The sequence below is a fragment of the Cupressus sempervirens genome, chromosome 1, assembly GCF_028749045.1.
Source record: "Cupressus sempervirens isolate cs-2001-9-10 chromosome 1, ASM2874904v1, whole genome shotgun sequence".
In the NCBI taxonomy this organism is placed as follows: domain Eukaryota; kingdom Viridiplantae; phylum Streptophyta; class Pinopsida; order Cupressales; family Cupressaceae; genus Cupressus; species Cupressus sempervirens.
This window is the reverse complement of record NC_143118.1, coordinates 289,303,083-289,375,171: the sequence shown is the minus strand read 5'-3', so window position 1 is coordinate 289,375,171 and position 72,089 is coordinate 289,303,083. Positions and strand designations below refer to the sequence as shown.

At 35.1% G+C, this 72,089-nt stretch overlaps 1 protein-coding gene across 1 annotated transcript; it reads right to left on the bottom strand.

Moving 5' to 3' along the window:
* Positions 1-40,824: 40,824 nt before the first annotated feature.
* Positions 40,825-64,404, bottom strand: GFAT (putative glucosamine-fructose-6-phosphate aminotransferase). The gene is made up of 11 exons (XM_089822806.1): positions 63,602-64,404; positions 62,771-62,943; positions 45,282-45,408; positions 45,012-45,157; positions 43,580-43,747; positions 42,833-43,190; positions 42,452-42,702; positions 42,251-42,365; positions 41,842-42,097; positions 41,587-41,755; positions 40,825-41,430 (listed from the first exon to the last, which is right to left on the bottom strand). Exons 1-11 carry the CDS (start codon positions 63,828-63,830, stop codon positions 41,347-41,349), a joined length of 2,076 nt encoding a protein of 691 aa, XP_089678932.1. The 5' UTR covers positions 63,831-64,404; the 3' UTR covers positions 40,825-41,346.
* Between the last annotated feature and the right edge of the window lie 7,685 nt (positions 64,405-72,089).

Here is a 72,089-nt window from a genome sequence, read left to right as displayed (position 1 = left end):
GACAAAATTTGTCCTTTGATGTTCAATCTTCCTAATCAATACCTCTTGTAATGATTATAATTGATGGGTGATTATGATTATCATTTGAGAAATACATAAGGTGATAATCTTGACATGCTTGCTAACTGATATTTCATGGTTAACATTACCATTTATTATAGATTGGTTTGGTAATTGATGCTTTGTTTGGTTACCTCCTTAATGAGAATAATTGTTAGATGATTATGTTGCTTGATAAACTTTGTTAGATAATGAAAGAACATTGTTTTAAATAATTATTTATAAATGTTGCATATTAATATTGATTTTTATGTCATTTTAATAAATAGTGTTATGTGTTAATGAAGTCTTGATTAGTATTATGTATTAATGAATTTTATATCATATTAATGAATCTTATGTGATTGCATTGATTGAATGTTATAATTCATAAGTGGATGAATGAATGAAGTATATAATTAGATGTTAATGGGGAATTTACATTGATAATAGGAGGAGGGGGAGTGAGGCCAGATGAGCTTCCACCTTCACATGGTTTCCCTTTTTAAGTAGAGAATATTAAAATATTCTTGAAACCAAGTGAAGCTCAAACTAATATACCTTTATTAATTAATCAATTTCATTTAGTGTAGGTCTAGAATAATGAGATGATACTCTATAGTATAGGTATGAATTGTTAGAAATTCTTTAGAATAGTTGATAGGGGGGTGAATTATTTATTCAAGGTCCAAATGTCATAATAAAAAAATTTCACCAAATATAGTGAGCCCATTTAACTAATCATACATCCAAGCTTAAACTTTCCTACTTAGCAAGTTACTATAAAATCAACATGCAAGCATAACACATGAAGAATCAACACATAACATAGTGATTTATGTGGAAATACAATTTGGAAAAAACCACCAGTAACATGCTACTCAATTCTCACTCTTCTGAAGTGATGCACTATGAAAGGCCTGCCCTGTTAAAGGCTACAACACACTATTAAATGTGACCTAGTTAAATGATTTAACCCCCCTGTTAGAAGTGGGTCTAGCTAGAGGAATTTAGAACATTCACTTGGAATGCCACCCTGTTAAAGGATTTACAAATGGTTGTTAAACCAACCTAAGTCCATAGGATTTTACCCTAACTGATAAAATTGTTAGAGGGTAACAAAAAAGGCTTTTGACCTGATACAACTCACAACTTAACTTGTAGATTTCAACTCTCAAATTTTCTTGGCTTTAAGTCTCTGTATCTTTGACAATTTGTCCTCCTTTCAAGCTTCGTCTCCTTGAGTCTTCATGCTTAATGTACCAATGCAATCTCCTATATGGCCACTTAGCAAAGCAGAGTCTATGTGCTCTATTCTTCCTTCTCAATGTCTTCTCCTTGACACCCTTCAACAACTTCACAACTTGGCACCCCAGCCACACTTGCTTCTTGGCCTGTGACTCCTTAAATAGAAGTATAAAAAACTTTTCTTGCTCAAATCTTCCCACTCTTTCTTTTAGATCGTATGGATTAGGTAGGATTCAATGAATCTACCCCATATCTTGTTTCTTCTAGAAACGTCATGAAGAATCCTCCTAAATTAGCTCAAAAATGGTTTACCTAAAATTTTGTGCCTTTAGCTCATCATCCTTATCCTCCATCTAGTTTACAAAATTTAAGGTAACAAACTTGTCAACTCAAATCTAGAAAATTTTTTACTTTTCAAATAATGTAGCAGCTTGGCACTATTAAAATTTTGGTGCTTGGCACATACTGTATTACTCGGCACCAATTATATTTTATTGATGCTTGGCACCTACTGTGAATTCGGTCAGCATCAACTAAAATTTACTGATGCTTGGTACCTATTACTTGCTCGGCACCTGAACACGCTCATCTCCTTCTATTTTGCTCGGCACACACTAGATTTTGCATTTGCTTGGCACTTACTAAAAATCTACTTGGCATGAACTAGCTTGCTCGGCACCCACTAATGAACTTAGTCAAGCTTTGTAGACAGCCTTGTTACAACTTATACTTCCACAAGTATATTATCAATACATCATTTTATCATTGTCTTAATGGATCCTTATACTTCATTATAAAACTATAACTCAACCTATTCCTTATGTGCTTTTGTTATATCTCATTGATTGAATCCTCTTCATCAATCAACTAAGTGATAGTACTTGAATCTTATAAACAATTTTCATTCTAGCAAATAGTAGGTTTGACATTAGTAACAAAACAATGATTAAAAACATTCTTTATCAATAATCTCCCTCTTTGCAAACAATCTTCTTTCTTCAATAATGATCTTTCCAATCAAATTTCTAACAATCTCCCTCTTTGGCATTGATGGAAAACTAAATTGATCAACCAAGTTATCAAAATCCTAACAAGGTTAAAATAGTAAATCAAATGCCAAAAAGAAATTGTATTACCATTGCTATTTTCATCAGTTTTCACATCTCCCTCTTTGCTGATACATTGTCTTCTCCTCTTTGTTCTGCTCTCTCTGCTTGATGCTTGTCTGTATTGTTTTCTCCCTCTGAGCTGCTATTTCCTTTTTCTTTTTATTTTCTGTTATTTCACCCTTTACGCATTTCTAATTAGTTTTTGTATGTATCCCTCTTTTTTGTAGCTTACTATTTTGGTTATTTTTGCTCTTCCTCTTAACTTCTATTTCTCCCTCTTACATTTTGTTCCTTTTAAATTTTCTATTTCTCCCTCTGCACATTGATGAGTTTCTACAATTTATCCCTCTTTGACAACAATGCCAAAGACATACTATTTTAGCATCTTATCATGCAAGTGTAGCATTTTTAGGAACTCCAATTTCTCCCTCTGTCAACTTGCTTGTGACTTGTTTGGAATTTCAGTACTTTGATTACTTTAGGAAAAAACCTAAAGTATCCTCTGCATCAATTTGTAACATTTTAATAATCAACTTATTTGATGCAGGGTAGTCTTGTTGTTGCTCAAATAGCCTTGAATAGGTGTATCACCCCTAACTTACCTCTAAGATACTCAAATGCATCTTTAGGTAATGCTTTTTTGAAGATGTCAGTAATTTGTTCCTCTGAACTGACATATTCCATCCTCACTTGTCTTCCACCAATTCTCTTTACTACCATTAGATGATTTTTTCTTGGGTTAGCAAAAAATCTTGCTACTATTCCAATAGCTAATGCAATTTATGGTCTACTATGTAAAACATACTACAACTTTCCAATCATTGATCTATACATTATTTGATTCACTTCAGCTACTAATCGTTCATTGATAACTTATGTCCTATTACTGCCATTAGTGTACTGATTGGTTTTGAATCTTATAATCCAAATGTCTTGAGTATCTCCTTGATATATTTTGATTGGATCACAAATATGCCATGCTTTAGTTGATGTACTTGCAATCCAACAAAGAATTTGATTTCTCCAAACATTGGCATCTCAAACTCATGTTTCATTTGATCAGAAAAATCTTTGCATAGGGCATCTTTTCCTACGAATATTATATTATCAACAAAAATTTTAGATATCAAAATATCTTTACCTTTTTTTTTCTTCGTATATAGATTGTTGTTGTCATCTATTCTCTCAAATCCTATCTTCACAAGATATTTGTGTAGTCTCTCATACCATGCTCAAGGTGCTTGCTTCAAACCATAGAGTGTTTTATGCAGTTTACAAACCATATCCTTATTGTTGTCACCAACAAATCCCTCTAGTTGTTCTATGTAGAATTCCTCTTCCAATATACCATTTAGAAAAGTAGACTTTATATCCATTTGGTAGATTTTAATACCTTTGTAAGCACAATATGCTAATAGTGTTCTTACTCCTTTCATCCTTGCAACAGGGGCAAATATTTCCCCATTGTCCAGTCCTTCTTTTGCATAACCTTTGCAAACTAGTCTAGCCTTATTTCTTGTGATCTCACCATTCTCATCTAGCTTGTTCCTAAACACCCACTTGGTACCAATCACATTCTTATCAATTGGTCTTGGAACTAAAGTCCAAGTTTTGTTCTTCTCTATCTGATCTATCTCTTCTTCTATAGCTTTATGCCAATTATCATCTTGCAGTGCATCTTTCACTATTTTGCACTCAAACTTGCTCAGTAGACATGATTCATTCCTTAGTTTGTTCCTTGTCATTTGTCTAACTTCCTTGTCACCAATGATTTTTTCTACAGGGTGATGTATCTTCACATACTTGGATAGTCTTGGTTTTGTCCTTCTTTCCATGTCTGTTATTTCTGTTTCAAAGTCACTATGCACATCTCTTTCAAACATTTTATCATCTCTTTCATGTGTATTAATTTTAAAATCAAAATGTGCATTATCTTGATTCTGCAACTCAGCTTCTAAATGCAGCTTGGCATTCACTAGTTGTGACTCGGCTAATATTGAAACTTATTGATTCCCAACTTGATTGGCAACTTCATATTTAGCAGGCATTCCTTCATAAAAGTATAAAAAGGATTTCTACTCTTCTAGTTTATTGGTTTCATCAATCTAAGCTTCTTCATGCTCATCAAAATTTACATTTGCACTGTCCACAATTTTGTTAGTGTTAATATTCATACACTTATATGCTTTACTTCTAGTGGAGTATCCAAGGAATATGTCTTCATCACTCTTTGCATCAAACTTGTCATTTCTAGTATCTTTAAGAATATAGCATTTACAACCAAATACGTTGAAGTGTTTTACATTGGGTGAGTGACTATACCATAATTCAAAAGATGTTGCATTTGTACTTTTCTTGACTTGTACTTGATTCAGCGTATAGAAAGTTGTACTTATAGCTTTTCTCCAGTTCTTTAGAGCAACATTTTTCTCCATCATTAATGTTCTAGCATAGTCTATCACTGATCTATTCCTTCTTTCCGCAATGTCATTTTGAGGTGGAGTTCTTGGTGCTGATGTTTGCCTTTTAATTCCTTTGTCATTGCAAAATGTGTCAAATTCTTTTGATGTGAATTCTCCTCCTTTGTCTGATCTTAGGCACTTTAGACTTCTTCCTATTTCCTTCTCAACCCTAGCTAAATACCAATTAAACATTTGAAATGCTTCAAATTTTTTCTTTAAGAACATGACAATCATCATCCTAGAGTAGTCATCTACAAACAACATTATGTATTTGTCTCCTTGGAGGTTTTGCACTTATATTGGGCCACATAAATCAGTGTGCACTAACTCTAGTACTTCTTTGGAAGTGAAGGTTTTGCTTTTGAAGCTTGATTTGGTCATTTTTCCTAGCTAACATTGTTTGCACATTGTACTTTCAGGTTTTTCCAGCTTAGAAAAAATTTTGACTTTCTTCATTTTGTTGATGCTAATCAGATTATTAAATTTGACATGACATAGCCTTTTATGCCATAACCACACATCATCAAATCTAACAAAAAAATAGGATGCATCTTCCATATCTAAGTAAAACAATTACTCCTAGTTTTTTCTCCTTTTCCTATCAGATTTCCATCAGTATCATAGATTTTGGTAGTTTTGTTTCCAAATTCTACTTTGCATCCTATATTGCCTAACTATGACACACTCAGCAAATTGTAGTTCAATCCTTCAACATAATATGCATTCTCATGTGAAATTTTCTTTGTAAGTTTAATAGAACCTTTCCTTTAATTAGACATGGAGCATCATTTCCAAATCTAACACTATTTCCATCATACTGAGTAAAGGTAATAAACTTATTTTTGTCTCCTATCATGTGATGTGAGCATCCATTTTCTATGATCCATTTGTCATTTTTGTTCACACAGGTTACCAGGGTTGTTGTCTCATCTTCATCTAATTCATCCTTCATGGCTACATAGACTACCTCATCATCATTTTTATCAGAATCCTCTTCTTCAACAATGTAGCACTTTTTGCCTTTGTCTTTGTAATCTATGCTATCATCTTCTCTTTTGTTATTGTTCTTCTTACCTTCTTTGAAGTTCTTTTTCTGTGTGCATCTTGCAGCAATATTTCATACTTCATTGCAATTAAAACAAATGATAGGAAGCTTACCTTTAAATTTACCTTTAACTCTGTGAAATCTTCTAGCTAGCAATGCTTCCAATTGTTCCACATCTTCTTCATCTATGATGTTGTCACTGGATGCATATTTTACCTTTTTCTTCTTCTTCTTTGGTTTCACCTCCTCAGTATCTTTCATTGATAACTTGGCCTTGAAAGCATATTCAAGGTTCTCAGGTCTGTAGTTATCAAAGTTAGACAACTCAAATGCAATGAGTCTTCCCATTATACGTTCAAGAGTTAGTTGGTTTCCTAGTACACATCTTAATTCTTATATGGCTAAAGCTCTAATAGGATAGATGGGGAGTAAGGTTCTTAAGAATTTTCTATTAACAGTGTCATCATCTAAATGACCAACCAAACTTCTTACTGCACTTACTACTTCTTTCATTCTAGAGGCATATTGATCAACATTCTCACCTTCCTCCATTTTCGTGTCATCAAACTTTCCTTTGAGGCTTTGTCTTTTTTCTCTTTGAACATATGGATCTCCTTCATAAATATCTATCAAAGCTTTCCACATCTTGAATGCAGAGTCACATCCCTTGATGTCATCAAAATTAGCATAATTGAGGGCAGAGGCAATCTCTAGCATTATCCGATTATGCTCCTTTTTCTTCATATCTTTTGTAGTGGGTACAGTTGGATCCACATATTCTACTTCAATTGAGGTTTATGCATGATCACTTATTGATCCAAGGTGCAGCTTCATTAACCTTTGTCATGCAGTGAAGTTGTATCTGTTAAGCTTGGGAACTTCTCTCTTGGACATCTTGATCTTCCTACTTGTAGTACCTTTAAACCAAATCAGAAAATGGCTCTGATACCAATTCTTAGAAATGTTTTAGAATAACTAAGAGGGGGGGTGAATCCGTTATTCAAGGTCCAAATGTCTTAATAAAACTTTTTCACCAAATATAGTGAGCCCATTTAACTAATCATACATCCAAGCTTAAACTTTCCTACTAAGCAAGTTACTGTAAAATCAACATGCAAGCATAACATAAGAAGAATCAACACATAACATAGTGAATTATGTGGAAACCCAATTTGGGAAAAACCACTAGTAATATGCTACTCAATTCTCACTCTTTTGAAGTGATGCTTTGTGAAAGGTCTGCCCTGTTAAAGGCTACAATACCCTGTTAAATGTGACCTGGTTAAAGGATTTAACCTGCCTGTTAGAAGTGGGCCTGGTTAGAGGACTTTAGAACATTCACTTGGAATGCCACCCTATTAAAAGATTTACAAATGGCTATTAAACCAACCTAAGTCCATAGGATTTTACCCTAACTGATACAATTGTTAAATAGTAACAACAAGGGCTTTTTACCTAATACAACTCACAAGTTAACTTGTAGATTTTAGATCTCACTTCAACTCTCAAATTTTCCTAGCTTTCAGTCTCTGTAGCTTTGACAGCTTGTCCTCCTTTCAAGCTTTGTCTCCTTGAGTCTTCATGCTCAATGTACTAGTGCAATCTCCTATATGGCCACTTATCGAACCAGAGTCTCTGTGCTCTATTCTTCCTTCTCAATGCCTTCTCCTCAACACCCTTCAAAAACTTTGCAACTTGGAACCCTAGACACACTTGGTTCTTGGCCTATGACTCCTTAAATAGAAGTCTAGAAAACTTTTCCCGCTCTTTCTTTTAGATCATATGGATTAGGTAGGATTCAATGAATCTGAACCATATCTTGTTTCTTCTAAAAACATCATGAAGAATCCTCCTGAATTTGCTCAAAAATAGTTTACCAAAAATTTGATGCCTCTAGCTCATCATCCTTATCCTCCATCTTGTTTACAAAATTCAAGGTAACAAACTTGTCGGCTTTGATCTATCAAATTTTTTACTTTTCAAATAATGCAGCAACTCAGCACTATTGAAATTTTGGTGCTCGGCACATACTATATTACTCGGCACCAACTACATTTTACTGATGCTTAGCACCTACTATGAATTCACTCAGCATTAAGTAAATTTTACTGATGCTCAGCACCTATTACTTGCTCAGCATTTGAACTTGCTCGGCTCCTTCTATTTCACTCGGCACACACTAGATTTTGCATATGCTTGGCACTTACTGAAAATCTGCTTGGCATGAACTAGCTTGCTTGACACCCGCTAATGAACTTAGTCAAGCTTTATAGATAGCCTTGTTACAACTTATACTTCCACGAGTATATTATCAATACATCATTTTATCATTGTCTTATTTGATCCTTATACTTCATTACAAAACCATAACTCAACATTTTCCTTAGGTGCTTTTGTTACATCCCATTGATTGAATCTTCTTCATCAATCAACTAAGTGATAGTCCTTGGATCTTATAAGCAATTGTCATTCCAGCAAATAGTAGGTTTGACATCAGTGAAAAAACAATGATTGAAAACATTCTTTATCAACAATCTCCCTCTTTGCAAACAATCTTCTTTCTTCAATAATGATTTTTTCAATCAGATTTCCAACATGAATATTCAGAAGAAGATTAGGTACTTGATCTTCTAGCTTCAACATCTTTACCACTTGCCTCATTTTGGATCTTGTAGCTGGATTTGGATGGGAGCACCACAACCCTATCCCTGCCAATTATTCCCTTCCAACCTTCTCAAACTCCACATTTAACATTATATTTGTAGCATCCAAAACTTTTCCTTGACCATAGGTCTACTACTCTCTTTCCAAATGCTAAGTGGATTAGAACTATATCTATAACTTTGTAGCTTTCCAGCATGCTCAAGTTTGAGTAGTACTGGGATGGGTGACCTCCTAGAAAGTCTCGGTGCTTCACCCCTGTGAGCATCACCTAGATCCAATGAGTGCTAAGTGTTCCATTTATTCTCATGAGAGATGGATTCATGTTGAATCACTACTCATGAAACATGGGTCTATGAGTTTGACTCAAAATCACATAGTTAAATCCTAATAGCAATATCACAATTTGACTTGCTGTGGAAATTATCTCCTACTTATCAATTGATGAGCTTAAGGGGATTTCTAATGAATGGTTCATAAGGCACAACACTTGGTGAAATTTTTACAAATGGGGTTGCAAGCTTTGGGTTTAACCATGGAGGAAACTTCATAGTTAAGCACGCTTAGGCTGGAGTAATACTGGGATGGGTAACCTCCCAAGAAGTCCTAGTGCTTCACCCCCATGAGCATCACCTAGATCCAATAACTGCCAAGTTTTCTATATATTCTCATGAGATATGGATTCATATTGAATCACTACTCATGAAACATGGGTCAATGAGTTTGATTGAAAATCACACAGTTAAATCCTTATAGTAATATCACAATTTGACTTGTGGAAATTATCTCCTACTTATCAATTGATGAGCTTAAGGGGATTTCTAATGAATGGTTCATAAGGCACAACACTTGGTGAAGGTTTTTCAAATGGGGTTGCAAGCTTTTGGTTTAACCATGGAGGAAACTTTTTAGTTAAGAGTGCTCAGGCTGGAGTAGTACTGGGATGGGTGAGCTCCTAGGAAATCCTGATGGTTCACCCCTATGAGCATCTCCTAGATCCAATGAGTACTAAGTGTTCCATTTATTCTCATGAGAGATGGATTCATGTTGAATCACTACTCATGAAACATGGGTCAATGAGTTTGACTCAAAATCATACAGTTAAATCCGGATAGCTATATCACTATTTGACTTGTTATGCAAATTATTTCCTACTTATCAATGTATGATATTGCCAAAGTAGGGATTCTAAAATTTGCATCATCTTGTTCGTCTGAGGCATTTAGGAAAGCATTTGGAGAACCCCATGGCCTAGTTCAAGTAGCTCGAGATATACTAAGTGGCATTCCATACAATAGCCATACCCTTCCTTCCCTGGTTACAAAGAAAGCTTTGAAGGTTGCTAGTTGTAGCTATGAAAAGAAAACTACTTGGGAAAAATGGTAGAAGATGCATAACCTTGTTTTCTTTCTTGAAAATAATTCCTACTGAAAGGTTGCTCATCATCTTATATTAATCTTATGAAATATCCACTATCCATTTGAAATGTAAATTTTTGTTTTTGGATTTGATTGTGTATCTTTTTTTAGCATCAATTTTTTGGATCACACTTTGCAATCCATCATTAGGATAAGAGAAGCAAGAATGAAAAAGTGAAATATGCAAACAAATCCTTTTCTTATGTTTATTTCCCTTTGGTTGGGCTTGGTTTGTATTGTCACTTTTCAATGCATTCTCTAATCCTAATGATGGATCATGATGCGTGATCCGAAACATTGATGCTAAAAAAACATACACAATCAAAACCAAACACAAAAATTTACATATCACCTTATATATTAGATACTTGATGCAACCCACAAAAATCTTCCATAGCATAGATGCTAACTCATTTTTGACTTGTTGTAGGTGGGATGGATGTATGGATCTACAATTGAGGATGTTATGACATGAATGAAGATTCATGTCTAGGTTGGCATTCCATTAGTGTCCAACCAAAGGAACCAGTTTTCATGGGATGTGCAACAACCATTAGTCCAAACACCCTTGTTTAGTAGAAGAGATGGGAAACAAAACTACTTGAAATATTTGTAAGGAAACTTTGTCCTTTCATTGGACTCAAAAGAGGCATTAGCCTGAGGAAGAGGATACTGTATGCTTATTTATTCCTATGGGTTGTTTGGTCAGTGCTAATTGTCTACTATGTCTTACTTCCTACCATGGGTCTACTATATCATAAATCATTCCTACCCAAGGTTAGCTAAATTTCATTTTATATTAATATCATCTTATCTATCTAAAATGAAACACACTATTAACCTATTAGCCACTAGTCTCATCATATGATTCTGGCATGAACAATATATTTTGTGTTTTAGTCCAAATCATCTTCAGGACAAGATAGTTTTCTTTAAAAGGAAGTCAATTTTGACTATTTAACAATTAGACCTTAGTGTGTGATGTTTAAGCTGCCCATTTGATTTGTTGAGTTGGTGCATCTTTAATGATATTAGTAAATGAGTCTATGTGATTTTAGATGAACCAAATAAACAAATCAAATCATAGAACATGTTGCATAAATTGTATTATAAAGATGGGTGATGAATCACTTGAACAAGTTAAATCTTAGAATGTGTTGTTTTAACTATATCAAAAAGATGAACTCTTTTTTATTTATAGATTTGTACCATAATTTTCATTTTTAAACACTAGGTCTACTGCTAATGCAGATTATAGAGGTTTCTTTTCTAATTGTACTAGCACTCTTCCTTTCATTCTATGCATATTAGCTTGTGCGGTACATTCTTCTTGGGTGTTCTATGAGAGAGTGGTGGAATAACCAATTCATGTGGCTCATTGTGTGCACATCTTCATGGTTTGTTGCATTGTTTGATGTTGCAGTTAAGTTATTGGGATTGTCTAACATAGTATTTGTTGTGACTCCAAAGGGGTCAGAGGAAGATGAGAATGGTGAGGAGGGAGAGTTTACATTTGATTCCTCTGCATTGTTCATCATACCAACTACAATATTATTATTAAACTTAGCAGGCTTTTCTTGGAACATTGTTTCAATTATGGGTAGTGTCGATTAGATCAAATGGAGGTTGTTTGTAGAGTATTTGTGCAGTGTTTGGGTAGTCATAAATCTATGGAAATTTGTGAAAGGATTGTTTAGAAAGGGAAAGATAGGCATTCCTTGGAGTGTTATCATGAAATTTTGTGCTTTGGTTGTTTTCATATACGTTGCATTGGCTTAATTTAGTGAAGGAGGTTTTTCCTATCTATCAATCTCACTTATGTAAATTGTATGAATCTTCCTAGAAATATTCTTCTATCATGGAATGATTTATCTTTCATCCTTTCTAGTGAGGAACTCTTCTTCTATTAATAATATGTCTATAAATTTGTACCATTTATAAATATATATTTGTGGTCTACTAAATTCTTTGAATAAGAACAATTAGAAAACAACAATCTTTATAATTCAAATTTAAGTTGGAGAGGTTCAAGGTACTTGATAAGTATGTTGCGTGTGAAAATTACAATTTATTGTCACTTTCCCCCTTGTGAATATTTTTGCAGTTCCTTTCTCAATAGTAGACATGCAATATTGTTTTATGTGTTACTTGTGTAGGTCTCTTGTAGGCATTTCTTGATATAATCATTACAACATTGAGGGACAGAGATGTTGTATCACTATAAGTCATGACAATGTGTGATAGAGATGTTTCTTTGTTCGATGTTTCATATACTGCTATAGTTACAACGATTAGGCTACATGAGTCAGGATACACTATAGCAATCACAGTATGGTCAAAAGAGATTTTGGGTACTATATTGCTATAGAATATAGAAAATTCTTTTATCACTATACAGAGTAAGGCCTAATCTTGACATAGTGACACAAGGAGGGAAAGAATAACTAGGGCCAAAGGCACACCTAGCAATCCAAACCAACCTTGTAGAGTAAACACAATGGAAGCAAACACACAAAGAAAACAACACCATAGAGAGAGAATAAAATTCTTTACTGATTCATCAAATGATCAGCATACATGCCCAGCTATAAGGCCTTCTAGGTTATGGCTAGATACAAAATACATTCTAGATCTAAGATCCAACTTCAAATTCACACTTCTAGACACATAAGCAACAAACTTTTCAGTCCTCCCAAAATCTCTAAGTTCTACCCCCAAAATTTTCTCTAAATATAAGCCTAAACACCTTATTTATACTCACCAAAATGGCTTATAGAACATTATAAAACATTACAAAATAGAAAGGCCAACCCAAAGATGGTTTGCACACATCCCAAGATAAGATCTAATCATAAACTTCACAATTAAAATTAATCCTATAAGTTGGCTCCCATTAAGAAATAAAATAAGAAAATGCATCCAAAATGTTGACACTTGGCATAAATAGGAACACTCGACACATAAAGGATAGCTCAGCACACACTGTGGAACTCGACACACACTATAGAGTGACATGGGATAACACGCTAACCCAAATGTTAACATGACATGGGATAACTTCAACTCAGCTTATACTAAAAAATTATTGGCACTTGACAATTACTGTAACTCATCAATGACTACAACTTGACAATAACTAGTAGAAAGAACACAAATGAATAGGATAACATGTCAAGCCAGGGTGCTCCTACATCAGACAACCCAAGTTAGAAATAAATGATTCTCTTGAATCATGTAAGTGTCATAACTTGAGCTGAATCCAACTTAGATTGAGAATTCCATCAAGCATCTTCAATTAATCTATTTTCCCACTTCACCAAATATTCATAGTAGTATTTTCCTCTTGTGCTTTTACCAACTCTCTGATCCAATATTTCTTCAACCTCTTCAATCTACTTCTTAGGATAATCATTAGGTACAACAACTTAATCATCTGACTCATGATACTTATACAGATTAGCAACATTGAATATAGGAGATATATCCATGTCATCAGGTAACACAACTTCATAAGCATTACCACTGTCAAACTTCTTCAAGATCTTACAAGGTCCAAACTTCTTCATCTTCAACTTGCTATATGTTCCAACAGAAAATCTGCCTTTCTTCAAATATACAATCACCTCATCACTAACTTCAAAAATATGATGTCTTCTAGACTTATCAACATTCTCCTTGTACTTCTGATTACTTTCTTCCAACTTCAGCTTCACTTCTTTATGCAAAGACTCCATAAAATTAGCAAATTCTTCTCTTGCAACACTTCTATTTTCTTCACCAGCAACATCCCTTAAATTTGATACTACTCTAGGCTTCATTCTAGTAACAATCTCAAAAGGTGTCTTCCCTATATATTTTTTTATAGAATTATTATATGCAAACTCAGCTTGTGCCAATACCATCTCCCAATTATGTGGTTCATCTCCAACTAATCATTTCAACAAATTACCCAAGCTTCTATTCACAACCCCTGTCTGTCCATCAATCTATGGATGGAATGTAGAAATAAGCTTCAACTCCGTACCCATCTTCTTCCACAAAGTTCTCCAAAAATAACCAACAAACTTACTATCTCTATCAAAAATAATACTTCTTGGTAATCCATGCAATCTAATAATCTCTTTGAAGAAAAGTTCATCAACATGCTTAGCATTAGATGTCTTCTTACATGGTATAAAATGAGCCATTTTATAAAATCTATCCACAATAAAAAATATAGAATCATACCCTTTTTACTTTCTTAGACAATCCAAGAACAAAATCCATACTGATGTCACTTTAAGGTTTCTCATGAATAAAAATAGGTGTATACAATTTAGTATTCTAACTTACTTCTTTTGCAACTTGACAAACTCCACAAATCTTCACAAATTTTTGAACATCTTTATACATTTGTGGCCAATAATACTTCTCTTTCAACAAACTCAATGTCTTATCAATTCTAAAATGTCCAGCCAATCCACCACTATGCTTTTCCTTAATTAGATTCAAACTCATAGAACTTCTAGGAATGGACATTTGAATACCTTTGAACAACATACCTTCTTAAATAATATAGTCATCCTACTTACTCATATGATCTATTAGATTTGGTGCTCTGCACTCTCTCTATGCCTCAAAACAATCAGGATCAATATCATACAACTCTTTCATTTGATCAAAATCAAGAACTTCAACCTTTATTTCACTCAACAAAGAATGTCTTCTACTCAATCCATCAACAACTTTGTTAGTGACTCAACTTTTATGCTTAATCACAAATGTGAAACTCTACAAATACTCAACCCACTTCATATGTCTTTGATTCAATTTATGTTGTCTTCCCAAGTATTGTAAAGCTTTATGATCAGTATACAACACAAACCCCTTAGGAATCAAATAATGTCTCCATTTCTTCAAAGCTTGAATAATAGCATAAAACTCTTGATTATACATAGAATACTTCCTTTTAGCATCATTCAACTTCTCACTAAAGAAAGCAATAGGTTTACCTTCTTGACTTAATACAGTTCCTATTACACTACCATTTGCATCACATTCAACTTGAAACACCTTATTGAAATTAGGCAAAGCCAATATGGGAAACTCAACAACTTTTTGTTTCAAAGTCTCAAAACTCGTATCAGCTCCATGTGTCACTTGAATTCCTTTTTGTCTCCTCTCATTGTCTCAGTCATAGCATTACAAATCGTACTGAAATTCTTTATAAACTTCTTATAGAAACTAGCCAAACCATGAAATGATCTTACCTCACCCACATTCTTAGGTATAGGCCATTCCAATATTGTTTTAACCTTCTCAGGATACATTCTCAAACCATCAGCTGAAACCACAAATCCCAAATACACAATCTCTTCTTGCATAAAAGAACGCTTTTGGAGATTAATCCTCAACTTTTCTTCTTTCGATATATGCAATACTTGTCTGACATGCTTAAGATGTTCTTCCTTAGTCTTACTAAATATCATAATATCATCCAAATAAACTATCACAAACTTACCCAAAAATCTTTTCAGAGCTTCATTCATCAACCTCATGAAAGTACTAGATGTATTAGTCAAACCAAAAGGTATAACCAACCATTCATACAAACCATCTTTTGTCTTAAAAGAAGTCTTTCATTCATCACCCTCTTTGATTATGATTTGATGATAGCCACTCTTCAAATCAATCTTGGTAAAATATTTTTCTCCTCTTAAACAATCCATTATGTCATCCATCCTTGGCATAGGAAACCTATATTTCACTTTGATCTTGTTAATAGCTCTAAAATCAATACACATCCTCCATTCTCCATTCTTCTTAGGTGCCAATATAGTAGGTACAGCACATGGACTCAAACATTCTCTGATCAAACATTTTTGTAGCAATTCATGCACTTGTCTATTAAGTTCTTCATTCTTTGCAGGTGTCAATCTATATGGTGCTCTTTTTGGCAAACTAGCTCCAAGAATCAGATCCATACAATGACTTATACTTATTACTAGTGGTACACCATAAGGAATGTCCTCAGAAAAAATCTCTTTATACTCATTCAGTAATTCTATAATTTCTTTTGGTACTTGACTACCACTATTTGTTGTCACTTGGTCATTACTACCCAAACTCAGTCCTCTAGGAATTATGGAAAAATAGAATTGATTCTTCTTTACTTCTTTTTCAAATTGCTTTCCATTAACAATGGAAATTCTCATAGTAGTACACTTAACCTCATCTAGACTTTCAATCAAAGGCAGCAATATTTTCTTCTTCTCATTCACCCAAAGAGTATATTGGTTCAATCTTCCATCATGTACAACATATCTATCATATTGTCAAGGTCTACCCAACAAAATATGACAATAATCCATAGGCATAAATATCGCACAACACTTCATCAAAGTAATGTCCAATCTTGAACTTCACAATGCATTGCTCACTTACCAATATCCTATGCTCATCTTTGATCCATGAAACATGATAGGGTTTAGGATGTTTCATCCTTTGTGATTGCAACTTTGTAACCAGCTCTTTTCATGCCAAATTTGTAGAACTTCCACTATCAATGATCACCTTGCAACATTTTCCAGCTATCTTACATTTGGTCTTGAAAAGACTTCTTCTAAGGATAATTTCCTCATCACTTCCCTTATTACATAAGGTTTTTCTCACCATCAAATCTTCTCTAGCCTTAGGTTCACTCAATGAACTCTCAATGTCTCCTTGAATCACAGCATTTTTATTATCTTGCCCACTTTTGGAGGATCTACATTAAAATATCTATGCCCTTCTTGACCACAATTGAAACAATTACCATGGAAACCACATCTAGAATAAGAACCAATACCTCAATATGAACTACCACCTTCCCACTTGGTCTTGTCTTTGTCATCATTTTTCTATTGAGATTTGTCTTTTTCTTGCATAGAACTATCAAATCTACCACCTTCACTATAAGATCTACTTGTACCTCTCTTGAATCTACCATCTCTACCTCTTTGTCTTTATTCATGCTTCTTTGTCAAGATTTCCTCAACTTTCAAGACATATTGATATACTTCTTCCACACTTTCCAATTTTGCAAAACTTATTTCATCTTGAATTCCAGATCTTAATGCATATAGATATCTTGCAATTTTCTCAACACCATCATCCACATGTCTAGATCTAATGTCCAATCTATACAATTCCTCAATATACTTCTTCATAGTCATGTCTTTTTGTCTCAAATTTTTCATCTTTCACAACAAGCTAGCTTGGTATTCAGCAGGAAGGAATTTGTTCTTTACCTTGTTCACCATTTTCACCCAAGTTCTAATCTTTTTCTTTCCTCTCCTTTTTCTATCAATTTGAAAATGCTCCCACCATGGTGAAGCATGACCTTTTAACCTAGTAACTACAAATTTCACTTTCCTATTATTAGGAGTGTTTTCATACTCAAAGAACTTCTTCGTCTCAGAGATCCAATCCAACATAGCATTGATGTCCAATTTCCCATCAAAAGGAACAACTTCTATAGTAGGCTTCGAATGCACCCTAGATAATACTCTCAGCAGTCTTTCCTCATCTTGATCTTCTTCTGGTTCTGGATTAAAGTTTGGTGCTACTGCTTCATCATCACTCACATCCTCAAGATTTCCTCCTCTCCTCTTGGTTGTGTCCATAGCATCTAATCTAGATGCAATTTGTCTCAATGTATCCAATATTGCATTATCGACATTTCCTCTACCTTGAACCATCTTTACAAATTAGGTTCATGCAAGATCGTAACCCTCTGCAAGTTATAGGTCAAATTCGCAGATCTACAATCCTACAACCAAATCCAAATTAGGGTTCTACATGGTCCAATCTTCACAAGGATGAACGTCAAGTTCTAATACCACCTGATGCAAGGAGGGAAAGAATAACTAGGGCTAAAGGAACACCTAGCAATCCAAAACAACCTTGCAGAGTAAACACAATGGAAGTTAACACACAAAGAGAACAACACCACAAAGAGAGAACAAGATTCTTTTATTGATTCATCAAATGATCAGCATACATGCCCAACTGCAAGCCCTTCTAGGTTATAGCTAGATACAAAATACATTCCAAATCCAAGATTTAGGTTCAAATTTGCACCTCCAAACACATATATACCAAACTTTTCAATCCTCCGAAAATCTCTAAGTTCTACCCCCAAAATTTGTTATAAATCTAAGCCTAAACACCTTATTTATACTTGCCAAAATGGCTTATAGAACATTTTAGAACATTAAAAAATAGAAAGGTTGACCCAAATATGATTTGCACACATCCCAAGACAAGATCTAATCATAAACTTCATGATCAAAATTAATCGTACAAGTTGGCTCCCACTAAGAAACAAAACATAGAAAATGCATCCAAAATGTTGACACTTGGCACATGAAGGATCACTTAGCACAAGAAGGATAGCTCAGTACACATTATGGACTCGACACACACTACAAAGTGAGATGGGATAACATGCTAACCCGAGTGTTAACATGACGTGTGATAACTTCAACTTGGCTTATACCGCAAAATTATTGGCACTTAGCAATTACTGCAACTTGGAAACAACTAGCAGAAAGAACACAAATGAGCAAGATAACATGTCAACCCAAGATGCTCCTACATCACATAGCAATGAGAAATGAGGAAATTATATCACTATGACATATAGTGATCCCTTTTATCGCTATGCGAAGAAATTGCAAAAATAATATAGCAATGAGCAATAAAGGAGGCTTATCACTATAACATATAGCGATCATCGGCAAATGGAAAACAAATATAGTCATTACAACAATGAGTGATAGTGATGGTGTATCATCATAAGCCATGGCAATGAGTGATAGAGATGTTGTTTCTTCATTCAATGTTTCATATACCGCTATATAGTTACATTGGTTAGGCTTCATGAGTTGAGATACACTATAGCGATCACAAAATGATCAAAAGAGAATTTAGGTAATATATTGCTAAAGGAATATAGTGAACTCTTCTATCACTATACGGAGAAGGCCTAATCTTGATATAGTGATGAGTGATGAGGAAAGTATATTTTTATGACATATAGCGATCCCTTTTATCACTATACGAAGAAACTAAAAACACAATATAGCGATGAGCAATAAATGAGGCTTATCACTATAACATATAGCGAACATCAGCAAATGGAAAACAAATATAATCATTACAATGATGAGTGATAGAGATGTTGTATTGTATAAGTCATGGCAATGAGTGATAGAGATGTATTTACTTCATTTGATGTTTCATATACCACTATAGTTACAGCGATTAGGCTTTGTGAGTCAGGATACACTATAGTGATCACAGTATGGTCAAAAGAGGTTTTGGGTACTATATCGCTATAAAATATAGAGAACTCTTCTATCGCTATATGGAGAAGGCCTAATCTTGACATAGTGATGAGAGATGAGGAAAGTATATCACAATGACATATAGTGATCCCTTTTATCACTATACAAAGAAACTGCAAAAACAATATAGTGATGAGCAATAAAGGAGGCTTATCACTATAACATATAGCGAGCATCGGTAAATGGGAAAAAACTATAATCATTACAGTGATGAGCAATAGAGACGTTGTATCACTATAAGTAATGGCAATAAGTGATAGAGATGTTTCTTCATTCAATGTTTCATATACCACTATAGTTACAATGATTAGGCTTCATGAGTCAACATACACTATAGTGATCGCAGTATGGTCAAAAGAGATTTTGGGTACTATATTGCTATAGAATATAGCGACCTCTTCTATTTCTATATGGAGAAGGCCTTATCTTGACATAGAAATGAGCGATGAGGAAAGTATATCACTATGACATATAGCAATCCCTTTTATCGCTATGTGAAGAAACTGTAAAAATAATATAGTGATGAGCAATAAAGGAGGCTTGTCACTATAACATATAGTGATCATTGGCAAATGGAATACAAATATAATCATTACAGTGATGAGCAATAGAGATGTTGTATTGCTATAAGTCATAGCGCACAGTATGGAGAAAATAGATTTTGGTTATAGAATATAGAAAACTCTTCTATCGCTATATAGAGAAGGCCTAATCTTGACATAATGATGAGCAATGAGGAAGGTATATCACTATAACATATAGTGATTTCTTCTATCACTATGCAAAGAAACTGCAAAGAAAATATAGTGATGATCAATAAGGGAGGCTCATAACTATAAAATATAGCAATCATTGGCAAGCAAAAAACAAATATAATCATTATAGCTATGAGCGATAGAGATTTTGTATCGCTATAAGTCATCAACTAGGATGTCACCATGGGTTTGGCATCTTCGTTGATTGAGGGCTAGCATTGGACAAAATTTCAACCAAGTTTGGTCAGGATGTTGTTGTGGGTTTGGCATCCTAGTCAATGCTATGGTCAAAATTTTGACAAAACTTGGTTGAAATTTTGACCAATGGTCTCATTAACAAGGGAGGTCATTTTCAACCAAATGCATCGTCAAAATTCTAACACTGAAAAGAATTGGTCAAAGTTTCAATGAAAAAAATAGCAAAAAAATAGTTTGTTAAAAATTTGACCAACATGAGTCAAAAATTCAACCAATTTTTGTCAAAAAAAGAGTCAAAATGTACTAGTGACAAGAACTAGATGTATGGGGACCAACTTGAGCATATTTCCTTGGTGGCTTTCTATATTATATGACATTCATTGTTGATGCACCTAGAAAAGTATTAATTTATTTCCTTCTACTGAAATCTGATGTATTTGAGGCTTTTAAAAATGGACAAGCCTAGTTGAGAATAAGACTAGTAAAAAAACTATCTTTGATCTAATAATGTTGGTGAGTATTGCAACAAAGAGACTAAGGATTATTGTTCCTCTAATGATATTCATAGGAAGAAAATTGTTCTAAGGACTCAACAAGAAAATAGAGTGACTAAGCACATGAATGAGACAATAATTGAGTGTACAATTAGTATGTGTTACATGATACATTTCCCTTACACATGTGGATATAGATTGTAAACATTATTTTTTTAATTATTAATAGAGATCCCTCTACTATTTTGGGTTGTGGTATTCTAGAGGAAGCATGAATTGGTAAGAAGGTAAGTTATTCTTTTCTCTAAACCTTCAATGGTGAAGCATTTGCACATGTACATTCTAAAAATGCAACCAGTCTAGAATCTAACTAAAAGAGATGTAGATTTTTTGCATATGGCATTGATGAACGTGGCTATAGACTATGAGATTTTGAAAACCATAAATTGTAAGAAGACGGGATGTTATATTAAATAAGAGAGTGTTGTACAAAGATTTTTTGCAACAACATGAGAAAAAAGAAAATGATTATGTAGTGGTGTATGATACTCTAAAAGATGATGTTCCAATGGCTTCGTTGGAAATTTGTTCAGTGCTCCCCACAAGATTCATGAAAAGGGCTTAACTACCTCATGTGTACTATAAGTTGATGGTTGTATAAGGAAATGGTAGATTGGTCTTTTGGTGCAACAACCCCAATCTAACAAGTGGTATTAGAGCTTTGTCATAGGTTTGAATCCTCAGACCCTTGGGTAAGGTGAAGGGGGATATTGTTGGAAACTTTTTTAGCATTCCCTCAAGATTCATGATAAGGGCTTAATTGCATCCTGTGTACCATGAATTGAGTGGTTCTGTCGGGCATTAATAGATCAGTCTTTTGGTGCAATGAAAACCCTACTCTAACAAGCCCCTCGTGTTCCACAACAACAACAATAATAAATACTACAAAATCTAGTAAATGTTAGACAGTTAACAAGGCTAAGTAGACCTCCTATAAGATTTTCTCCCTCTTTATATGTTATTATGTTGGTTAACATTTTGTCCCTCTTTCTAACTTGGCTTTACCTTGACTCTAGATTCCCAAAATGTAAGGAAATAAAAGGATGTTACCAACAATAAGGTCAATTTATGTGTTGGTTAACAGTTTGTCCCTCTTTCTAACTTTGCTTTACCTTGACTCTAGATGCCAAGAATGTAAGGAAACAAAAGGATGTTGCCAACAAATGGGTCAGTCTATGTGTTATATCATTGCCCTTTGAATTATAAGGTACAACTATCTTATATGCAATATATGCAATGAATTATGCTTTTAATATATCATTGGGATGGGGGTATACTCTTAACCTGAGAGTGGAAGAGGATAAACCAGAGTGCTCATAACTACAAACATCCCAAGAAAGAATAGATTTGGGCAACCTATAACACCCAGTGGAATGGATATCACAAGCTACCTTGAAGTTCTTCTAACACCTACTCCTACTTCTAAGTGTAGATTAGTCCTACTGAAATACAATCTAGAGATAGAGCAGAGATGCATATGAAAGATGAAATGGAATCCACCTTGACTAATAACTCTCCACTAAAATGGAATCTAGTAAGATATCACCAACTTCAAATACATTTGTCCTACAATCCCATAGAAACTATTTTGAAATGCAAGGTCAGCTCGATTGAAGGAGACAATAAATAGAACATTAGAAATACTGATCTTAAATGGACCACACAAAACCTAGTTGCAAATATGTATCAAATCCTCCATTTCATACAACCTCTCGATTCTCACTCAGTATCATAAAATTGTCAATCCTTTCTATTGACTTAGAAGATTGCATATATAGGCCCCCTCTTAGGGTTCTTGGCCAATTGCAAATTCATTAGTTACATTAACAGAGCATTTGAATCTCTCAGAAACCCAACAATCATATATTACAATCTAATACAATAGAGAAAGTAAATATAAATGATTAGAAACCTTCAAAATGTTTCAAATTCCTATCTGATTTGTATCAGTCACATTGGTGCCAAATCTTATATTTCATATCTCAACAATTACTATAGCTTTGAATTTCCATCATTGATCTCTTGAAATGAGACAGTTGAGATTGAAATCCCTTTTCATGTATATCTTTACTCATCTTATGTTTTCATTCGACACAATGATGCGATGATTGATTATCATTGTTTTACTGTCTTGACCCATGGTTATCCTTAACCCTATGTTCCTATGTGTTTCTTTTGTGTTTGCTTCTTTGCAACTTTAACCAGGGTTTACCCTTTACTCCCTATGATGATGTGACTATCATTGATCTTAAGGATTAGATGGCTTAGATTCAAGAAACCCTAACTATCTAATTTTCTCTGCAGCATGGACCCACCTATTCTAAATGTTGTGCTCATTTTATCGCTTTGGTTATTCTTTGTACAACACTTTATAGTGACATAGTGACAGCCATCAATCAAGTAATATCTAATGCTCACCATGAAAGCTAAAAATCCTTGTTATTATGCTTGTGATCTCACAATCCTATGATCTAATGATCTAGCAATCTTACGATACCCTGTTTGTGGCATAGTCAAGAGTCTACATTTTCAGCTTCATGATGTTAAGATAACATGCAGCACCTATGATCTGATGATGATACGACCCTGTGATACCCGCATAATATATAGACTTGTATTTTAAAAGCCCCTGATCTTTTGATAGTCATCACTTCTTTTCAAGTTTACAACCATATGACAATATGATCTTACGGCCTCTTCATAGGTTCTTATCTCTTTGATGTTAGCCTTTTGATGATATGATGCATTTGATTATTTATGATTTCATGATATCTTTGAAAACTCTTTATCACTTTATTGGATGAACAAGTACTGCTTCCTTTGATGTCTTAATTTGATTTAACTTTGATTAACTATGATGGTGCAACAAAGGGACTTCATGAACTGGGGACCACTGAGACACGTGTCCACTACTCGCTTTCCCACATTCGGTAAACTTCTTGCATCTATGATCTCACAATGTTGAGATCTGACGATCTTATAATGTTATGATACCCTTTATCTTTGTATGGTTGAGACTCTTTATTTTGGCCTTTAAGATCTTATGATAACTTGAAGCACTTATGATCTGACGATAATGAACACATGGTAGCATCTCAACATAATCCTAAAGGTCTTCGATCTTTCGATAAGCATCTCAACTTACAATCTGACGACGACATGCTCTTACAATTAGGCCTATCATCTTAACTTAAATTTTGAAAGCTCCTGATCGTACAATATCTCCTACAGCTTATAATCTCACGATAATGCAATTTCACAATATCATTGTAGCATCTCATCCTTTTAATTGAAGATTTTCGATCTCTCGACTATCGTAGCTTCTCATCCTTTCCTTTTACTGCTTGCAATCTAATAACCTTGTAGCACCGTATCACTATTTCTTTCCTATTTTGATCTTACAATTACGGCATCATTGGTGTACCCTCATAACCTTTCAAACTCATCTTCTTGATCATTTGACATGTCCTACAACTTGCGATCTTTCGACAATATGATCTTTCAACAATGTGATCTTACAATCAGTCGTGGCATCTCAACTCAAGTTTTCAAGGCTTCTAATCATGTAACTGTTGTGGCATTGTATGTCATCTCTTCACCTTTTCTGACCTCATAACTAGAGCATCAAGGTGTATCATCGTAACTCTTCAATAGCTCCTAATCTTATGACTAGGGCATCACTTGAAAAGAACTGAATGGGACCCAATTTGACAAGTAAGCATTTGACTTTCAACTAGCCAATAGTGTGCTTTTTTTGTCCATTTGACTTTTCTTCAACTCATGTAACTTATTATGATCGCATATGAACCGTCCATGCATTGAATCAACGATGCTCATTTGCTCATCTTCATATTTTGATCTCAGGAGGGTTTTGACTATTTTCTTCAGCATACTCAAGTTTTCAAGGCTTCTAATCATGTGACTGTCATGGCATCGTATGTCATCTCTTCACCTTTTCTGACCTCATAACTAGAGCATCAAGGTGTATCATCGTAACTCTTCAATACCTCCCAATCTTATGACTAGGGCATCACTTGAAAAGAACTGAATGGGACCCAATCTGACAAGTAAGCATTTGACTTTCAACTGGCCAATAGTGTGCTTTTTTTGTCCATTTGACTTTTCTTCAACCCATGTAACTTATTATGATCGCATCTAAACTGTCCATGCATTGAATCAACGATGCTCATTTTCTCATCTTCATATTTTGATCTCAGGAGGGTTTTGACTATTTTCTTCAACATGAATTGCTTTCTCTGTCTACAATGTCTTTCATTAAAACTATAACATAGCATGAATCCTTGTCTTCAACATGATTAGGAATAAAGAAAGATGAATCAATAGAATATATAGACCTTCTTGTCATCAGGAAATGCATAACAAACCCTCCAATACCTAATCACCTAGCCTTGGACTAGTGCATTGCTCATATGATTTCCTACACCAGGTTAGCTCAAAGGAATGATGAGAAGAGAGGCCATCCTATGGGAAATCTAGACTCAGACATGACATCACAATGACTAAACCCTAATCCTAGGAGCTTTGAAATAATATAGGAGACTGGAAACATGGCAACATATTAAAAGATGTTGACAAACCAAAAGGATATGATGAAGTTGTACCTATAGATATAAAGGCTCAATGGATGCTTGCAATGATAGAAGCTATGGACTCCTTGGTGAAATTTTAAACTTAGGCATTATGTAAGTTGTCTGCAGGTAAAAGAGCTTTGTAAAATAAATGAGTCCCTATGCTAAAAGAGGAGGATATAGGTAATAAAAAATTTAAATCCAAGATAGTTGTAAAATGACTTTCATAGAAAAAGGGCATCAATTTTGATGAGATATTTTCTCTACTTTTTAAATTGATTTTTATTCATGACATTTTAAGTATTATGATTGCTAAAGATTTGCATCTGGAACAAATTGATATTAAAATACTAATTTTCTCCATAGTGATTTGGAAGAAGAACTATATATGGATCAAACATAGAGATTTGAGTCCAAGACAAATAAAATTTAGTGTAGAGATTGAAGAAAATTTCATATGTCTTGAAGCAAGAACCTCGATAGTGGTATATTAAATTTGATAGCTTTATGACTGAACATGGCTATAGTCGATGTTGTTTGGGTTATTGTGTTTATTCTCATCTATATTGGATGATGATAATCACATTATCTTATGCTTATATATTTATGATTTGATTATAGTGGGATCTAACATGGATCATATTTAGGAGTTGAAACAACAATCAACACATTCTTTTTCTATGAAGGGTTATAGGGAAGTAAAATAAATCTTTGGTATAAAAAATTGTAGAGATAGGAAGAATAGAAAATTGACTCTATTTCAAGTTGATTATGTTGAGAAGGAGTTGCATAGATTCCATAAGGAGAATGTGAAAGTTGTCAACACACTTTTGCCTATATATTTAAAATTGAATAAGGATATGTGTCCAAAGAAATAAGAGGGAGATAAAATGTCCAATGTCCCTTACGCTTCAATCATAGGTAGTTTAATGCATCCTGTGGTATATACTAGATTAGATATTGCACATGTTGTAAGAGTGATTAGTAGGTATATGAGTCATCCTCGACTTGAACATTGGAATGTAGTCAAATAGATTCTTAGATATTTGAGAGGTACACCCAGCATATTTTTACCTTTTGGGGGCTTTAATACTGATTTACAAGGTTGTGTTGAGTCATATTTGTGAGGGGATTTACATACTAGGAAAAAAACTAAAGGATATGTAATTACTGTTGGTGGGACAATAGTAAATTGGATTTCTTGATTGCAGAAGGTGAATGCTCTATCCATTATAGAGGCAAAGTGTTTATGCTATAGAGGTAGCTAGGAAGATGATTTAGTTGCAATTTTTCAAGAAAGAGTTAGGATAGACTAAAAATTATTTGTTTATAGAAAGACAAAGTTTCATTCATCTTGTAAATAAGTGTGCCTTCATTTGGAAGCCAAACACATATAGTTGAGGTATCATTTCATTTAGTAAGTTTTGGATGATGGACTACTGAAGATGACAAAGATATACACAAATGAAAGATCCAGTGGATATATTTTCATAGGTAATCACAAGGGAGAGAATGAACTCATCTTGAGCTTCTCCAAGACTAATAAAAAATAAAATGAGTAGTAGAGTGTAGTGTGTGATAATCAAGTTGGAGGTTTAGGGGTTGGAACTATGGTTAGGAACTATACTATTGGAAATAGTTGTTTGAGAGTCAAGTTATAGCAATAGGATTAATCAGGAAACAACACATAGAATCGTAGCCCTCCTCACAAGCCATAATCTGTCCCACCATGTTGGTAGGCCCTTTATTCCCTCCCCCTTCGAGGACCCTATATTTCAATGGAAGCCTCTTAAAACAAAAGGGCACCCTACTGGTAAAGCAGTTCAATCAAAGGCTCATTCAACAAAAGGCTTCATTTTGAGTTAGAGGTTCTAACACTACCAAAATTTTGTAGAATGATTTGAACAATGAAACAACCAATCCTAGGATGATGGAGTTAGTTGGGTGTGCATTATTGGTTGGATTTTGGAGTGGCCCAGTCTACATGTAGAGTGGATTTGGAGCTTATTTCAAGTATTAAAAGTTGACTTTGTCGGGAGATTAATGGATCTATCCATTCAAAGGCCCACCCTCACCTTCCAAAGTCAACAAGTTGATCAAGTGCATTGGTTCCAAAACCTATTTTAGATTCAAGCTAATCTGTAGATAAGGAGTGGGGTTGATCGATTGAAGTGAGAACAAAGATAGATAGTGATGAACGCAACAAGTTAGAATTGTGTAGCTACAATTTTAGTCTCCACGTGGGAGGTGATTTGGTGTGGAGCCAAATCATTCCCCAAGTGGGAGATTTTTGGTATTGTGGTGACTAATCAAGAAAGTATTATATGCAAACCATTTATCTTGGGCTTTAAGGCAACACCCTAAAAAAAAATTGGAGTTACCTTGTCAAGTATTTTTGGGTTGACTTGTCAAGCATTTCCCCAAGTTGACTCGTCAATTCCTTTTAGGGTTTACTTATTTACTAACTTTGGTATATTACCTGAAAGGCTATAAATAAGTGACATTGTAATGTAAAATGGATCATACTGTAATTTGTTCTTCATTAGATAAAAGATTTAGGCTCTCTATTTGGTGGAACTAGCCCAAGATTGGATTATATTTGTGGGATTTCAATTCCAAATTTTCTTGTTTCTAGCTCTCCAACCAAACTTGTTAGTCTTAATATGCAATGAAGAAGTTGCATCTTTGAATGAAGTAGTAAGGGAGGAGCAAATCATATCATTATGATAGAGTCAATTTTTTAATGAAGTGACTTAAAATGCCCATAAAAGGTTGGAATTAGACCCTCTTTGGGAATAATTTCCCATACACATCAAAATAGTGCTCCCTCTAAATTAAAAATTTCTTTTTGACATTAGTCAAAATAAAAAATGTAGCAAATATGAAGAAGAAATTGCCGAAAGGGGGAGGCTAGAATTTTAAGGAAAATGACCTATTATGATATTGGTATTAGGATTTAATTGTGTGATTTTTGAATCGAACTCATTGACCCATATTTCATGAGTGGTGGATCATTGAACCCATCTCTCATGAGAATGAATGGAACACTTAGAACTCATTGGATAGGTGATGCTCACAGAGGTGAAGCACTAGGACTTCCCAGAAGGTCACCCATCCAAGTACTACTCCAGCTTGAGCACACTTAAATATGGAGTTTCCTCCATGGTTAAACTCGCTCTACTTGCAACTCCATTTGCAAAACCTTCACCAAGTGTTGTGCCTTATGAACCATTCATTAGAAAGCTTCTTGAGCTCATTCATTAGAAAATGACCTAGTTATAAAAGGAATGCCCAAAAATGGGAGATGACTATTCTTGGGATTTTTTCCCCAAAGTTCACTAAGGCCCCATTTGTTTGTTGGAATAGGAATTGGTTTGGTATTCTCTGTTTGGTGTGCCAAATCAGAATAGGTAATATGGATACATATTGCAATTTTACCCCAAAAACAAGCATATGTCCATTCCAAAAAATAGTTGTTATTGGAATGGCTCATTCCTATTCTCCATAATACTTTTTTAAATTATATAATTATTTGGAGTTCATTGTTCATTTTAGCACTCATTCTGGAAGGCATCATTTTCTCTGTTACGACTCCATTGAAACCACACCTCTGGTAATACTCACATTGCCCTCCACATAAAGAATTCAGCAATGAGATGCATATTCTCTTGAGAGCTGAAATTAACACCTAAAAAACCCTTAAATTTAATAGAGGAAATATGACGTTAGCTAATGGAAATGATTCATCTTCGGTTGTGCAAGCGGCTACATTGTTCAACACCTTTGCTCACAACATAACATTTCCTAGATGTCTCACTATCACAACTGCCTGTAAGATTGTACCTTATTACACAATTATCAGTCTAGGAAATACCTTTTTATATTGTCAAAATGTACTTAAGAATTGCCTATTACAGTCACTTACTTACAACATTGATACTTAAATTACCCTATAAATCAGTTTAACTTAGTGCAGATTGATTTCAATTACTCATGGCACTCACATTTCACAATCAATTCTTCCTACTACTACACATTCAGTGTCACTATAATGGAAGTGGAAGATGTGATGCTTCATTTAGAAGGGGCAAACACATAAGTGGGCAAGCAGTTTTTTTCATTCTTTTGAATTCAGATTAAGCATTTGAAATTAATGCTCTGTAATTATATATGCATGGCCTAGTACTAGTGATTTATTTTTAACAAAATCTATTAATTTAAATTTAAAGGCTCATATAAGGCATTTGGAAAAAAGTGCAGATGTATATTACGTTTTTTCCTTCATTTTATCAATTTTTTCTATTGATAAAGACCAATGTTTTTTCTATTGTTTTGACGAGTCAACTTTTAGGGAGATCTCTCAAAAATTTGATAGGTTGAGATTGACAAAATTTTGTTTGCCTTCAGTGATTATTGAAAACATTAGGGTCTGTTGATATTACTGTCCAATCCAATTTTGTACAACCAAACAAGGAAGTAACATATTCCCAATCAAATACCAACAAACCAAACAAGAATGGGATTGCTCTTTCCCATTCCCATTCCTATTCCAATTTTTCATTCTAATTTTTTATTCCTACGCCGACAAACAAGCAAGCCCTAAATTTCACCCTACAATCTAAAGAAATTCAATGCTACTGATCTAATTCGATACAAATTGGCAAAACAAAGAAATCAAATGGGAGAATTGATAAGGTGTTTTCAGTTAAAAGATCTTTTTTGAGAAAGTGCCCAAAAATCAGGGAACCTGCCCCCCTTTGGGAATTTTTTCCCAATCCATTGTCACTTTCGCCCCTAAAACATATCAGATTCCTATCAACAAAAAATTTCATGGCAAGCTTTGAAGAAATTGATCAAGTGGGGGTAGATTTTGTTAGCGTTTCCAAAGGGGAGGACAAGTTTGATCGTTTTCATTGAAGGCATTTCCAAAGGGGAGGTGGATTTTGCCCTTTCTTGGGAACTTTTTCCCCAACTTTTCTCTATTTCTACCCCAAGAAATAGACCATAGAAAGGGCTTTGGACTAAGGTTTTGTTGAGCTAAAGAAACAAATGCCATCTTTGTATACAAAGTTGGCCTTGATTAGTTGTAAGGGGAATTAAATATAACTGAATTTCGATTGGATAGAAGCTAGATTGGCCCACTAGAGAAGTGTGCTCATTCAACCCTAAATCGTATATAACAAAGGATTTGGGATCATTTCATTCATTTAGATATAAGTTAGGCTCCGCCTTTAATAGTGAATTAAATCCTTAATCAACAGTGAGCCATATCCAAATAAGGCCAGTTATATCATCTCATATTGTCAAGGATTTCATCCTTGTTTAGCAACAAGTTGCATCCTACTATAATATCAAATGCCATTGAAATTTAGCATCAAATTCCCTCGTTAGATTCACTACAACCTCCAGATTTAGCAGCAATTCTAGGCCGTGGGGAGTGAATTTTGAACTAAGAATAGAAGGTGAAGAATATATTCAAAGCTACACATAGGCAACGTCTATACAGCCATGAAAATGCACTTCCATACGAAGGAGAGGACTTAGTCAATTTTTTAAAAAGTTAGAAAAAACAATGTAAAAGAAGTGCATTTTCGTGGCTGTATAGCCACGGGCCTACACATGTGTGACATTAAAAAATTACTTATTTTCAAAGATTTTAAATAGGATTTTGTTTCAGAATCTAACAATAAGTGACATAATTTATATCTTGGTCTATTCGTGTTTAATATGATGGGGTTTCTATTAATGAAATTTTGCATTTTCTTGCATATGAACTTAATGTTGTTTCTTTGTTTTGCAAGATGGATCTAGATTTTGCAAGTTCTAAGCTTGAGATTTCAAGCAAGTGGATAGAAGAAACTTATGTTTGAGAGATTCCAAATAAGAGGGGGGTTCAAATCGATGAATCTAAGCTTGTGCTCCAAGCCTTCAAGTCAATGCAAGAAAGTTTTCTTCAAGCTCAAGGATTTGAGGTGAGAAGGCATGTCCAAACCAAACCATCAAATGTCAAATTCATATTTACCCCAAGATGAAATCCCAAAAGCAAGACAAGTTTGGGCTTCTTTATACTTCACCAATTCAAGGTTCAAGGTAGATCAAGTCTAGTGATTCAAGATGCAACCAAATTCAAATCAAGGCCATGGGAAAAACCTAAGAAGATCTTAAGGATGAGGGAATTCAAGAACAAAAGTCATCACAATCATCCTTAAGAAATTGAGGCAGTTAATCAACATTAGAAAGTCTTTTAAGTATCAATAGAATCTTCTTTTGATCAAAAGGATACTTTCTAACAATCAAGAAAGACATCTTTGCAGTTTTAAAAAACATATTCCACAAGTTGAGACTCAAAACACATATTCTTAATTAGATGTATAGGATAAGGATGAAGAGTTAGAAATTGGGATTCTTCCCCAATCAGAAATTTTTAACTTCAAGTATAGTCACTCATAGCATGTCAAGACTGTTTTCTCATTGGTTGGAAAAAAATCTTCATAATCTTCGTATTGGCCCTTGAATCGGTACCCTAGTGTAATTGGTTGTAAATTTGACAACTCTAATTTGGGTCTGTAGGGAGAAAGTTTGGCCCTTGATCTCGTATCAATCTTGGCCCTTCATTGTAATTGAACATCTGTAGAAGGTCGACCACAAAAAAATATTAAGCTTGGAAAAAGTAAGTCAACTTTGACTATTTACACTTTTGGTCTACAAATCAAGCTTTAATGTGTAATGTTTAAGTCGTTCGTTGAAAGCCAAGGCCTTCTCATTTGTAAGGGGTTAGAAAGTTAAATTCATTAGATTATATAAGCATTAGAGAACAAAAGTAAAATAAGCTAGCTAAAGGAGAGACTTGATCAAATTGTAGTTATAATGCTTTCAAAGTAATGGATAGTTCATTGTTGATTATTTATGGTTAATTACTTAACATTGCTTTAAAGTGTTGCATGGTTTCCTCAATCTTTTAAGTGGATTAGATTTCTTTTCATGTTGAAATGGTTTAGTTAAATGGAATCAATTGTGAATGCTTACTTGCTTAACTTGAACAAATCCAAGTCATTAGCCTCTTCCTAATGGTAAAAGTGTCTTGTGTGTGAGGCCAATGATCAAAAGCACTTAACTTTAATTCATATTAACCTTGAGCTTACATCAATTTGATGCAATTAAAGAGTTGTCAATGTGAAAACTATTTGAAGTAATTCTTCGAAGCTTGCACTAAGAGGGTGGAGTTGCTAATTAAGCTACATCTAGTAGAGTCCAATGTCATGTCCCCAATTTTCGGTGGCAGTCTGATTAATTAATTTGATTAACTTGGTTGTCCAAAATAATGAATATTTTATGAGGACGACTAATTAATCATTTTAATTAAATAAATAAATGATATTAAGTTAATTACTTATAAATTTATCAAATAAATAAATATTAAAAGATAACTTTATATTTAATTAATTTAATAAAGTGACTTGGATTATAAAATATTTAATAAAGTCACTTAAGAGATAAGATCAAAAAATGTTCTAGAAGTCTCTGGAGAAGATGGAGAGAAAAGAATAAATAGGCACCCCGGGGCTCCATTCGAATCAGGTAGTTGTTTTATTTCTCTCTTGTTACCAGATTGTGATTCAATCACAGGTGCATTGTGGAACCTAGGGTTTTTGCAATTGTCATGATTGGCCATTGAGAACGATAACTCTCAATTGGTACGCAATTTTTGAGGATGTGAAATATCATCTGAATTATTGCAGATTGGAAGTGGCATTACAATCATTTCATCAGGGCAGAATTTGTGGCCTGAGGCCAAATTTGGAGGATCATTTCGAGAATTGATATTCGAAGTTTTTGCAAGGTTTGAAGTTCATCATTTTTACCAGAATCTGTTGGCAGAAGAGTAAGGAGATTTCGTCAGCATTCTAGCCAATCCAAGCAAGATCTATAAACACTCACCAATTACTAAACACGTGGGTCAGAGGGTTTGAATTTTTAAAGGAGATTACAAGCAGCAGCAAGCAAGATTCAGACACCTAGGTCGGGCGTCTTTCCTCAAGATATTTTCATCATTAGAGGCCTAGCAGTTATCGCAGGATTATAGATTTGTGGGCGTTTGTTTTGACAACTAGGAATTGATGTCGAAAATACCTCCTTTTCTAGCGGCGGCTTGAAATGTATATAACCCTCGATCTTCATCAACAGTTGACGTGCATCCTGGGAGCAAAGTCGAGGGAGCTAGCGGAAACAATGATTAGATAAGGTTCAGAATACATGTTAAGTTTGTATCATCGCAAGCGGAGGTGTGTGCGATCTATCATATCAGCTTCCTCCTGACGTCCAGTGGATTCAAAGACCAACAGTCCGGGGAGCCCCTCCGTAGGTCGTGATCACATACAGCAGTCGGGAATCAATCCAAGAATCCTTCTTGACAGTGATAAGGTGACCAGGCGGAAAGAGATTCAGGATGGCTCATTGAATAGTTGGAAAGAACTCACGAATTTCGACCAAGTCAGCTCACAGGCCTTAAACGGCAGAGGTCAATATTACCTAACGGATGCTTTGTGGATAATTGCAATACCAGTAATGGGACTGCGTCGACCATAGAAGAACATGGAAATATCCATTTGAAGGGTGAACACATCGGAGCTTTACAATGATCATCATTAGCAAAATAGAACATACCAATTTGATTCTGCCATACTATTAGAACTCAAAGAATCATTTTTCAGGATGCATATGCAGAAGAACCATAAATAACGAGTATTACAACTCCGACTAAGCTTAGCTTCCTAAGGCAGATTGAGAGTCGGAATCACATCCAGTTTGTGAAAGTAGACGGTTTTGGATCAAGCTCTGCATTACCCAATTATCAGGTCCTTTTAGTACTCAGTTGTAATTCTTCAAATTCAGTAATTCTTCTATTTGATTGTTACTATAAACAAGGTTGCTATGATCATATCACTTGCTACTGAATCACTTCCTGAATTCTGTCATTAACTATTGCATAAGGATTGATCTTGTTCATGTCAAGTACTTTGATGAGTAATCACTCTCCAGCATAATTACTTAGTGTTTCAGTTCAGTAGGGACAGAGCTTGATTGCTAATTGTTTGACGAAATGTCAAACCCTTGAAGTTTTAATATTTTGGTGTTTTAGAAGCAATAATCCTGACGGGGTTATTTCAGTGGTATCAGAGCGGTTTTTCTTGCCATCCTGTGGGGTGAGAACCGAATTACACGAGTGATCAGCACTCTACTTCAACCAAGATGGGCAGGTACAGCACAAAGTCTCTAAGGACACAATCTTGGACAAGTAATAGATATAGTATTCAGAGTCGAAATTGTGGAAAGGAGGACTATTCAGGCATTCAGGATGAGCTCAGAAAAATCAGACATAACATGTCTGAACTGTTGGTTAAGCACCACCGTATGATTGACAGGCTGTCCGACCCAGCTAAGGTGAATAAATCAACTGGATTTCGTTTTGTCAAATCTTCTCACAAAGCGTTGACTGATACAATGAGAGATGTTACTAGGAACCTTAATGAGGAATTCGAGAAACAAGTGTGCAGCCGGTCAGAGGTTTCAGTTCGGTCACAGGAAGAAGTGGTGAAGGATATTACGCTGATAGATAGTAACTGTCAACTTGATACTTCAATTGAGACAGTTGTATACAGGTTTCCCAAGGGTGATACTCAAGGTGGTTTGGTTCCGACAGTCAATGATTACAGTGAAGTGAGTTCAGATGATGATAAGGATGTTGATGATGAGATACCAGGTAGAGATGAGCAAACACTGAGTATTCATGATTTTGCTGAGAGAGAGTACCAGGCTCAGTTAGATGCTTCGTCACATGAGGATGAGAATGGTAGTACTTCACATGATTTGTCTAGCCAGCTGAACGTAAGCAAAGATAGTATTGTGGCTTCTTTATCTCATCATGATAGGATGCGGGAGATGTTAGAAGAGCACATCCAGATGATTCAGTTACAAGGAAGACATAAGGGAGTTCAGGCAAATTCTTCTTGCTGTGACTTACATGCAATTGGTGAAGGAATGGGAACGACGAAGTTGAGCTATTTACATCTTCTATCAGATCGTGACCATCTTCTAAGCCTTGCCAAAGACTATTCAGATGCCTTGAGGAGGAAGGAGGAGGAAGTTGTCAAGCTTTCTTGCGAGCTTGAGGACACTCAAGCAACTTTGGCATTACTGGACTGGGAGAAACATGGGAGTGAGCATGGCATGGAGCTAAGCTTAGTTTCATCTGGCACGTCTGACACTCAGTTTTCTGCAGTAGGCTGTTCATATGTGGTTCCTGATAATGATACGAGTTCGTCTTGCATTCACATCCAGGATACAAGGACGATGTCAAACAAATATGAGGAGTTGGTGTTGGTCACATTACTCAGGTAAGGAGTTTTCTTAAGTTACCGGCTGTCCCTTGTTCACAGATATGGACTCGAGAATGTTTCAGCAGCATTTGGGATTCAGTTAACTGGAGATCTTTAACACTTAATAGTAGCAATGTTTGTTTGAGTGCTATCATGGATTTGATTAGCAGAATACATGGCGTTGTCTTTCCTTGTGCCAGCAGCTTGTCCGATGTTGGTTTTTATACACCGGTATTGAGTCTGGTTTATATATGCAGACGACCGTTCTTGCTAGAAGGTGTTGAAGATTTTTCGTATTTGGAAGCATGCACAGATGAGTCCCAGGATCGTTTTGGCCTTGATGACATCCGGGAGAAAGAAGTGAACAATTTTGAAGATTCAGCTTCCTTGACAAATTCTTTGGGTACAGGGGAGTCAGACAGCAGTACTCCAGATTTTGACACTCCGGATGAGGATATGAGTTTTAGAGATGATTCGTGAGATATGAATGATAATATTCTAGAACCCAGTGACCTTGAAGATACTCCTTTAGACAATGTGACAGAGAAGGTTTGTGGAAGACAGTTTAGCCAGAGCCATCATGTGATTAGCTAGTTGAAAGTTAGTGAGCGAGACATTGGTATCGCTTGTGAGCATTTTGATACTGCTCGTCAGTTGTTGGCTGTTACTGGTTGGGGTACTTCAATGATAGATGAGTCCAGCGGTGGTTATTTTTCTTTGGCAGAGATTCATGCCTTGAGTGAAGCTGTCCGGATTTTGAAGCAGGATTATTTACGATTGGTAGCCGACCATGATCACTTGGTTGAATGGGGAAGTACAGCTTATGAGGCAATCTTGGATCGTGAAGAAGAGGTGAGAAAGTTTTCCCAGGAGCTCATAGTAACTACTGAGGCGTTAGAGGACACACAGCGGGATCTACAGAAGTCGCAGTTTCAGTTGAAGGAGGTGACCGTGGAGTTGGAGCATTTGCGGTCAAAACCAGCTCCAGACCCAGTTCATTTGACTATTGAGGTGGATGATGGTAAGTACACTTCCGCAGTTGCTACTAAGGAGCATATTGTTGAGGCTGACACACATGTCCAGGATTTGGAAGTCGCTGGTCTTAATGAGTTTGTGACACCAATAGAGTCAAGTCTCCAGATTGATTCTTCTCAGATAGTTGATAGTGTGGCACAGTTGAGTATGCCACCCTTACAGGAGGACCAGTTGTGGTGTAAAGGGGAGTATGTTAATGTTTCCTCATATAATTTTTACTGCACTGAACCGTTCATGGAGTATTTGCTGGATAGTGCATGTGTTCATTTGGACTCGCATAAAGTGACAGAAGGTGTTCTCATCCAAGATACTAGTATTATTTGCAGATTGGTTGAGAAGATTATAGGAGTCCTTTCTACTATGCTACCTCACAGGGATCTCGAGGAGGGGTTTGTTGAGCAGAATGCACGGGATCCTATCCAGCCTACAGTCACTCGGAGTCAAAAATTGGAGCCATCTGTTGATTCCCAATTCAGTGATGATGAGCCGACAGCAGAGTTTGGAGGTTCTTATCGGCGTTATGCGGTAAGGTACGCTCATCTTTTTTCTTTTAACACAGAGATAGAAGATTTTATTTCACGCAGATGTAGATTGGCTCCAGTTTCTTACCATCCATTAGGGGATAGATTGGCACCATCTTTTGAAAATAAAATTGGTAGTAGCAAGTTACTCAGCCTGCAGCTTCGACCCACCCGGAGCATTTTTTCAGAGATTGGATTTGATGGCAGTAATTCAGGTACCTATGGCTATTGTTATATCTACAGTGCAATTGGGTGCAGGTGTCATTTTGACGGGGGCTTGAGTTTTGATAGAGTTGATGTTTCAGTTGGCTTGAGTTCCGCAGAATGGTTTCTTCTACCGACATCTACCGTTGGTTTTCAAATGATTTCATCAAAATTGTCAGTTGTTTGGGAATTGAGTACAGTTTTTCAACTGTTGGTAATAATGTTTTCTCCACGAGAGTATGGTGCGGATTGGGATGATACACAGATTTACATTTGGGATCCAGCCAGACTGATTGGTTCATGGTTCAGCCGTTGCTTGGGGACAAGCAATTTCAGGAAGGGCGGACTGTCATGTCCCCAATTTTCGGTGGCAGTCTGATTAATTAATTTGATTAACTTGGTTGTCCAAAATAATGAATATTTTATGAGGACGACTAATTAATCATTTTAATTAAATAAATAAATGATATTAAGTTAATTACTTATAAAGTTATCAAATAAATAAATATTAAAAGATAACTTTATATTTAATTAATTTAATAAAGTGACTTGGATTATAAAATATTTAATAAAGTCACTTAAGAGATAAGATCAAAAAATGTTCTAGAAGTCTCTGGAGAAGATGGAGAGAAAAGAATAAATAGGCACCCCGGGGCTCCATTCGAATCAGGCAGTTGTTTTATTTCTCTCTTGTTACCAGATTGTGATTCAATCACAGGTGCATTGTGGAACCTAAGGTTTCTGCAATTGTCACAATTGGCCATTGAGAACCATAACTCTCAATTGGTACGCAATTTTTGAGGATGTGAAATATCATCTGAATTATTGCAGATTGGAAGTGGCATTACAGTCATTTCATCAGGGCAGAATTTGTGGCTTGAGGCCAAATTTGGAGGATCATTTCGAGAATTGATATTCAAAGTTTTTGCAAGGTTTGAAGTTCATCATTTTTACCAGAATCTGTTGGCAGAAGAGTAAGGAGATTTCGTCAGCATTCTAGCCAATCCAAGCAAGATCTATAAACACTCACCAATTACTAAACACATGGGTCAGAGGGTTTGAATTTTTAAAGGAGATTACAAGCAGCAGCAAGCAAGATTCGGACACCTAGGTCGGGCATCTTTCCTCAAGATATTTTCATCATTAGAGGCCTAGCAGTTATCGCAGGATTGTAGATTTGTGGGCGTTTGTTTTGACAACTAGGAATTGATGTCGAAAATACCTCCTTTTCTAGCGGCGGCTTGAAATGTATATAACCCTCGATCTTCATCAACAGTTGACGCGCATCCTGGGAGCAAAGTCGAGGGAGCTAGCGAAAACAATGATTAGATAAGGTTCAGAATACATGTTAAGTCTGTATCATCGCAAGCGGAGGTGTGTGCGATCTATCATATCAGCTTCCTCTTGACGTCCAGTGGATTCAAAGACCAACAGTCCGGGGAGCCCCTCCGTAGGTCGTGATCACATACAGCAGTCGGGAATCAGTCCGAGAATCCTTCTTGACAGTGATAAGGTGACCAGGCGGAAAGAGATTCAGGATGGCTCATTGAATAGTTGGAAAGAACTCGCGAATTTCGACCAAGTCAGCTCACAGGCCTTAAACGGCAGAGGTCAATATTACCTAACGGATGCTTTGTGGATAATTGCAATACCAGTAATGGGACTGCGTCGACCATAGAAGAACATGGAAATATCCATTTGAAGGGTGAACACATCGGAGCTTTACAATGATCATCATTAGCAAAATAGAACATACCAATTTGATTCTGCCATACTATTAGAACTCAAAGAATCATTTTTCAGGATGCATATGCAGAAGAACCATAAATAACGAGTATTACAACTCCGACTAAGCTTAGCTTCCTAAGGCAGATTGAGAGTCGGAATCACATCCAGTTTGTGAAAGTAGACGGTTTTGGATCAAGCTCTGCATTACCCAATTATCAGGTCCTTTTAGTACTCAGTTGTAATTCTTCAAATTCAATAATTCTTCTATTTGATTGTTACTATAAACAAGGTTGCTATGATCATATCACTTGCTACTGAATCACTTCCTGAATTCTGTCATTAACTATTGCATAAGGATTGATCTTGTTCATGTCAAGTACTTTGATGAGTAATCACTCTCCAGCATAATTACTTAGTGTTTCAGTTCAGTAGGGACAGAGCTTGATTGCTAATTGTTTGACGAAATGTCAAACCCTTGAAGTTTTAATATTTTGGTGTTTTAGAAGCAATAATCCTGACAGGGTTATTTCATCCAAGTCCATTCATCATTTTAAGTTTGAGTTAAAAGGGAATTGCAAAATCAAAATTACATTTTCATTGCACATTGTGAAGCCAAATCTTTAGAGGTGCGAGATTGATATCTATTGAATGAATAGGTGAGTCCCTTTGTGATAACCAACATATCACATCATAAAATTGAATGAAGTCCACAATTAAGAAGGATCCTTGAAGGCATTTCATGATCTTACTTTGTAAGCTTAGCATAAGAGCTGACCTTATATCAAGGGAGGATTGAGTATTTAGTGTTTCCCCTCAAACACATGTTTGACTCTACATATTGTAGCGGAACAAAACTCACATCAACGAGATATAGGTGGCAAGTGGCAATTCCTAATTATTTAGCAAATACCAACTTATAGCACTGGGAGGAAACTCCATAGTTACATGCGCTCAAGCTGGAGTAAAACTGGGATGAGTGACCTTCCAGGAAGTCCTGGTGCTTCACCCCTATGAGCATCACTTAGATCCTAAGTGTTCCATTTATTCTCATGAGAGATTGATTCATGTTAAATCACTACTCATGAAACATGGGTCAATGAGTTTGACTCAAAAATCACACAGTTAAATCCTGATAGCAATATCACAAATACCAGCTTACAAAGTTATCATTAGCCTCAAGTCCTGCTCTATGATAAGAGATGGAGAACATAAATATATGCACCCACGTAACAAATTCCAACTGCTAGATTATTACTTGCCAAGCAAAACTGCACATTCAAGCCAAATCATTGAGGTGTAGCTCTCCAAAATTAAGTTGCCTAAAAAGTCTGAAAAAACGACCAGACAATGACCGTCAGGTGTCATAACTAATTTGGATTCAGCTTGTCACAGCCACATATCACTCATTCAATAATTTAGCACTCAAGTAAATATGCATTCATTTCAACCCATTATATCTACAATGATGCACAGAACACTGGTTTCTCTTCAAGAATTCGACCATGGAAATGCGGTTGAAATAAATCTTAAGTGCCTATCATAAAATATGGTAGAAATAATTATCTTATCTTCAATGTTAATATAAATTTACAAACACAAAATAATAGCACTGTAGTCTTTTTCAAACTTGAAATTCTATTTAGAGATTGCCTGCTTGGGTAATAAAGAATCAAAAAATAACTATATGGTGGCGATTCCCCTTCACTATCCGAGCCCAATTGGGATGTAGTGACCCAAGTAATCAATTGCTGACCTGCAACTGGAGAAACCTAAAATTTAACTTACCCTACAGTCCTGTATGTCTGATTAGGGTAAAACACCTCAAGACCTATTTATTGGAAAACAATGATGTGAGATACATGTCAACCAGAATAGAAATTTAGAACATCCTGGAGATGAACCCAACAGCTTTACAAACCAATATTTTCAATACAGAAGGCTCGCCATTGAAGCTGAAATGGAGAAATTCTCATCCATTACACTTTGCTATAATCAGTTACCTGTGAATTATAATTGCTTTTTACTTGTTAGATCTTTTACTCAGTTGTAACACTCTTAGCAAGGTTTCGTGGTTGATCAACATCATAACCACGAAGAACAGTGAGATGATATGCAAGAAGCTGTCAACATACAAAGAGCTTGCATCAGATAGCAGGATCATAAATATGCATGTAACATACAGAAAACAAATAAAAAGTGTTTTACCAAATAATATAAATAATTCTTCCCTATCTGGACACTAGCTTATATACTCTGGAGACAGTAGTTGGATGTACCTGCAATGGTACAATATTAATGATTGGCTGAAGGCAATCATCTACTTGAGGCACTTCAATAACCCAATAACCTCCATTTGTAGAAACCAAGGATGCCTCCCCCTTTGAGCACATTACAATCAATCGCCCCTTGCGTGCCTCAAGCTGTTGTATAACTGACTGTTGCTTCCTGTTCAAATATTAAATTTTGCCGTTGAGATTTCAATAAACCAATGCTAGCATTAAAAAAATGTAATTATGGTATTTAAGTCTTACCCAAAACAAGAATCATGAGTCGCAATAACAATAATTGGAAGCGTCTCATCAACTAAAGCCAAAGGGCCATGTTTCATTTCACCAGCAAGAATTCCTTCACTGTGCATAAGTGCTACTTCCTTAACTTTCAAAGCACCCTCCAAAGCTGTTGCATAGTTATAGCCCCGCCCAAAAACTAATAGTGACTGCTCATCCATCAAGAGCTTTGCTAGTTCCTTCATTTCACTATCCAGCTTCAATACCTCCCTCACTCTGTCTGCAATTTGAAATCACACCATACAAAATTTCATTAGACAAGTTTTCCAGCAAAAGATGTTCAATTTTAAAAGCTTGTGACGTTAGTGAACATGAATGCCTCCTCTCCTAATGTATATCACCTAGAATTTTAAAGGGATCATTGTATATTTACTTGGCAAGTCAAAAAGGCCATCTAAAATTCTCTCTCTTCGTCCTTGACTAGAAATTGAATCATCTCCAACAGCCAAAGCCAGCATTGCCATTACTGCTATCTGACTTGTATATGCCTGTGATTGATATTGTATATATAACCCACTTTGGAATAAAAAAAGAAAAGAATAAAATACAAATGAAAGAGAAACCACCATCTCACCTTGGTGCTAGCAACACCAATCTCACACCCTGCGTTGATATGTACACCACAGTGTGTTTTCCTTGCTATTGCACTTCCCACGGTATTTGTTATACCTACACATAGCGCTCCTTTCTTTAAAGCGTATTCTAGGGCCAGTAATGTATCTGCTGTTTCTCCAGACTGACTAACAAAGACTGCAGTGTCCTCTCTATATATTGGTCCTTGTCTATCAAGCAAATCACTTGCAATTTCCATTGTCACAGGAATACCTAGTCATTCATAATTTCATAGTACACATAACAGGCAAATATTAATCAATACAAACATGAGAAGTAATCTTCCTAAATCAGAATGCTCAGAGATATTTACAACGAATGTCAAACTTACAGTTAACCTTACCTGAAAGCTCTTCTACAATTGCTCTGGATGCCAAAGCAGCATTATAACTTGTACCACAGCCAATGAAAACAATTCGCCTACAATGTCTGATTGTCCACATATAATCTTTGAGGCCACCTAATAATACACCCTTCAGCTTTGAGTCTCCTCTAATAAGCCTTCCTCTCATTGTGGTTGTTAGAGACTCGGGCTGTTCATGAATCTCTTTTTGCATAAAATGCTCATAATTTCCTTTCTTTATTTGTTCAACTTCCATCTCTAAGATAGATAAAGCACGATGTACAGAGGCAGGACGTGCAAGTCCACCAGTTGTCTTTGCTTTGCCAAAATCAAACTTAAATACAGAAACATCTCCATCCTATCAAGGAAAGAATAAATGGTTTTCAGTCCTCCAGAGTTTACATTCCTTTACAAACACAATAAATTGCAAGAAAACGTAAAATGGGTTTATAGGTAATGTTCATTGCATGTGCCAATTCATAAACTCATTATGCAAAAAGAATTACAAATGAGTACCTTGAATCTTCTGATATGAATGTCTAAAAAGACTTGGAAAAATGTATTTCAGATGTTAAAATTTAATTTACATCAAATAACAGCTAGCACTTAGTTATCCTTAAAAAACACTTCAAACTCAAACATATGATGTGCAATAAGCATCTTCATTTTCAACAACTTCAAAGATGAAGCTGCACCTCTAAGCTGCCTAAAACAACTTTATTTCTGGAGAATTGGCCAATGGCATACCTTAATGTGCGCAACATCATTATCTTCAAGGATCATCACTTGTCTTGTGTGCTCAACTAATGCACTAGGATCACTTGCAAAGTAAAACTCTTTGGGCTTTCCATCCTCAATTTTCTTTATAAATTTCCCATGAAAAGGAGCTCCCCTACTGCCATCTTCTGCCACTTCCTGCAACCATATACAATAGACAGTATATTTATACTGATCATTTGGGTTTATATTGAAGAGAAAGTCAACAGAAGTAAGCAGATGCTATGAATCAGTGCTGCCATTGATGTCCAACCATATTCATGAATTATAATGAGTTGTAGTTGAATCATCTTCAGATGCAGTATTTTAGCATGCCTCAAATCCATTTTTGCCTGCAGTTTACTGAATCTACATATATAGGTTCATATTTAGGTTGCACTTTAAAAAGTTAACATTAATTGAGCAACGGTTTTTTATGACTTCTTTGGATGGTCGTAGTTTGAATTTAAAATGCACCATCATTATGCTCACATATATAGGTTCATAGTTAGGTTGCACTTTAAAAAGTTAACATTAATTGAGCAACAGTTTTTTATGACTTCTTTGGATGGTCGTAGTTTGAATTTAAAATGCACCATCATTATGCTCACTTCAGAAAATATAGATTATTTTCAGGAGTCATAGTAGTTGTACTTCTTGTTGAGTGGAAACTTACAAAATTATGTTAATTGATGAGGTGAGTTCATTCCTTGTATTGGAAAAAAATTCATTTTCAGTGGACGAACTGTGATTCATGAAGACTTTTGTCATCAAGCAGTACTGGTACATCAGGCAGGATCCTCGTATGGAATTATTAACAAAGTGGCCACTTTAAAGTGATAAGAACAAATCTAAATGCAGCAGAGTTAAAAGATGCATGAAAATGGAATAAGGGTGGATGCTGAATACTAGTTCTAGAGGAAACAACGGAAGCAGATAACAAAATACAACCTATACTCTAGACTCCATACTACCTGAAAGACATGTACAATTGAAGTTCAATGTTTCTGATGTCAACATCTAACAGGGGAAAAGTTCTATTGCCAAGAAGTACTGGCAAACTGTGTTGCTATTGTTTTCTACTTAAGAAAAACAGGAATGGGTGTATGGCATAATATCCTGAGGTTGACAAAAGCAGAATGGAAAATTTGTGTTAAATTGTTCTCTGAAGTTAAAATGTCTCTATTTAAGAGTAAAATTTGCATCACCAGGCGCCCACTCAGCAGGATGGCTTCACACAGTAATTCTAAATCAGATTAGCCATCCAGGCGAATTATTTTTATTTTAATATTTAAACTCCGTGTAATATTATCAGCTCGTCACTATTTATGATATTAGTAGCCATCTCCCCTCTGCTTTCATTAGAAGCAATGGTTCTTTACTATGTTCAGCCAAAGTATGTGTAATTATGGAAAAAAATTACCTTAACACCAAGTAACAGTGGACTACCACGTTTACATGCAACCACCTCATTTGGATAGTGTGGACTTTTAAAAATGAGGGCATATGCTCCTTCAAGATGACTCATGACCTCCATGACAATTTGTCTAAAGGGGACTTGCTCGCTGTCTACACACACCCAAATCATTGTACAAAATATCAAGCAATGGGAAGGCATTTGAGTCAGAAAAAGGAAAAACAACCATATATTTCTTTTCAACTAATGACTATCCTTTCTCAAGGATACACTCACTGTCTCCATCTTTCATCTTCTGTTCTGTCAATGTGTCAAAAACAAACTTTGCCAACTTTGGAATTACTTCTGTATCAGTATCTGACTCAAACACAAAACCATGTCGAAGTAGAGTCTCCTTCAAAACCTGATAACCACAAAAAAAAATGAACATCAGTGTCGCTAGCAATAATTATTACAAATCAATTCTAAAAAACTAAAAGTTGGGAAAATATACCCCATTAAAAATGCAAGAAAAATTATTGTACAAGGTTGGTAAATATCAATATCCATTACCAGATTATACTTGGTTTGAAAAAATCATATATGGAAAGCAAGACAGAGTGTTTAGATTCACGGGCACTGCCATCCCCAGAGAAATTAAAAAGTGTCACACAAAATAACTTTGCAGATATGTACAGATATAAGCAATCTATAAAATTTGAAACTCAACTACATATAAATCAGCTAAAAAGGTATAGAAAAGTATAAATACGATAGTATAAAATATTCTCTTTCCCTTACAATCTTTATCAAGGAATTACTAGAATCATCTAATGCTATTCAAGGGCTAAGAGCTAATCAGATTGGAAGGAAAAAGGAAGGACCAAAGATCCTTTTAATACAAAGGCAAGAAAGAAACGGTCTCCTCCTCTGGACCATTATGTTGAGTTAAATTTTGATTGTGCTTGAAGACAAACTCCAGGGAATGCAAGAGGTTTCGCTCTAAGAGATGCAGAAGGTTATTTGGTATATGGTGGATCTCTTTTCTTAAGGATTCAGATTCCAAACAAATAAGGAGGCAGAAAGGGAAACTTTACTTGCAGGATTGGCAACTATGACATTTAAGAATATGAAAAAATCAATTGCAGTGATTCCATGGTGGTAATCAATGCCCTGCAAAAAGGAATGAGCAAAAAAATAGAAACCCAAACGTTCCATAGAAGAGGTGCACAAAATCGATACAAATTTAAAAATATTAAAGTTAAGAATATTTTAGTTTGCTATTAGAATCACAAGCTTGGTCTGAATCCAGCAGTGGATTTCTTGACAAACAACGGATGGACCAAGCTCCAATTAGTAATAACAGAATTAAGTCATTTGTTGAATTCCTGGGAAGGATTGGATTCTCTTTCGAATTTTGTGTCACCTTAACCTGCATAATGTTTTTCAGTTTGGTAATTCAACCACAAAAATCAATTGTTGTGTCATTGGTTAGGCAAATGCAATGTGTGCATTTCAGAGTATGTAAGAAGAATAGATGTGTTGCCCAATGGGTATGCTGTTATACAGCCACTCATAAGTTTGTGTTAAGGCCAAAGATGTCAAGTACATTACTTCAAATGCTTGTTTGAAGATGGCAATTGTGTGGGGAAAGCAATGGCATTTAAAGTGTAAACATCTGTCATTTTTTCTTCTGAGGAGTATTAGATTAGTTGTGGAGATTGTAATAACTGGCTCCTCCAAACCAACACCAACCAGCCTTAACTATCCTACATCTTTGTCAACCTATATCCTCTACATCCATTCAAGCTGCTCGACTCTCCTCGCACATAAGCGTGTTGTGGCCAATGGTACACAAGGCATTTACGTGTGGCTTTAGGCTGCTCTAACCTCCCAGAGGTAAATCATTTCCTCTGAACAAAGTGGATGATAATATAAGCACACCAGTTCCTCTAAAGAAAAGAAGAACTAGAAAACTAAAATAGAAAATTAATGGCTAACGTGGTGTAGTTCACCATAAAATTGGATCCTCTTGTATCGTAGTCTCTTTATCCATTTTGACCTCTTCTAATTATCCCATAAAATGAACAGATTTTGCCCAATCAAATTATCAATAGAAATGATATTGGCCTGTATAAAACAATGGCCTTCATGAGCCATGCAGAGTCTCTTGTGCCTTAGTCTATTTATCCTCTTGTAAAAGAATCGGATCCTCTTGTGCCGTAGTCTCTTTATCCATTTTGGCCCTTTCTACTTATCCTATAAAATGCACAGATTTTGCCCAATCAAATTACCAATACAAATGATGATGACCTGTGTAAAAGAATGGCCTTCATGAACCATGCCTTCACCTCAGCATTGGTATAGGGGTAATTCTGCCAAGCTGTTTCACATACCACTTTGGGTTCAACATATAGGCAACCATGCATGAGGAAAGTTGAGCTTCTCCCATCAGCATAAATGACTAGATAAATGTGGTCTTTGTAGAACTCTAATGTGGGGCCTTTGTTTTGTAAACATGTCCTCCATTAGGCCAAGCATAGTGCCAATACACTCACAAGGTCTCCAAGGCTATTTGCATTTGCATCTCCTTACTGAACAACTCTAAAGACTGGAGTAATGATGGCAACAATGCATTTAGCGTCAGGCCAAAAAGTGTCACTCTTCACCACATCCTTCACACTCCTCCCCTCCCCTAACCTAGAATAGAAAACACCAAATCCATTATGTTCTCATGACAAAAGTTGCAATGCATATTCTAACTCCAGCATTCTCTCCAAAATAATGAAGTGTGATACATATCTAGTCTCCACAAGTTCTGAAAACTCCTTGAAGGTCTTAAGGAGTGCATATGAAGTATGATGACTGCATACAAACATCTATACGCCTCTAGCATCGTCAACCACCTCTTTGATCCATCTGATTTTCCCATGCCCTTGAGTGCATTTATTCATTACATGGACACAAGGAGTCCAATATATATTTCCCTAATTGCACCACATTCCAACCCAACCTCCTCAATAAACATTTGTGAGGATTTATAACTGAAAATCAACATCCTTACAATTATATAAACAACTGATAGCCCTAAGGAAGCAAGGACCCTGTATGCATGTGGCCGTAATGTTGATACGTGGATAATGAGTATCTGTCTACCCATCCATGATAATGTTGCTTGCACCCACTAATAACCCAAATGGCATTCATTTTCTTCATTAGAAAATTGATTTTAGGTTAGTTTTTATCCAACATTATTGTCCTTAATTTTGTTTCCTTAGGTGGCACAAATGATGGTCCTGCACTAATTATTTTTGCTACAATACCCTTATAAAGAAGAAAGCAAGGCACAAGAAATGAAATCCCATTGGCAAAAAAGAATATGCTGATGACATCATCTATCTGATCCCTATTCTACACATTGAATAGCTCTGCAAACATATTTGCAGCATCCCTAGTCATCATTCTATATTGCCCCCAAGGCTGTGTTGTGATTGTCCCTAGACTAGATTGAAAAAAAGAAAAAGCTGAAGCTCATGGATCTGAGGTAGTCCTGGTACTGGTAGGAGTAGAAGCCTTCAATGGCAAAATGGCAAGTGCAAGAGTAGGGTCGTCAACATTGTCATTTTTGGTGTGCTCATTTACCACAGACAATGATTTTCCCTCCCAACCACAGATGATACCCAATTGTCTCCCCCAAACACTCGTATATTTGATTTGCTAGAAGACGTGAATTGCAGTGAATCAAAAATCTCTACAGAATGAAATAACATCACTATGTATATAATATATATATACCAGCCTAGGTCAACCCTTTTGACTGATAGCAAATAAAAATTATGATTGTGTAATAAGGCCAATTTGCCTTAATATATAAATGTCTCATATAATTAATTATATAATTATATTATCAATAATAATATAATTACTATATTATGTTGATTAAAATTTAAACTAAATTACAATAAAAATGACAATGCAAACTTTTCCAAGCACAGAGCAGGCACATTCAATGAAGAATAGGTCAGAAAGTACAGTGAACACTCAAAACACACAAGTCGAAACACGAATCAAACCAGATTGCAAAACAAACCAGATAGTAAAGGTGAAATTAACCCTCGAATGCATAAATAGCTTTGAAGCCTTGGCCGATCTGCATGCAAGAAGGGACAAAGAACTCACAGAAGCCCTAAAAATAGTCAGTAAACCTCACGGAGCAGAGAATAGTCCCAGGAAAAAAGAGGAAACATGGAACCCACCAAATTTGCCATGGAATCAGAAGTCGAACACCGAAGGTTGACAGGAGGTTCATAGGAAGAAAAAAGGAAAATCAATCCAATCTCAGAGAAAAGACGATAATTGGCGAGCTCAAACAAATGGAAACGGCCAGAACTATCTCAGAAGGAAAGATGAAAAGCCATCCAACAATCTGGCTAGGGTTCCTCTGGTCTAGTCAAAACCAAAGAACCCCATCCCAAAAAAGTCAGATCCAGATACAAACCGAAACCATTATACCCTAAACCTGGAGATAGAAAATCAGGTGAAGATCCAGGAAAAATTCTTCTCCATGACAAAGTACACACAGGCAAAATGGGGAAAGCAATCAGGTCAAGGAACAACATAGAACTCACAATCAGAACAAAGAACACAGCGCAACAACTATGAGGTATTAAACCAAACTAAAACTAGAACTCCCTTTATTAAGACTTCGTTAGAAAGCCAAAGCCACACATACGGCTTCTCCACTAGAAGCCTGAGCTCTATTTGCCCCAATGAAATCTTTGAAGCCAATAGAGTCCCAATAGGAAGCAAAATCTCAAAATACAAAAGCATAGAGTTCAGCGACTCCCAACCCCATCAGAATTTTCCAAAAAAGAATATTTATATCCCCAACCCCAGCAGTTCAACTAGATCCCAAAAACAGCAAGAGTGGAAACCACCCCAGCACCAACAATCAAAACTCAAGACTCAAACCGAACTCTGATACCAACCGATTCAAAAAAGAGGAACAACATCCTAACAACATAGAACACACTTTGATCATCAGCAATATCCACAGCAAAAATAGATGGATGCAGTGCCAGGATCAGGGGATCTATGCCTACTGGACTGGGCCAGAAGACAAAAGCTCAAAGCTCATTAACTGGCTAAGGGACTTTTGCGGAAGACAAGTATTTTTACCATGTCTAATAAGTTATTCTACATTCATTGTTTGAACAAACACATTAGGGAGGACTTTCTTTGTGTTTCCCATTGTTATTACAAAGGCTTTTCAGTAAATTTCTTCAAATGGGAACCGAACTGTAATGAATTGATGGTCAAAAAAAATAAAGTTCCAATCTGGTTTGTTAGTAAAGCATTGCCTCTTGAGCTTAACAATATCCAAATTCTTAGACAGACTGGAGAAAACATACGAGAGCTAATAGGGCTAGAATCAGACCCTTTAAAATCAAATGATATCAAATTCCTCTTAAACATGGAGATAGGTCAAATCGAGCCTAAGAAAAATAATAACCAATAGGTCAATATACAACCTATCATTTACTAGATATTAAGGAGAGATTTAAAAAATTATCAAGAAAGAATCCATTGGAAATCCAAAATACAAAGACACAAAAAGGACGTCAAGCTTAAAAGAAACCTTCAGAATTATTTATTTGAGAAACAAGAATTCAGACCACCAAAAATCAGGTCAAAATCATAGCCACAAGGGCAGCAAGATACTTAGAAAGATAGAAACTAGGAAAGATAGCAAGGAAGAAATAGGAGAGATAAGGGAAGAAACTGAGAAGAAAACAACAGCAGATCAGATACCAAGAGTGACAGAACAGGTACAGAAAAGATGACCGCCATAAGAAACGTAAGCGTTATAGAAAACTACATGGCCAGATTACAACAATGCAAGCAATGTAAAGAAGAAAAACTTCATTCAGAAGAAATCAGAATCAGTATAAATAATTACAATAAGTTGGCTCATGACCTTATTGACTCAGAACAACATTATAGATCAATTGATTATCTGGGAGCAAACACATGAGGAACACTCCAAAGAGATCTCCCAAACTAAGCCAACAGAGAAAAGAGATAAGCAAAACAATAAGAGGAATAGAGTACACAATTTTGAAGGGGACAAGCCAAGAGGCACAGTAAGAGTTGAGCATACTTACGCTGAAACACCAACAAAAACTGGAACAGATGAAGAAACTAAATTTGAACACCAAACAACAGACAAAACGAGATCAGAAAATGTTAGATTACAGTCAATTTTTCAGCAAAAGGGAGACACGTTATTCAGTAACACTACAGGAAATCCGAAACTTCAATAGCTCAGAATCCCTCAGAGAGCAATTATGATCAGAGGTTAAAAGTAGGGAAAATACAAAAGAAGATGCCAACACTTTAGACCAGCATAGTGAAGAAAACAATAAACATAATCAGGTTAAAGATACTACAGAAAACTCATCAATTCCTGAATCAACAAGCATTGGAAAGGAGGAAGAACAGATTATCATCCCCCCAGCAACTTCAGAGCATTGGGAACACACAACTGTGAGAAAGAGGACAAAAGCAAGGAAAACGTACAAATTTTGGCAAACGCCTTCAGATGGGAAAGATCCCTTTGGAACACCAGAAACAGTTCAGATTTTTAAAGAAGATGGAAACAGGGAAAATCATAGCAACAACTACATATCAATGGAGGCTGAAACCTTTCTAAACAGGCCAAATAGAGACAGCAACAAAGATACAGAGCACAACCAGAAGATTGGCAAAGAAAGTGAGAAAGAAACAAATAACAATGTAAGTTGGGAAGAGTTTGGTGTACAAGAGTACCAAGAACACAGAGGAAAATATGAAGGAGGATGTGAACATACCACAAGAAGAGTACTGCTAGGAAGATGAAATGGACAGGATAGACCTAAGTGAACAACTGCCTAAGGACTTAAAGAAGATGAAGTAGACAAAGGAGATGAGACAATAGCAAACAGCATAAAAAATGCAAATGAACACACAGATAAATTAGGAATAGAAGAAACTTCAGAAAGCATAACAGCACCAAGATGTGGCAAACAAATTTAAAAATGAGGCAGGAAATGACCAGCTGAGTTCAGAGCAGAAAATGGTAAGAAAGGAAACAAAAAAAAAAAATCAGAAACATTTTATATGCAAGGAAGGGGAAGTTCCTTCTCACTGCACAATGAGGATAACCACATGGAATGTTAGAAGATTAAATGCCCCTAACAAGAAGCACTTACTCAAGCACAACTTAACACTCTTCAAATCAGATTTGATATTATTACAAGAAACAAAACTAAATAGAGAGGAAGGAGAAAGACTAAGAACAAAACTTGGAATATGGAAGTCAGATATAATGGAATCTACAGGAGCATCAGAAGGTATAGGGATCATATGGGATCCTACGAAGATAAACTATCAGAGAATTACAACAAGAATTAATTGGATGGGAAGTAGAATCCAAAGTTATAGAAATAACATTCTACTCATTATAATTAATGCTTATGGACCAATACCCACAACAGATAAGAAGGCGACATGGGAAAAAATCAAAACATTAATGGACCAACATAAGGAAATCAACACATGCATAGGAGGGGATTTCAACGCTATCCTAAACCTAAGAGAAAAATACGAAGCAGTACAAACAATTTCACAAACCATGAATAACTTCAGAGAATGGTTCTCAAAGGATACTTTAATAGACATCCCGCTAACTTATGGGTTATTTACATGGAACAACAAAAGGTTAGGCTTCAGCCACATAGCAGAAAGACTGAACTGATTCATATTCAAGGGAGACCTCAACTGCATTAAATACGCTATACATTCCTCAATCCTCCCCAACATTGGTTTAGATCACTTCCCCATAAAACTAGAAATTGAAGAGCAATCAAAACCATCAAGAAACCCATTCAAATGTGAGAAAATAAGGTTTATAGACAACACCTTCATGGAAAATATAAAGCAATGGTGGGAAGAAAGCACCTTTGAAGGTTCCAAAATGTTATGTTTCGTATCAAAACTCAAAAATTTAAAAGAGAAAATATTAAAATGGAATAAAGACCATTTCAACAACATATTTAAAGAAAAACTAGAGAATGAGGGAGATTTGAAAACACTCAATGGTAATAAACAATGGGAATGGTCAATGAGAAATTTAACAAAGAAATAGAATTGTTAGCAAAACAAGAGAACATACTAGCTAAAGAAGAAGTATACTGGAAACAAAAGTCACGTGAGAATTGGCTTTCGGAAGGAGACCGCAATACAAAATACTTTCATAAAAACACTTTAAATAACAAGAATATAAATAGAATCTCAAAAATTAAAAACAACACGGGCGACATAATGGATGATCCAAGACAGGTTGCTGACATATTTGTTAATTATTACACAAATATATTTAGCAATTTTGAAACCTCTAACCTCTCCGCCCAAAACCTATTAGGGTCAACCATACCAAAATTAATCACCAAAGAAGATAACAAACAGCTAAATAAACCTCTCACAATAGATGAAATAAAAGCAACACTATCCAGTATGAACCCAGACAAGTCGCCAGGCCCTGACGGCTTCCAAGCCTTCTTCTTGTAGAAATGTTGGAACATACTAGGAACTAATCTATGGCAAGCCATTGAAGCTACCAGAAATTCAGAATCAATTCTAACTGAAATTAACAACACCTTCATCACTCTTATCCCCAAAAAAAAAGTAAATGAGGAACCTAGGGGCTTTAGACCAATTACGCTCTGTAACACAATATACAAAATTCAGTCCAAAGCACTAGAAAACAAACTAAAACCGGTAATGACAAAAATAATATCAAAAGAACAAACAAGATTTGTCTCAAGAAGGTCAATCCTAAATGGAATCGTAATCATACAAGAAACAATTCACTCTGCAATAATAAACAAGGAACCATTTCAGAACAAAGCACTAGCCAACATACTAAAACCAGTAATGAAAAAAATAATATCAAAAGAATAGACAGGATTTGTCCCAAGAAGGTCAATCCTAGATGGAATCATAATCATACAAGAAACAATTCACTCCACAACAATAAACAAGGAACCATGCATGTTGATGAAATCAGACATACATAAAGCATATGAAAAAGTAGAATGGAGATTCCTATGCAAAACATTAGAATCCTTTGGATTCTCCCGCTAATGGATAAACCTAATTTTCAATTGCATTACCACTCTCAAAGTATCCTCCTCATTAATGGCAAACCTCAAGGATTCTTCAACATATCCCAAGGAATCAGACAAGGAGACCCAATTTCACCATTCCTCTTCATCATAATGGCAAAAGCCTTTGGGAGAGCGATCAAAAAGGCTCAAACCGAAGGAAACATAAAGAAGTCATGGTATCAGAAGGAATCACAAACATAACCAACCGGCAATTTGCAGACAGTACCATCCTACTAGGAGAGAGCTCATTGGAAGAAGCTAGGGATTTTAAACAAATAATAAATACATATACAAAAGCCTTAAGACAAAAGGTAAACATAGAAAAAAAAGAGATTTTCTTTCTATACAGCAAACCAAATATGGAAAGAAGGATCTGTGACCTCATGGGGTATAAAAATAGTTTGTTCCCATGCAAGTACTTAGGAATACAGTTGGAGAAAAACTCAAAAGAAAGTGAATCTTGGAACCCTATAATTGAAAAAATAGACACGTAGAATATAAAACTGGAAAGGCAAATGGTTAACAAAAGTAGGACAGGCTACCAAAATGCGAATATGTACTATCAACCATTCCTACCTATCAAATGTCATGCTTACCTTTACCCAAAGGAACTAAGAAAAAATTGGATAGCAAATTAAGAAATTTCATTTGGAATGGAATAGAGGAGAAAAAGAAACAGCCCTTAACCAAATGGGAAAACATACGCAAACCAAAAACTTTAGGCGGTCTAGGAATCAAAAACCTAAGCTGGTATAACAAAGCAACTAGGTGCAACACTAGTGTGGAGAATGTATCAGGAGCATGAAAGCAAATAGGCTAATCATTGTTCCGAATAAAGAACCCACCTAAAGGGTCTAAAACCTGAAATTTTATGATGCAATGTAAACCCATAATCAGCAATAATTTAACCTGGGACATAGGTAAAGGTAAGGAAGCACTATTCTGGGAGGACTCGTGGGACGGATTAGCACCACTAAACACTTGTAACCTACCACCAAATATTAAATACCCTCACAAACATATGGGGGAAAATGTAAGAGATTATATGCAAGATTCGAATGAGGATATAAGCGAACGAAGGAAATGGAGAGATGTAGAAAACACAACCTTAACTGAACAAGAAAAATTACTATTTAAACTACTCATTAAGTCAAGACAAGCAAACCATAAGGAAAGAAGTGACAGGTTAAATATGGGGGGCTTCCAAAGATGGTAAATACAGTGTCAAGAGGGGCTTTGAACAATAACTCTCAAAGATGGGATAGAATAGATATACCTCTAGCCCTCTGCTGGGACCAAGCTTGCCTCCTGAAATTAGGTATCTTCCTCTGGGCAGCAATCCAAAATAGAATTCCAACAGCAGACAAATTTACAAAGATGGGTTTTGAAGGTCCCACAAGATGCCCTCTTTGCTTCAAAGACTTTGAAACTGCGGAACATCTGCTATATCAATGTCCCTTCGCTAAAGCTTGCTAGCAATGGCTATGCCTAAAACTGAATTGGCAAACAGCCTTGCCTGAAAACCTTTGGGAGTTTCTCGCAAGCTGGCCAAAACCAACACAATCAAAAGTTTATAATAATTTATGGAAAATCTCCCCCCTCAATCCTCCTATGGGAAATATGGAAAAAAAGGAATGGGAGAATTTTTCTCAATGAAGAGATGTCTTTAGCATCCCTCCTGAACAAAACTAAAGCCAGTATTACTGAAGTACTGAACAATAATCTCAGAAACTCAATCAAAGAAGACAGGATATTTGGAGACTGGGATGCAGAAATGAAACGCTAATGGAATAAGCTCATTAACCCCTTTTAATTTACCCCAAAGAAAACAAACAAGCCAGAGCAGATTGTAAATGGGAACCCCCTCCCAGAGGATGGGAAAAACTAATCTTTGACGGAGCCTCTAGAGGCAACCCAGGTAAGGCAGGTTTAGGGTACATAATACACTTAGAAGAAGGAAAATGGTTAGCCGAACGAGCCAAACATTTAGGGGAACCCTCAAGTAATAAAACAAAACTAGAAGCTCTAATGGAAAGTCTAAAACTAGGATTGGAAATGGGCATTAAAAAATGATCATAGAAGGGTACTAGCAAATAATCCTAAATACAATTAGGAAAAGGAGCACCCCAAACTGGAAAATCAATACCATATGTTTATAGACCAACTTGAGGACACCAAAATCCAACACATTTGTAGAGAAGGAAACAAAGAGGCAGACCTATTAGCTAACATGGGAGCCGATGTTGAAGAACTATACGTTATAAATAATTAAGGTAGTTAATAACCCACTGATGAATGAATAATAGGAAAAGGTTAATAAACAAAATAGTTGGAAATCCACTACGGGATAGTACAACTCTGTGTCATCACCTAAAAAGAGTAATTTAACATTCAAACACCCTCTTCCAATCTAAGATTTTGATCTTTAACCCATAACCTGACCGGAACAAACTTTGATCAATCATACCTTCCCATTTAAACACCAATTACTCAAGGCAACTTTCTGAATATCTAACCAGCCACTAATCACTCTAAACTATTAAAACTTATAACTAACAAACCTTAAAAAGTTCGAACAAAAGATCATCAAAACCACGTAACATCTCTACTTAGAAAAACATGAAATCATTCAGAGGACAGACTCAAACTATGAAATCCCTCATTCAACTACTAAGAAAACCTCCACCATAAGAGAATATGACCGACAGCAGCATAGCGAACATATCCAATGGCTCAAGAAAGCTATATAATTTCACTCCCATTGAAGGGATAAATAAAGATTGAGCTGTTTCATCAAAATCACCCATTGAAAGAAATACCTCTTGGCATCACACCCCTGCTACTTGCTTCAATCCTGATAAGACCCGCTACTAGTATTAATCATTATAAGACCGGCTTCCAACACAATACTCCCATGCCAATCATGGAAAAAGAAGTAAGGTGACAACACTACCCACCCAGCTTCTGTCATTACTTAATCCAGAAAACTAAAGCAAGCAAACAGATCTCGAACCATTGATTCCTAAGTAAATTACACTTCGAACCTAATAAAGATCTTTAAGATGTCACAAACCTAGAAAGCAGATCAAACCATATTTACAACAAACACCTCGGCAAACTGATTAATAGAGTATGAATTGTGAAGCCAGTAAAGAGGACACACAAAGAAAGGATTTGGCGATCAGATAGAACATTGATAGCAAATTTTGGAACGAGAGATAGTTTAACCCTCGAATGAGCACACCTTAAGCAGATTTTATAGCAACTCCCCCTATTAACAAGATAAAAACACACAGCCAAAGAAAAATAAAAATTAATGCCCATAAAGGTTGATCCAGATCTTTCGTCCCAGACCTCAGAACCTCTAAAACAGTCCCCTGGTATTTTACACCATCATTGACTTACTGGAAAGATCAATCCATAAAGAGAAAACACTCACCCCATAAAACCTAACTAAACTCCCTAGCTAGAACCATCAAGGCAATACACAGATTTGTTAAACAAAAATCTCAAATACCCAACTTATCCCATGAAAATAAAAGAATAGTTTCAGAATAATAGTTGAAACTATCATATCCCTAAACCAGAAGCTCCATTAATATTGAAATGCAAGACCAATCAGTAATTACCTTTAAAAAACTTTTAAACTATAATAGGGGAAAGATAATACGAAAATAGGAAAACAACTTCTTAGCTTCAAATCAGTATACTTCAACCCAAACCCTGTATTACTCGCTCAAGGTCCAAACTGGCTTGTTAATCAACACACAACATTATAACTGTCAAGCAAATTTCAAAACAAGATAAAAAGTAAGGAATCAAAAATAAAATAATAAAACACCAAACAAGATTGCAATACAAATTTGTAACAAAATGGATGTTTTAAACAAAAAAAAAAGAGGCAGAACTCATAGCACACTGCAGTTAAAACCAACCCTTTTCATTCCTCCAAAAGATACCAAATTATATATTACATGTTGATTTTAATACTAACGAGCATAAACAAGTTTGAAGTGGCTGGCAGAAGCAGGGACTCAAGGCAGTTGCTCCGCATCTCTCGAACTAAAAAAGAGATTGAAAACCAACTAGGCTTGCATGAAGACTCTGCCTAAATCAAACATTAAAAGGAGAAAAGTCCTTTGAAGACATATAGCATGAAAGAGGAAAGTGTATAAAATCATGTCAAACTAAAAGAAACATATGATGGAAGGAGCCAACTTAAGCATGGCACCTCTTCAAACTAAAGGATACAAAATGATTTTGTAATATTAAGAATGTAAATAAAGGAAAAAAAAATTCGTTAAAACCCCAATTTTAACAGGGGCACCTGTATACTGATTCTCAGCAAAGCGTGTTGGCTATAGAAAGAAGGGTATGCCCTTCATCAAATCTATAAATAGGGGGATGCCCCTTAAATTTTGTAAAAATGTATAGGACTTTTGTCTCAGGCAAGACTGGAGGTTTTCTTCTCCGTTCTTTCCTACCAAATGCCTGTTTGAACAGAGATTTTTTGCAATTCTTTATATTAATATAATTTATAGGCCTTCGGCCTTTTACTGATCAAAAAAAAAAATTACCAAATTATCACAATAATATAATTATCAATACAATTATATTATTACAGTAATCAAGTTATATATATCGGCCTAAAGGAACCTGACCATAGCTACAATAACATTAACACTACTGCAAGTTTTAATCTAATGGGAATCGGCCACGCGCACGATTGTGGATGTTTCCAAGTCTAACAAGATTTCCAGGTCATGCCTCAATATGGTGTTGGAGGACAGATAGCTATGACAAAGATCATGAGAATATTAGAGAGGGTACAGATAATGGCATGAGCAATGGGTCTCACAAGAAGAGAACCAATTATTTATATCGGGAACAATTTCTTACTGAGATTCCAAAGGCAGAAGACATGAAGGGACTTATTCTGAGTGTCGGGGAGTGTTAGTACGGATGAAGATGATAGTCCATCTGAGAAAGAGAACTTGTGGAGAATGCATAAGAATCTTGATCAGCCAACACTACAGATGGGGCGATTGACATCAGTTTTAAATCTTTGATATTGAACTGGAGTATTGAAGCTACACCATGGATAGCAGCTTGAAGACAGACTTTAATTCTGTCCAACATGAATTTCGTTTTCTGGACTGTTGACAAATAAAACCTCAGGCGGTTTGGGATCAAATCCTGAGAGAGTTGTTTGGGGAAGAAATTAGCGAAGATAAATGGCATGGATGTCTTGAAGCAGATCCAGCAGATGGTCTGCTTGATCCACCGAGGAAGCGAAAAGAAAGCTAATGAGATCACCATCTATGCAAAAGAGGAATTCAATGTAGAGAAGCTGCAGCTTGTAAAAATTGAGAAGCATAAGGATTAGACAAGAAATCAAACAATATATACAAGATAGCTATCGTGTTTAGATAGAGAGCAAAGCTCATACAACATTCATATATGGTCGACTATATTGGTGACTGAAGAATGAGCATATTGTCCATCAATAGATAACAATTGAAGAATGCAATCTAACCATACATCCAACATCATGAAACCAGATATACATACTATCTGAAGGCCACCTTACTAGAGAGAGGACATGAGGTGTAAAACAAGGGTGGCTAGTAGTCTTGTAAGGAGGTCATCCTAGTAGGACTGTTGCGGCCTAGGGCGAAGAGGGCACTTACAAAGTCAAAGTAAGCCTTACAGCCTCTGCCCAACTCTACAAGAAAGAAGCTATACATACTGACTGAAACCCACCTTGAGAGAGAACATGAGGTGTAAGAGAACCATGGTGAGGGTCTTGGAAGGTCATCTTTGTAGGATCATTGCGACCTAGGATAAAGGAGGCAACTGTCTGTAGGGAGATGAGACATAGTTGGGGAAATCAAGTATAAGCTGCCAAGCAAGAGGATTGTGGTAGAGTCTACATATCCACTCTTAGGCTTAGTGTAGAAATGGCTTCGGGTAAATCCATCATGTCTCATCCCGCAATGTGTTTATGATGTAATGTAGTTTGACTAACATAATATATGTTGTGATTGCAGGATCCAAATCCAGGATTGTATTATTGAGGAAAGATTTGTTTGGTCAGATGGATACCTAACCCTAATTTGTTGCAATTGCTTTGCAATGGGCATCACAAATGGTATCAGAGCATGATCTTGTCATCATCTAGGATAAAAGATAAATCAATTGATCTAATGATACATGCATTGTGTGCGTACTTCGCGTCTTCTTACATTCATCGTATGCTTTGAGTATTCATATATTCATGTGTATACGTCATGTTTTCAAGCACATGCTCCCTGTTTGGTTGATCTACAATATGAGATAACTACCCTAATCAGTTTCAGCAAATAAATTGGCACAACTACAAGATGGCATTGGTCCTTTTATCTAGATGATGAGACCAAATTTGTCTCAAGTCAAACCTTGCCAAGTTCCAACTACTAGTTATAACTCACATTCAGAATACATAAGAAAACATGTCTTAAATTAAATCTAAAGTTTTCAGCAAACGCAGGGTAACTCCATGAATCATTCACTATCACAGTTTTCCTATGTTCTATGGATTTTCAAGGACGAGGACAGTTTAGGGGACGAGGAAGTGTTTCTGGTGCGGGTACAATTTAGTGCCAGTTTTAAGGGGACCGTAGGAGATGGCTAATAAAAAAGAGGGGATTTTTATATGGAGAGAGTAATTTCAAATATACATATCACAACATTGATGAAGCATTCATCATAGACATTTTTAAAGCTTAATGCTTAGCATTACACTTGAATTGAGATTTCACATGTGAATCGATAAGCATATTAACAAAATTCAAATGCTTCCATTGTCAATATATGGCATACAGATAACAAAAATGCTCAGAGTCTCCATATTTCAACCATGAAATGACATTAAATATTAAAATTTAAATAGTAAATACTATAACTAAACTACTAAACTACTAAACAGTAAACATAGAAGTCCATAATAATATATAACTGTCCACAATCAGTAGATGGTAGGTATAAGAGTCTACATCAAATAGATTGGATGCCCTAACCTACCCTTTCAACTGCTGTTCACTCCTTGACTAGTTGCTCCTCTTGCTGCTCTTCTCATTTGGGAATGTAGAAATGAATTTAGTTTTCTTCTTTTTAGTTATTTTATGCTTAGATTAGGTTTTGGTATTTTTAACCATGGTTTGGGCATCCCTATCAGCCAGCCAACCTCTCTGTCAAATTTCAAAGTCTTGTTTTTTTAACACTGGCAGTCCAAAAATGGCTTGGGTTATATGTAATGGCCAGAAGTCTCAGGGACAGGTAGGGTACTTCTAGCCATCTCCTATATCCCAAACCACTTTCAGAACTGTTTCAGGGGACCATTTCTGAATTTTGCAAAAAAGAGTAAAGAAGGGCTACAGGAAAATGATGTCCCGTAACATACCGGGTATGGGAGTGGGCAAAAAATCCCAAAAGATGCGTCCCTGTGGAACATAATATCTGGCCAACCTTCATGGGAACACAAAATGATTAATATGATGGCCAACCTAGCCTGGGGATAATATATTAATAGAGGCAACTTAGTTAAAACATTTTACCTATATTAAAAGACAAATATAAAAACTCACATACAGCAGCAAATTACTATAGGGCCAACCAGAAATATCAAATAGGTGACAGAAACGGTTATTTAAGGAGCTGAACTGACTGGGATGTCAATAACTAAGTAAAGCAATCATTGTGTCTCATCCCCCAATGTGTTTATGAATATAATGCAGTTTGACAGTAACTTTGACTAACCATAATGATTAGCTACATATGTATGTAGGTTGTCAATATCTTCCTTGTTTTGACTGTGGGGTCCAAATCCAGGATCATATTATTGAGATAAGATTTGTTTGGTATGATGGAACCCTAACCCTAATTTGTTGCATTTAAAATTTTAATCCTAGGGCAAACTAGGCAGGGGACATCCTAGGCTCTTCCTAATCCTCTTCATAACTCCTGTTGAGAGAGGTGGAACTCAAAGTTGACACAGCAATAAATTATTTAAATTTAAAGTTATCATATATGTTTACTCCAATAGTAACCCCAACTAAATTATCTTCAGAAAAAAAAATGATGATCATCCTACATCACATGTAAGGCAAATAGAATATATCTTACATTTTAATAGCCTCCTTGTAGAGCATACAAAGTATACTCATAGATCTCCTTACAAGAAACCAAAAGATGACTGATTTTTTGGAACATATGCAACTTGAGGTACTTGTTTAAATAAGATCAGTATATCTTAATATACAGAGTACCTATAGTATTTATGTTTCAAATCATAAAACAGAGCATTCAAAGTATGGCAAAAACAACCTGTCCACAGATAGGACACTTCACATGTTAGAGCAGTGGTGAGTGATTCAATTGCCAAAGATTGCCTATACGAAACTTTATGCAAAATATTAAGGTATTCAATAAACACGGAGGACTACCTTAAGCAAATGACAAAACCATGTGTATATATACCAGAAATGATTTTTTCCACGTTCTTCAACCAATCATATATTCAGCTCAAGAGAAAAAACATACCACATAATTGGTGATGATACCATTGTGAACAACCAAAAATTCATGGTCCTTTCCTGAAGATTGTGGATGACTGTTTCTGGGAGAAGGAGGCCCATGTGTTGCCCAACGTGTATGAGCAATGCCCAAATGATTTGTGAATGACTCCTCCAAATTCAAGTCACTTGCATCCACCTCTGCAACACAGATCTAACAGAATATTAGTGCAAGTTCGTAGAAGCCTAAATCTGACCCACATGAAACACACTGAAATATACGCACTGTCCGAAAAACGCTGAAACGTGTCATTCATTTTGAACATAAGACAAAATATATCAAGCAGTCAAGCTAAAATTATTGACTTTTTACAAAACACAATACAGTCACAGAAAAGAAATACTTTATAATAGACCCTACATTAGATCAGGACTCCTGAGTCCTTACAACACAAAATTGGACGGTGATCCCAAACAAACCTTATGTAGCTTAACGAATTTGATGAAAAAATCGTCTGCTATATAATGATATTATTAAATTATTTTTCGTAAGAGAACTCATCTGCGTCATATTTGATATAAAACATCCCATGGCTGTTAACTCGGATTCAAATCCCCAAATTGCACTAAGGTAAACCGTGCACCACAATTCTATGGGTATGCTAATCTCTCTTAAATCAAGAAAGTCAAAAGATAAAGGAGAATTATATTAAACCAAGAAAGAATATCTTCTCAATACGACGGACCTGCAAAAACATCTTGCCCGACATAAACAAGAGCCTCAACTGACCAATTTGGTCAAAATAACGCATATCAATTCTCTGAAAAATTTAAAATGAAGGGCTAAAGTAATTCTGACCTTGATACACGGACTTCACGAGATGATCAATCTTTCCCGCTTGCCGAAACACCAGAGGTGGGTGAGATTCAGAACAATGGGAGTCCATTGTTGGATGCAAATCAATAGAAATGCCTGCAGAATCGTAGCCTCTGTATTCTAGGCGTCTCAGACCATTGAACAGAAGCTCCATTATGTATCTCCTTTCTCGAGACACATTGTAATTCAGGTATGCGAAAATCCCGCACATTTTTGGGCCCCAAAAAAATATCAGTATGAGCAACAACACAGAAATTCTTGGAGGGATCGGAAGATGCAGGAGGCTAATTTATCACGGATCTGAACACCCACGGAGGATTTGGCTTTTGGGTGTCCAGAAAACAGTCGTTTAAAAATAATTATTAAAAGAAAATAAAGAATGTGTGCCAGTCAAATGCGTGCCATCAAGGTTATGGATTTCTAGAAAAAAATTTAATCGAAAGCAGTGGGGTTGTTTTCTATTTTATAAAGGGAAGCGTATGATAATATGAAATGTGGGTCTGTAGGTAGAGACAAAGTCAAAAACGAAGCATGTTCAAACTCAACGGGACACCGCATACATTTGATGTTCCCACCCGATTTGATTTTAAAAATTTGAGAATTATCTGGTAATCCAATATCTGTGTTGTCTTTGTCTTGCACAAAGCCACACTAGTACAATTGTTTTGACTTATTTTGTTTGACAGTGGATGGGACACCTAGCACAATAGATATACTAAGCATTATTCCTTTGGGTTTTAAAGAGATAAAACCTGGAGCTAAAAACAGTTCGGAGAAAGCCGGCTAAACACAATGCCGAAGAATAGCATGAATAGTCATCCAACACGTTTTCTAATTGGAAGTGGCGTTTTCTGCATTTTCCAAAATTTATTCATAGTTTTGGGCAGGATCCACATAAAACGTGTTTTCCGTGTCGTCCCACTAGGAGAGGGCCCTTAATCCAATGAATTAACTAATTTGTCATTCTATGGCCAACTTAATGAAGCACATCATCCACGCCTGGATTTCACTATATTGTAAATCTATCAAGCTTGTTTTGAACTAAATCTATTAAGATTGTTTTGAACAACTCTCTAAAAAGTCAATTCCAAAATAACATATTAATAGGAACATCATTAATTTAAAATCTCTTTGACAATTAAAAACTAAATAAATTTTAATCAGAAAATGAGTATTTAATAGCACAGCAAAGAGATGGGAACTAGAAAATGGATCATCAAATGTCATTTGGGGCCCGTTTGGCGAGCAGAATACAAGCAGAATAGGCATATGTAAATTCCAAAAAATTTGAATTCCTTGTTTGGATGCACCAAAACGGAATTGGAATACAAAGTAAAAATGGAATACGTATTCTATTTTTGACCCAAAAATGGAGTTTTGTAATTCAACCAAAATAGGTGTTATTGGAATACGTATTCCTATTCCTTTTTTTTTTTTAGAAAACATAAATTTTGGTGTCCGCGAATTCCCATCAAATATTGGCTGAACCAAACGAAGAACAAGAATACGTAGCCCCATTTTCTATTCCGGAATACGTATTCCTATTCCCGCAGCCAAAAGACCCTTGAAGAATTAATCCTTTTAACTTTATTACAATGTTCATGCTTGTAACGTTGCTATTATTACTCAAATCAATAACTATATTAATCAGTAAAGCAGGTCACTCACATGAACCTTGAACATCTACATTTGGTTAGTCATTGTCAATTTTATAATGAATTTTGGAAGCTTTTTCGTCAAATGATCTTTAGGAATTCGAAGAGATGGATTCGTTAAACTTCCTCAAGGTTTTTTGATCATGTCTCTTTGCATGGCTTTTCTTATACGATTTTTGTCTCTCTTTCCATCATTTATTAACTTATGACAATCTACCGAACTAGTGGCATATCAACAGTTGGGGTTATCGTCATCACACTATGAATTAAAAATTGGTTATTATTTCATAAACAAATAGGAAGACTATTTTATTGCAATTTATTATCATTAATCTCAATTTGTTAAAATTTAGACATAATAATTCATTATGAAAGGTACAAACCGCTTAAGATTTTGTAATCTTTGGCTGAGGTACCTAATAAAGTAGTATTGTCATTGATCCTAAATATTTGGAGGACATTTGTGGTAGTTGGTAATTAACCTTATTTACCATTTTTGTATGTTAAGATTTTTATATGGTATGTTAAGATTTAGTTTTTAAATACTTCTCAAAAGATCATCACATAATGTTCTCATGGATTCTTATGCTTATTGATTCTTTATCTCTTTCTAACAACTAACCCTAATCTTGGTCAAGATGGGTCTACTTTTGCAATTCACTCAACAACCCCATAAAGAAAGTTAGCAATTTGGAGGATCTACAAGATGGATACAAAGAATTAGCTCTCAATATCCCAAAAGCTATGGAGTATTTCTACATAAAACATAAAAAGGTGTAAACATTGAAAAGATATAAATACTGATAGCATCTAGAAGGTTATATCCTTCGGTAGACTAGGAAAATGGGGGTATATGCCCCTTTTAATTTTGTACTTTATATAGGACCTTGGTCCCTAACAAGATTGGAGGTTTTCTTTCTCCATTTTTCCCTATCAGTGCTCGTTTGAATGGAGCCTTTGTAATATCTTATATTATAGGGTTTCGACCTTTTACCGATCCAAAAGAAAAATTAAACAAAATTTAAAAACAAATTAAATGTAAAATTATGTAAGATGATTTGATATATATATATATATATATATATATATATATAGAGCTCATTGATTAAAATTAATATAATTTTTTATTTATTTGTTAAAAAATTTGTCAAGTTAAATAATACGACAATAAATAATATTTATTAACTTAATTATATTTAGTTCTAATATTGTAAAAATGCATAAGTCAAAATAATATTTTTAAATCTAATTAATCCAATTGTACATAGATAAAGTTGTTATTAATAAAAGACATAAAGTTCTCATTAATGAAATGAAAAGAAATGATATCTTTGTATATTTTGTATGTCTTGTAATAGTTGTAAAAAGATAAAGTTGTTTTTAATGCATGGCATGACATATATCTTGTAATTTTGTTGAGGGAAATTAAATTTTCTTTCTACCAAAATTAGTATAGGCCAATAGATTTGATGAAAATTACGATTTATAAAATCATGAAAAACATAGAAAAGATATAAACATTTGAAATTGCATTTAACTATTTAAATTTTATCATTTGATTGGTCAATTTAATTGGAAAAATGAGTTGAATGGATGAAGTAATAATGTTATTGTGGTAATAATTGTAAGTTATTTTTCATGGAAGACTTTTTATTCACAAAATTGTTTTAAATTGTTTCAAGCGTGATGTGAGAATTAGGAGGATTTGAACCTTTCAACTTAGTTGGTTTTTATATCATTGTAAAATGTTAGTATTCATTTAATTGGAGGTTCTATGATCTATAAGATCTTATTTTAGTAATTTCAAGATTCTAGTTTATTTATGTTTGATTTCATATACCTTTAATTTTCTCTTTTTGAGAATTTTCACACTTCTAAGCTTCAAATTTGCTTTGGAATTAACCGGTCAACCTTGTCCTAGAAAAGGATAATAAAGTTTGACCTTGTCCTCAAGCATTGATTTTAAGTGGGCTCTAGGTCCACCGTAGAGGTATTTCATTTCCAATCTTGTTTGTGGTTGGCCCGACAATATTGAATCTAAAAATGTGTATAAAAGGGCATCAAAGCCTATCAATTTGACATACCACAATCATATGTAATTGATCATATGCAAGTAATTATTGGTGATTTCAAGAGCAATTACAATCAAGCTAATTAAGTATTTGGATTCAAGATTTGAAAACAAGCATCTAATTCAAGATGTCCAAGTCTTATAAGGCAATCTTCTCTCATTGATACAATTTTCTCTCTCTCATGGTGGCCAAGTAGAGGGATTCACAAGCAAGAAAGAAGATCCACTTACATTCTTCTTATCTCTCCTTCTCCATTGAAGTGATCAAGCATATATAAATTCAAGATCTAGGATTGGCAAGTGTAGATCCATTCATTTATAAATGCATCCTTGATTCTACAACATATTTCAAGCAAGCATACAAGCATCTTCATGAATTTCTTAGATCCTAACATGCATCCATGAGGGTTTCTCGAGCAAGGTGAATAAGTAGAAGTAGAAAGCACAAACCTATGTCACCTTTAATAAAGAAAAAGGATCTCGGAATGCAATTGTTCAACTTTAATGATATAAAAAAAATGGTATTTGTGTTTAGAATTTGAAGATGATGTAAATTGATGAAATGTGTAAAATTGGATGAATTTTATGCCTATAATTTTTATGATTTTATTTGAGTAGGAATTTATTCATTTTTTAAATTTTGAAGTCCCTTTTTTTATTGTAAAAAATATAGGGTGTAGTTCTCATCAAACAAGTATATGCAAATTATCTTTTTTTTGTTCTCATTTTTAAATATATTATAGATGACATGTATAGTTGGGGGTGGGGGGCGGTGGGGAAATTGATGTATATTTTCTTTGTTATAAGTACTCAAGGTCGACCTTATCAGAATCCAACATTTTTTTCCCTCTCATCAAAACTTCCCTATCGAATCTACACCTTTATAAAATAAAAATACATATTCCTAAAGAGGACTCTCTCCTCTAGAGATTATTTTTTTTTATATGATTTACTATTTTTTTCCTCTTTTGAGGGAGCATCTTTTGAAATGTTAAATATCGACTTATAATATTTTGAAATTATAAGATATTATAAATAATCAAAACACTCTAAAATTTATATAATGATGATATTGAATCTAAGACCTATAAAAAGGGTATTTTAAGTTTTTTTTAAAATTGAGCTTTGATAGAGAAATGAGATTTGACCAAAACATGTTTTGGTATCCTAAAAGGTGACACGGATATGTGCTTTTACCAAATTACATTTATCTTGTTTGTATGCAAAAGAAAAATTGCACTTCAAGGTTAGTCCTATAGGATAAACCAAGTCAAACACCTTCCCACAAAAATTTCCCCTTTTTCTTGTTGGTAGAAATAGGTGTCATGGTTCAAATCCAGATTTTTAGAGTTACATAACCAATGATAGGTTTACTATTGATTTCATCAAATTTTGTGCCTCTAGAAAAAGGTCAACTTTAGTCGAGATTGTCCTAAAATTTTATTATTTTCACAGTTAGGAATTACAAGTGTCAGAGTTTTGAATCCAAAATAGTTTTTATCTCCTATGACTTTACAACAGTCAAATCCATATACAAAGTTTTTCCCTCCTCTTCTATCTTAAAGATGGGTTCATATTTTTATGTTCGTGTAGCACTTAATTTTATGCATTATATCTAATATCACATCTTGTTAGTAATCATTTATTTTATCATAGCATACGTGTTTTCTATACATTTACTCATCATAAGCACATTTTATTCAATAAGAAATACCCAAATCCCCCTTTACCTTGATCTTGTATTAGCACCCGTTCATTTTTTAGGTTGTATTAATTAGATTTTGTCTACAGGAAGGTTGTTTTTCTAATACATAATAAGAAAATAACCCCTGCTTGGTGAGTGATTTATCGCCTTTAGCATTTCTCACCATTTCTCACTATACATTTTGGTGAATCCACCACTTTCATGCATTATACTTTCCAGTTTGGTACTTAAATTATATTTTCCATAGATCTACTTTGTATGTTTATTACATCTAGATTCATAGGTTCCTCTATCTATTGTTATTAAATCATTGTATTGTATGCATTTAGTTCATATCTTCGTAATTACATGCATAAAATTTGATTTTTAAATTGTTTGGATTTGTATATTTCTTTTAAATTGCATTGTATCTTCATTTCCTTGTGAATTAGCGTCATTACTTTGAGTTCCACCTATGCAATTTTGGTTAGAAGATGAAGCATTACGAGTTACTATTAATCTCATTATGAAAAACAAATCTTCTCATTCTTCCAATGATGAAGATGAAGCATTAATAGTTATGTGTGTCTAAGTCCATTACCCATGATTTTGAAAATTTTGAACAATGTCTAGCTCAAGAATTCCATAATCGTGAGGCCCTTTCTATTGTACGGGGATTAAGGAAACTTATTCATTATGATGAACATGTTCTTAATCTCTTGTGTAGAATTTATTATCTCACTCAAATTGATGGCAAACCTCTTATACATTGTGCTTAATGTTTAGGCTTTGTTCCACCTATATGTGTTGAAACCTCTTATACTCCACCTATCATCACAACTTCTATCCAAAATTCCAATCCTATATAAGGTCTATTAGATATAGGTTTTGAAAAAAAAATATCTCCTTTGAAGATGGAGGGGATGAAGAAGATGTAGAAGATGGAGATAGAGGTTCAAGAGGGTCACCATCATGTCTTTCTTCTTTACCTTTATCATATTTAGAAGAGGACTCATCTTTCTCCTTTCTTATTCTTGTACAAATCTTCTAACATAACCTTCATGTCTAGGAACACTTTGTAAAATAGTTCCTCACACTAAATTATTTCAAAACTAGGAGGATTTTATTTTTTTGGTTGCTCCACGGATTTTCTTTGAGTAACTCAACTTGATATGATCTCTGGATTAATATCTTCAAGGGCACCTTTTCATTTCTTTAATTTCAATCTATTTAACATCCAACACTTGTATTTTTTATGTTAATCTAGTCTAATACCCAACATCAACTAAAGTCAAGGCTTATTCAACTTAATTTGCACTCAACTATGTTTCATAATTCTTGAATGCATCAAGAAAATTGTATAACTATGTTCATTTATAGCTGAAATTTCAAAACTATGTGTGCTTATTCATTTATACAACTTAATAAAATCTCTTGTCATAATTTAATAAATTACTTCAATCTTGTAATTAAAAACTATTAAAATTTGCCTAAGGCAAATACTAAAAATGTCAAGATCTATAAGCTTAATTGATAGTACAAGAGAGACAAAATGATATGATCCTCAACTGACTTGGTTCATTGATGATCAAAGTAATAACATTTAATAGACTCCCAAATCAAATATATACATGTGTATGTGCCTAAATATATAGGCAATGAAATATAACTAGGAGTCATGCAAGTGATAATCATAACAACTAATCACATGTCCAGGTAAGGTGGATTGCAGTGGGCTCATGTCTGAGATTACCTTCACTACCCATTCATGTTGATTGCAAATAGGTTCAATAGAAATATCGATGAGATCAAGGTTTGGCTAGTGATGTGATAGTCTCTTTCAATGTTTGCAATCCAAATAAATATAGTGTTGGATGAAATAAAAATTAGAGTTATGCAATGTGCCTAGGTTCATGCCTTTACAAAAAATGATTCCACATTCACCAATATACATACATACATACATACATACATACATACATACATATATACATACATATATATATATATATATATATATATATATATATATATATATATATATATATATATATATATATATATATATATATATATATATATATATATAAAGACCTGCTAAATAAAACATAAATTGCACAACATTCGATGATATCAACCAATTGTTGACTTAACACAATACACAATCTCAGACTATAAACAGAGGTCAAGAACTAATATTTTGCAGAGATAAAAATTGTTGGAAATATAAGAGGAGTAACTAAAAGAGAGGGGTGAATTAGCTACCACTGAAACAATTCCAAATCCTTTATACATCTTGATTAGAACTAGATATATATTGTAACTCAGTTAGCAAAGCAATCTAATATATGAATGTGTATTAACCTTCAGTAACTTAGTTGTAGAAAGATAAAGCAATAAGAAAATAACATGAACACATGTGACACCAAGATCTAACGTGGAAATCCAATTTGGGAAAACCACCAATGCAACTAGTTATAACTTTTCACTCTTCTGAAGTGAGCCCTGTTAGGAGCCAACCCTATTAAAAGTTACAAAACACATTGTTAAGTGTGACCCTGTTAAAGGATTTGAATCACCCTATTAGGAGTGGCCTTGTTGGAGGTATTAAGACACTTCAATCTAGAAATTCCACCTAATTAGTCGATTTATAAAATGACTTTTAAGTCAACTCTGTTAAGAGATTTCTTCATTGCTATAATGGTAAGAGAGTAACAATGATTGACCTAATTTATGAAGCAACTGGATTGTAGATTCAAATCATTGTTTTGGCTCATCCTCTAGATCCTCCTTGATCATAATGTTCTTTGTAGTTCCTTGGATACTCTACCCTTAATCAGATATCCTTCTTTATTTGCATCTAATCTTCTTCACTTCTTACACACTATTCAATCCACAACTTGACCTTTCATATATATGAAATTCAATGTTAAGTATGTTTGAATACTCTTAGAAAAAACAAATAACATCCATTGATTTAGCTTGCATAAACCAACAATTGGATAAAACTAATCTACTGAAGGTTGGCTTAAACTAAAAAATTGGGTCACTCGGTTACCA

Coding starts and splice junctions, on each gene's coding strand:
- GFAT (XM_089822806.1), bottom strand. CDS start 63,830: ATGTGCGGGATTTTCGCATACCTGAATTACAATGTGTCTCGAGAAAGG. Junction 42,366..42,451: donor TTGGTGTTGCTAGCACCAAG/GTGAGATGGTGG, acceptor TATCAATCACAG/GCATATACAAGTCAGATAGC. Junction 41,431..41,586: donor TTAATATTGTACCATTGCAG/GTACATCCAACT, acceptor GTATGTTGACAG/CTTCTTGCATATCATCTCAC.